The sequence below is a fragment of the Canis lupus genome (genome assembly GCF_048164855.1).
Source record: "Canis lupus baileyi chromosome 1 unlocalized genomic scaffold, mCanLup2.hap1 SUPER_1_unloc_2, whole genome shotgun sequence".
Classification (NCBI taxonomy): Eukaryota; Metazoa; Chordata; class Mammalia; order Carnivora; family Canidae; genus Canis; species Canis lupus.
This window is the reverse complement of record NW_027326403.1, coordinates 162,551-222,515: the sequence shown is the minus strand read 5'-3', so window position 1 is coordinate 222,515 and position 59,965 is coordinate 162,551. Positions and strand designations below refer to the sequence as shown.

The 59,965-nt window shown below is 55.2% G+C and overlaps 4 protein-coding genes across 39 annotated transcripts; 3 read left to right on the top strand and 1 right to left on the bottom strand.

The window, feature by feature from the left end:
- Window positions 1–3,233: 3,233 nt before the first annotated feature.
- On the top strand, window positions 3,234–9,740 carry ZNF628 (zinc finger protein 628). 7 transcript variants are annotated; one of them, XM_072818761.1, is made up of 2 exons: window positions 3,234–3,258; window positions 6,513–9,740. In XM_072818761.1, exon 2 carries the CDS (start codon window positions 6,518–6,520, stop codon window positions 9,623–9,625), a length of 3,108 nt encoding a protein of 1,035 aa, XP_072674862.1. In that variant the 5' UTR covers window positions 3,234–3,258; window positions 6,513–6,517; the 3' UTR covers window positions 9,626–9,740. The 7 variants fall into 7 exon arrangements, with proteins under 7 accessions (XP_072674862.1, XP_072674863.1, XP_072674860.1 ...); XM_072818762.1 differs by lacking the exon at window positions 3,234–3,258 and adding an exon at window positions 3,265–3,418; XM_072818759.1 differs by lacking the exon at window positions 3,234–3,258 and adding an exon at window positions 3,481–4,174.
- Window positions 9,741–9,912: 172 nt separating this feature from the next.
- Window positions 9,913–12,810, top strand: NAT14 (N-acetyltransferase 14 (putative)). 4 transcript variants are annotated; one of them, XM_072818767.1, is made up of 3 exons: window positions 9,913–10,250; window positions 10,748–10,864; window positions 11,718–12,810. In XM_072818767.1, exons 2-3 carry the CDS (start codon window positions 10,793–10,795, stop codon window positions 12,264–12,266), a joined length of 621 nt encoding a protein of 206 aa, XP_072674868.1. In that variant the 5' UTR covers window positions 9,913–10,250; window positions 10,748–10,792; the 3' UTR covers window positions 12,267–12,810. The 4 variants fall into 4 exon arrangements, with proteins under 4 accessions (XP_072674868.1, XP_072674867.1, XP_072674866.1 ...); XM_072818766.1 differs by lacking the exon at window positions 9,913–10,250 and adding an exon at window positions 10,355–10,491; XM_072818765.1 differs by lacking the exon at window positions 9,913–10,250 and adding an exon at window positions 10,409–10,500.
- A 143-nt stretch (window positions 12,811–12,953) lies between these two features.
- On the top strand, window positions 12,954–39,693 carry SSC5D (scavenger receptor cysteine rich family member with 5 domains). 15 transcript variants are annotated; one of them, XM_072818753.1, is made up of 15 exons: window positions 12,954–13,869; window positions 14,365–14,391; window positions 14,670–14,978; window positions 15,186–15,305; window positions 15,519–15,632; window positions 16,027–16,335; window positions 18,292–18,609; window positions 18,875–19,051; window positions 20,998–21,315; window positions 22,744–23,352; window positions 23,424–23,741; window positions 23,861–24,028; window positions 33,570–33,734; window positions 37,975–38,153; window positions 39,013–39,205. In XM_072818753.1, the coding sequence occupies exons 1-15, from the start codon at window positions 13,845–13,847 to the stop codon at window positions 39,061–39,063; spliced, it is 3,207 nt and encodes a 1,068-aa protein (XP_072674854.1). In that variant the 5' UTR covers window positions 12,954–13,844; the 3' UTR covers window positions 39,064–39,205. The 15 variants fall into 15 exon arrangements, with proteins under 15 accessions (XP_072674854.1, XP_072674856.1, XP_072674841.1 ...); XM_072818755.1 differs by having other exon boundaries at window positions 38,968–39,154; XM_072818740.1 differs by having other exon boundaries at window positions 23,427–23,741; window positions 37,975–39,693.
- Window positions 39,694–45,704: 6,011 nt separating this feature from the next.
- Window positions 45,705–58,644, bottom strand: SBK2 (SH3 domain binding kinase family member 2). 13 transcript variants are annotated; one of them, XR_012027037.1, is made up of 6 exons: window positions 58,564–58,644; window positions 58,178–58,252; window positions 56,730–56,880; window positions 56,015–56,217; window positions 51,898–54,021; window positions 51,512–51,686 (listed from the first exon to the last, which is right to left on the bottom strand). XR_012027037.1 is itself a non-coding variant. In XM_072818720.1 (5 exons), the coding sequence occupies exons 3-5, from the start codon at window positions 49,558–49,560 to the stop codon at window positions 46,253–46,255; spliced, it is 1,119 nt and encodes a 372-aa protein (XP_072674821.1). In that variant the 5' UTR covers window positions 49,561–49,562; window positions 56,015–56,217; window positions 56,730–56,880; the 3' UTR covers window positions 45,705–46,252. The 13 variants fall into 13 exon arrangements, 6 of the variants coding, with proteins under 6 accessions (XP_072674821.1, XP_072674822.1, XP_072674823.1 ...); XM_072818720.1 differs by lacking the exons at window positions 51,512–51,686; window positions 51,898–54,021; window positions 58,178–58,252; window positions 58,564–58,644 and adding exons at window positions 45,705–46,915; window positions 47,409–47,611; window positions 49,308–49,562; XM_072818721.1 differs by lacking the exons at window positions 51,512–51,686; window positions 51,898–54,021; window positions 58,178–58,252; window positions 58,564–58,644 and adding exons at window positions 45,705–46,915; window positions 47,409–47,611; window positions 49,308–49,562 and having other exon boundaries at window positions 56,015–56,118.
- Between the last annotated feature and the right edge of the window lie 1,321 nt (window positions 58,645–59,965).

Sequence of the window (59,965 nt, the reverse complement as noted above, 5' to 3'; positions counted from 1 at the left end):
TGGCCACCCACCCTGGGGAGGTCCATTGGCTTTACTCAGTCTACTGATGCAAATGCTTATTTCTTCCAGAAACACCTTCACAGATGTGCCCAAAAATCGAGTTTAATGAGATACCTGGGCTTCCTGTGGCTTGGTCAGGTTGACACATAAAATTAACCATTACATTTCCTTTTGATTAACTGATGGGGAGCCTTCATTGGACTTGCCAAAATCCCTTCACCTTCACCATATCACATAATCTATCACAGGAGTGACGTCTAGTGTGTCCACAGGCCACCTGAAGAAAATGTACTTGGGGGCAGCCCGGGTGGCTCAGTGGTTTAGTGCCACCTTCAGCCCGGGGCGTGATCCTGGAGACCCGGGATCGAGTCCCACGTCAGACTCCCTGCATGGAGCCTGTTTCTCCCTCTGCCTGTGCCTCTGCCTCTCTCTGTGTGTGTGTCTGTCATGAATAAATAAATAAAATCTTTAAAAAAAATGTACTTGGTGTACAAAGGTGTGAGTCATTGGGGATCATCATGGAACATGGTAGCCACTCCTGGGAAGGGTATTTGGTGTGTATCTGTCCCTGTTCACACTTTTGTACTTAACAGAGGGATGTGTTTTCCCTGTACAGATGGAACTGTGACCCGGTGCGACCAACCAGGGAGTTTCCTCTGGCTCTTGTGTGCTGGGCTGTGACCATGCAGGACCATGGGGACCTACCTGCTAGATAGGCCTTGGATGGGGGTGGACTCTGGGACTGGAGACAGTCCTGGTTAAATCACTTCCAGGTTACAAGAATCATGTCCCAGTTCAGGATGTTACATCACTGCCTGGTTCTGTGCTTGGCCAAGAGAATTCAGAGGGCCTCTATTTACTCTCCAGTGAAGTGGGAATAACACTCCTTCCCTGGGAAGAGGCCCACTGGGGCAGGGCTGGCTGAGCACCCCATAGGAGCCCCAAGAGATGTCAGAAGGGAATATTCTTACCCTGTGGGAGGCATAGGCCATCCCCCACTGGGCTCCTGCCCACCCCTATCTTGCTTAAAGTGCATCTCTGCTCTCTTTCCTGCACTTAGATGAAAAAAGTAATTTTATTTTTTGTCTGTCCCTGGGAGTCCTGTCCGTGGTTCAGATACCTCCTGCTATGTGTAGACAGGTGCTCCAGGGCCACTTTTCACCCCAGTCCCTAATCCTCTCCTCTCTAGTGCACACAGGGCCTTTGGGGCATGAATAACAGCCTGGTCCCTGGAAAGGGTCAGGTAGGTTTTGGTCACCTTCAAAGCTTGCAATCCCCACTCCCAGCTCTGTCCTCCAGGATGAATGGTTTATCCGGCTGGCAAAGTGGGAGACGGTCTCAGAGGCCCTGCAGGTGGATAAGATGCGTGATCTAGTTAAGGGGGTTGAAAAGCACCTGGGGCAGGGTGTTGGCCAGAAACAAGAATGCCAGGGGCTTTGAATGGTGTTTGCTAGGTTCCACATTTAAACTCCTGGAGGCCTTCACTCACCCATATCCACCGCTCCTGCTTTATTTTTCTTAGCAGCACGTAGAATAGGACACACACTATTTATGACTTGTTTATTTATTACTTATTTATTGTCATCCCTTACCCACTGTAGATTTTATAAACTCCCTGGGACAGGACTTTTGTTGCCTTCACACCCTATTGCTATGTCCCCAGCTCGACAAGACCTGGGAGGGGCCTGGATCAGGACAGAGGGTCTAGGGCAGCCCTGGTGGCGCAGCGCCACCCTCAGACCCAGGATCAAGTCCCACATCGGGCTCCCTGCATGGAGTCTGCTTCTCCCTCTGCCTGTGTCTATGTCTCTCATGCATAAATAAAATCTTAAAAAAAAAAAAAAGGGACTGAGGGTCTGGACACCATAAGGCCTGGTTGGGGCACCTCTGGTGATTTCCTGTGATCTTATCTGTGTCTTTGGCATCTGGATTCCCAGTTTGCTTGTCTGTACAAGGACCCCACGATGTCCCTTGTACAGGGTCCTACATGAGGTGTCCAGCTACTACTATTTTGAAAAAGCCAGTTAAATCTTCACAACCAGTTGCTTCAGGCCATTGAGTTCAAAACCTTTATTTTCTGGCTCCAGAGTAGGGGATGGCCAATAAGGGCAGGTGCTGGGGCTCTGCCTCTCTCACCTCCCTTATTATATCTCCTGACTGGGGGCGGGGGGTGTTGGTTGGCTAGGGTTGTGTTGGTACCAAGAGGTCCTTTCATTATTGCAGGGACCCTTGAGATGAAGGTGGGCCTGGAGTCTCCCCGTAGCCAGCTGGGCATTACATTCCACATCTACACCTGGACTTAGTGTGGAGTCCTTCCTCCATCTGGGGGCCAACTGTATGGGTCTCAGTCTGGTGTGCTGGGGAGCTCTAGAAGCAGGTGGGGACAGACCCCAGGGCAGGGCCTCCTAACTTTACCCCTGGGGCCTTCCCCTCTTTATTCCTCAATAGCTCAGAGCTGAGAAGGTATGCGGTAGGAACAGAAGGGCCTTCTGGTCTGATAAGCAGCCCTCAGGCTTAGGGGGAATGCCTTGGAGCAGGGCGCTCTCCACCAGGGGATGTGTGTGTGGTGGAGGTGGAGGCAGGGACAAGGAATGCTGCTTGGCACCCTAAAATGCACAGGGTGGCCCTCACAATCAAAAACCATGTGGCCCAAATGTGACTAGTGCCATGGTTGAACAACGGTGTTGGGTGACCTGCATTGGTCAGTAAGGCTCAGAGGCTGAAGTCGTCCTGGGGTCACGTGGAAAGGAGGGAGGGGGTCCGGGACAGCTCCAGGCCACGAAGAAGGCACAATTGGGCCCACGTTCCCGCACAGAAGCCCGGGAGCCGCGAGCACGTGGGGCCTCTGAGGCCAGGAAGCACCAGGAGCCTGTTTCCCCAGCGGGGAGTTCAGAGACCCAGGGCCTGGGTGTGGGGGCCAGGCCAGGGAAACCACACCCCCTGGTTGGCTAGGCCCGTTCGGAAATCGCCCTGCTGGGGAGGGAGTCTACGAATCGATAGTAAAAATGAGACCACGCGACCTCGTGTTTGGGTGCGGCCTCCCCTGGCCTGGCGCTGACTTCCGCTACCCAGAAAAGACCCAGCGGCCAGGGTCGAGGAAGAACTACAACTCCCACGATGCCGTGCGCCGCTTGCGGCGGGTAGCGAGCAACCGCTAAAAGCCAACGGGAGGGGCGGGGCGGGGCCTCGGCGCACGTGGCGTCGTGACGCGCCGACGGCGACGTTGGGGTTTGTGTGCGCGAGAGGCTGCCGATAAAGGTTGGGTGCCTCGTGCCGGGGGCTGTTGGGAGGGAGCGCGCCCCCTCCCCCCTCCCAGGCCCCCACTCCTGTCCTGCCGCTGCCGGGGCCCCGTCTTCCCGTCGGCCCCCGCGGGGAGGCCCTAGGTCTTCCCCGCTCACTCCCCCGATCGGGGCCGCAGGTGAGAGACCGGAGGGGTGGGGGTGGGGAGAGGGACCGGAGGGCGGGGACGCTGGGGAAACGGCGAACGTGAAACCGGAAGAGATGCCTTAAAGGGAAGGGCGCTAATTCACCTCCGACTTTTGTTCTCTGGGCCGGCTCCGCCCTCTTAAAGGGCAAGGGGTTGCTTTTAGAGGAGCGGGTCTGGTTCTGCGGTTCCCTGCAGCTTTCCCGATTTTCATCCTCTTAAGGACGGATTGTCTTGTGAAAGGTCACGGACGGGGCCCCCGACATTGAAGGACTAGCTCCTGAGGCCTGGTGGTTTCCAGGCAGACACTAGCTGAACTCAACAAAGGTGGACGCTGGTGTGCAGCAGGAGCAGCCCCTTAAAGGGGAAGTCGGGTCTGATGGAAGGGTGTGGTCCTGCCTTTGGACCGGGTGCTCTCCCGGGCAGGATGGGTCCGACCCATGCAGAGGGCCGATGTCACAGTTTAAGGCTTGCTCGGCCTTCCGGAAGGCACGGGCAGTTTCTCCTAGAAGGACTTGATTACACGTTAAGAGGCTGCTCATCTGGCTACAGGGAATCTTTAGAGCTGTCCAAAAGGGGGTGCCCCGGCTTTTCCCATTCAGGATATGTTTTCTCAGTGCTCGCTTTGAGCTACACGTTGTTTTAGGCGCTGGAGTGCGACAGTGGTTAAGATGCCACTAAATTCAGTGGGTGGAGGCTACAGGTGCTGCTGAACACCTCCCAGTGCTCCGGACGGGCGCCTTGGCAGAGGTCAGCTTGCATCTCAACAGTGCTGAGGTTGGGAAACCCTGATTGAAAGCCGGTCAGAAGGTGATACATGCTGTAGAGGATGGGGAGTGTTGGAAGGGGTTGTAGATTAGGGCCGGTGCAAGGAATGCCTCCCCCAGGTAACAGATCAGCGAGATGCTTGGCAGGGGCCTGCTGAGGGCTTCAGATGGTGACAGGATGGCGTGAGAGTCTGAGAGGCTACAGGGAGGCGGGCGGGGGCGGGGAGGTGGAGGAGGCCACCGGCGTGGAAATTCTGCAGGCTCTTGTAAGAGCGTGGTCTTGTCTACCCCGCAGGTGCTGTGTTGGGCGCATCCTGGGAGTAGGAAGAGTAGGGGTGGAAACGTGGAGATCTGTGTTAGGAGGATGGCCCTGTGCAAAGGTGGCAGTGGGAGATTTGGAGAGAAGTGGCCAGATTCCAGACACATTCCTGCTGGAACAAGGGAACTGGCTGATGGATTGGTCATAGGTGGTGAGAGGAAGAGGGGATGCTGAGGAAGAACAGAGCGGGTTTTTAGGGATGGAGGAAAATGTCAGTGAAACAGGGAGCGAGCAGGAGTGGAAAAAAAAAAACTCCTCTGAGTTAGACTGGTGGCATGTTAAGCTTGAGCTAGCTGTTATCCATCCATATGACATATGGTAGCAGGGCTCTGGAGTTTAGAGGAGAGCGTGTCAAGTAGAGATCCATTTTGGAACCATCCTGTTTATAGACAGATCCTGGAAGAGAGTGTGGATGAGGAAGAGGACCAAGGGTTGGCCGAGCCCTGAGCTCCCCTACATTTGCAAGTCAGGAAGAAGGAACCAGTGCCCAGAAGGGAGGAGAGTGGCTTCAGGAGGGAGGGACCCCTTGGGGATTGAGCAGAGACTGTGCAGTTTAGCACCAGCCAGTCCAGGAGTGGAGTTGGGGAGGAGGATCTGAGTGTCAGGGTTTGAGATGGAAGAAAGCATGTATTGACAGCACTTTTGAGTTGCTTTGTTGCAAAGGGGGTGGAAAGAAATAAGGCCATAGCTGGAGGGGTGGTGGGGTGAAGGGTTTTGTTGGTTAAAGATGGTAGCTAGAGCTTGTGGGTAAGCTGATGGGAACAGTCTAGTAGATGAGGAAAAGTAGGTGGGAATCAGAGTCAGAAGCAGGCAGTGGGGAGGGAGGCCGTGTAGGGATCCTCAACCTCAGCACACTGGTGTTTTGGACTGGATCATTCTGTGCTGTGGAGGGCTGTCCCTGTGCACTGTAGGGTATCAAGCAGCATCCCTGGTCTCCCCCCACTAGATGCCAGGAGCATCGGCCCCTCCACTGGATGACAGTCTCCAGGCATTGCCAGATGTCCCCGGGGATGGGAGTGCAACTGCTCCCATTGAGAATTACTGCTATTTTAGTTGAAACATGGGAACATTGTCTTCTGATTGCTTTTACGTTCTCAGTGACAAAATTGATGGCAAGATCACAGAAACATGCTCAGTACCACCTGTTGGGTGGGTATGTGTATGTGCTGAATGAACTAGAGAAATGCAGTCTGGGCAATGCAGGGAACCATGGGAGGCATGGGTGTTAGTGCAAAACCAGGGGTAGACAAACCAGGGGTAGAGCGTGCAACTCTTGATCTCCAAGTTGTGAGTTCGAACCCCACACTGCACCTGGAGATTACTTAAGAAATAAAATCTTCAAAAAAAAAAAGATATTTTAAAAAGGGAGACTGAAGTCAGGCAGGAAGTAAGGATGTGGATGGGGTGGAGGGTACAGAGCCTTTATGGGTCTAGTCGAGTTGAGGGATTTTTGATTAATGCACAAGAGGAAGTAGGCAGCCAGGATGGGGGGTGGAGAGTGGGATGCGCACAGGGCTTTAGTTATGGTGGCAGCAGGAACTGTGTTGAGGCAGGATGGAGGCAGAGGTCTTTCCAGGAAGAGGGGTCAAAAGTCAGAAGGCAGGGTGCTAGAGACACACCAGGCCTTTTCCAGGACAGTACCTGTCTGTAGAGAGAAAAAGAGAGCTTGGTCCTAAGGGAAGTGCTTGGCCTCCTGAAGATCACGCATGGGCTTCTCAGAGTTGTCCAGCCTCCTAGAGGGGATGGCCAGCATCCTATGGGTGGTGAGCGCTCATCCTAGCTTGCCAGCAGCTTCAGTTCCAGCACCCACAGCCTTGGCTGGGGCAGACTTGACCACTGGGGGGCCCTGATGCTAATGGAGGCTCTCTGTCCCATGGGTGGGCTGGGGAGATATCCTCTGCTTCTTCCGGGGCCAACGTGTAGGTCCAGGTTGAGAAGACGGGTTGTTTGGGTGGAGGTGGGGTGAGCTCCTGCCTTGCCCTGACCCAGCCTCCCCCGCCAGGTGTGATGGTTGGCTCCCACGCAGACATGGCCCCCGCCTCTACCGCCGAGGGGCCTGGGGAGAAGCCTGGCCCCGCAGCCCCTGCACCGACCGCCCAGTACGAGTGTGGGGAGTGTGGCAAGTCTTTCCGGTGGTCTTCCCGGCTCCTCCACCACCAGCGCACACACACAGGCGAGCGACCCTACAAGTGCCCTGACTGCCCCAAGGCCTTCAAGGGCTCCTCGGCCCTGCTCTACCACCAGCGGGGCCACACAGGCGAGCGGCCCTACCAGTGCCCTGACTGCCCCAAGGCATTCAAGCGCTCGTCGCTACTGCAGATCCACCGTAGCGTGCACACGGGCCTGCGGGCCTTCACATGCGGCCAGTGTGGCCTGGCCTTCAAGTGGTCCTCACACTACCAGTACCACCTGCGGCAGCACACGGGTGAGCGGCCCTACCCATGCCCCGACTGCCCCAAGGCCTTCAAGAACTCGTCCAGCCTGCGGCGCCACCGCCACGTGCACACGGGCGAGCGGCCCTACACCTGCAGTGTGTGCGGCAAGAGCTTCACCCAGAGCACCAACCTGCGGCAGCACCAGCGCGTGCACACGGGCGAGCGGCCCTTCCGCTGCCCCATCTGCCCCAAGACCTTCACGCACTCATCCAACCTGCTGCTGCACCAGCGCACCCACAGCGCAGCCGCCAGTGCCCCTGCCCCACCGCAGGATGAGCCCAGCGCCAAGGTCTTGATGTCTGACGCCTACCTGCATGCACCTGTGCCCCCACCGCCGCCTGCGCCCCCACCCGTGGTGCCTGAGCTTTTTCTGGCGGCGGCGGAAACCACGGTGGAGCTGGTGTACCGCTGTGAGGGCTGTGAGCTGGGCTTTGGTAGTGAGGAGCTGCTCCTGGAGCACCAGCCCTGCCCCGGGCCAGAGGCAGCCACCCCTCCCCAGGACGCACAGGCCACGACCACCCCCAAGGCAGACCCCGCCCCACCGCCTCCCCAGTCCCCACCAGCCCCCCCACCACTGCCCCCGCCCTCGGCCAACCCCCCGGGCTTTGCCTGCCTCCCATGCGGGAAGTCCTTCCGGACAGTGGCCGGCCTCTCCCGCCACCAGCACAGCCACGGGGTGGCCGGCGGGCAGGCGTTCCGCTGTGGCAGCTGTGACGGCGCCTTCCCGCAGCTGGCCAGCCTCCTGGCGCACCAGCAGTGCCATGTGGAAGAGGCGGCGGCTGGACGCCCGCCCCCTCAGGCCGAGGCCGCCGAGGTCACCTGTCCCCAGGAGCCGCTGGCCCCAGCAGCCCCCGCCCCGCCCGCGCCCACGCCAGCCTGTACCGAGCGGCCCTACAAGTGTGCAGAGTGCGGCAAGGCCTTCAAGGGCTCCTCGGGGCTGCGCTACCACCTGCGGGACCACACGGGCGAGCGGCCCTACCAGTGTGGCGAGTGCGGCAAGGCCTTCAAGCGCTCGTCCCTGCTGGCCATCCACCAGCGTGTGCACACGGGCCTGCGGGCCTTCACGTGCAGCCAGTGTGGGCTCACCTTCAAGTGGTCCTCACACTACCAGTACCACCTGCGGCTGCACTCGGGCGAGCGGCCATACGCCTGCGGGGAGTGTGGCAAGGCCTTCCGGAACACGTCGTGCCTGCGGCGCCATCGCCACGTGCACACTGGTGAGCGGCCCCACGCCTGTGGCGTGTGCGGCAAGAGCTTCGCGCAGACCTCCAACCTGCGGCAGCACCAGCGTGTACACACGGGCGAGCGGCCCTTCCGCTGCCCACTCTGCCCCAAGACCTTCACGCACTCGTCCAACCTGCTGCTGCACCAGCGCACCCACTCGGCGGAGCGCCCCTTTGCCTGCCCCATCTGCGGCCGCAGCTTCGTCATGGCAGCCTACCTGCAGCGGCACCTGAGGACGCATGCCCCGGCCCCCGCAGCTGCCGGCCCCGCAGCCCCCGCCACCAGCTCCCAGCCCCCTGCCCCGCTGGTGGCGGCCCCAGCCCCATCCACCACCCAAGATGTCCATGTGCTCCCCCATCTCCAGGCCACACTCTCCCTCGAGGTGGCAGGGGGCCCGGCTGCGGCCCCACCCCCGGGCCAGGCAGCCCCCAACTCCCAGACTTTTCTCCTGGTGCAGACGGCCCAGGGCCTCCAGCTCATCCCTAGCAGCGTCCAACCCCCTACACCTGCGCCCCCACCTCCTCCCCCCAAGCTCATCCTGCTGCCCTCCTCCGGTACTGGTGCTGGGGGCCGCCGCGGAAGGCAGGGCACACGTGCAGCAGGGAAATCTGGTCAGGGGCCTGGAGTAGTATGGCTGCCGGGTCCTGGGGGGTTGGGGGTCCAGGGAGGGGGCAACGCAGGGGCCAGTGGGGGAGGGCAGAGCCTCATTGTTCTGCAGAATGTAGGGGGTGGGGAGGCAGGGGCACAGGAAGTGAGCGGGGTCCAGCTCCAGCCCCTCCGGCCAGCCCCCGAGGTGACCACGGTCCAGCTCCAGCCCACCCAGGAGGTGACCACAGTCCAGCTCCAGCCGGCTCAGGAAGTGACCACAGTCCAGCTCCAGCCTGTGGCAGGCCAGCTCTCCAATCCCAGCGGGGGAGCTGTGACTCCTGAGGCCCCCAATCTGCTGGTGGTTCAGAGTGGAACAGCTGAGGAGTTGCTGGCAGGTCCAGGCTCTGGGGAGCCAGGTGATGGTGAGGCCAGTGCTGGTGTTGTCCAGGATGTGCTGTTTGAGACACTGCAGACAGACGAGGGGTTGCAGAGTGTCCTGGTGCTGAGTGGGGCAGATGGGGAACAGACCCAGCTGTGTGTGCAGGAGGTAGAGACCCTCCCTCCTGGGCTGGCCGAGCCTCCAGCCCCTGGCCCTCCAGGACAGAAGCTGCTCATCATCCGCAGTGCACCTGCCACTGAACTGCTGGACAATAGCAGCGGTGGGGGAGGTGCTGCCACACTGCAGCTGCTGGCCCCCCCCCAACCTGGCCAAGCCTCTGCCCCAGTGGGCATCTCCACAGCTCCCACCTCCCAGATGGTACAAGTGGTACCCACTGGCGCTGCACCTGGAGGTATGACCCCACAGGGCCTACCCTCCATCCAGATTGTCCAGACTCTGCCCGCAGTCCAGCTGGTGCATACATTTTGAGGAGAACCACTGGGACTTAAGTGTGCCCTACACAGAGACCCCAACTCGCTGGGCTGGGCTGGGCTAGAGGGAGGGGAGCTGCAGGCTGGGCTTGCTAATAAAGACTGGAAACTTCTCTCCCGTATTTTATGTTCTTGGGGGCTGGTTGGGGTGGGGGGAATGTCATGGCCATAGCCACCGCTTGGGACCTTGAGGGTCTTGTATCTCTTGCTTCCTGGCTCGCAGGTGACTCACTTGGAGATTTTTGGCCAGCCGCTTCTAAGTGCGGTTCTTTTTGTCATTTTACAAAGGGATGCAGCGGTCCCTATCGTGGGGAGGAGTTGGGATCTAGAATTGTGGTTTTGTCACGTGTTCGCTGTAAGTCACCCCATCCCTCCCCGCATCTGAAAAATGGGCGCGTGGGAATCCTCCCGGAGGTCCCGGAGAGCACAGGTAGTTCGCAGCAGCGGAGGTTCCTGGGGCCGGGAGGTTACGAGGAGCGAGTCCAGAGTGCGGCCCCTCCCGCGAAGGCCCCGGAGCCAATGAGAGCCGGCCCGCTCCCGTCGCCGCGCACCCCCGCCTCTCCGCTTGCTTAGCAACCGGCGAAGGTCAGGTAGCGAACGTGCGCTCCTCCTGTGCGGGCCGGGTGAGTACGGGTCTGCGCTCCGACCCCAGCCCTAGGGGGTCGCTGCTCCCAGCTCCGGGCCTCTCCGCGGCGCGCGCCCGGGCCCCGCCACCTGCCCCAGCCGGGACGCTTGGCAACTGTTGCTAAGGCAGGCTGCACACCCCGCCCCTCCATGCGCGGTGTGACGTCACTTCCGCAAGCGACCCCCTTCACTACCCTGCAGCCCCCGCACCTGGTGGAAGGCCCGAAGCGGCCTGCCGAGGTTCTCGCGGTGCCTGCTCCTGCGGCGCGGGTCGGGGACGCCTGCGGGGCAGGGAGCGTGGTCCAGGCGCTGGCTGCTGGGGGTGTCCCGCTGACTCCCCAGGGCCGTCCGGGAGCCTGGGAGGGAGCCCCGGGTGGCAGGGTGCTGGACCTCGCCTGGGGAGCCCCAGCCTCCAGGGTCCCGGTCAGGGTCCCGTTGCTGCTGGTCCTCCCTGTCTGGGGCGCCTCCCTGACGCCGGCCTGCTTGTTTTCACCAGGTGCACGCCTGCGCCCTTTGGGGGCGCGGGAGCCTGGCGGCGGCCATGGCCCCCAACCACCTGTCAGTGCGGGAGATGAGGGAAGATGAGAAACCCTTGGTGCTGGAGATGCTGAAGGTGAGAGCGCGCGGGGTGCCTTGTGCGTGGCTTCAGCCACTTGCCAGAGCCAGCCCGGACTCCTGGGACCCGTTCTTTTCCTTCTGGCTCGGTCCCTTTCCTTTCCGGTGCCGCAGAGGTTTTAGGGGTGCCTGACTGGTTGGGTCTTGACCTCAGGGTCATGAGTTCAAGCCCTACTTTGGGTTTAGAGATTTTATTTTTAAGTTTAAAAAATTTTTTTTTTACATTTTTATTTATTTATGATAGTCACACAGAGAGAGAGAGAGAGAGAGAGAGAGGCGCAGAGACACAGGCAGAGGGAGAAGCAGGCTCCATGCACCGGGAGCCTGACGTGGGATTCGATCCCGGGTCTCCAGGATCGGGCCCTGGGCCAAAGGCAGGCGCCAAACGCTGCACCACCCAGGGATCCCTATTTTTAAGTTTTAATAGATGGAGGGCGGTGGAAGAGCATGGTCCCAGCTCCCTCCATAGTTTGCAGACTCCAGCCAAAGCCCAGCCTCCTCCTCAACACTCTTCAAAGCAGAAAGATCCCTTGGGCCTCAGCCTGGCCCCTCCTGAGCCCACCCCTTGCTGCCCGGAGCTTGCTCCTGCTCTGAACTGGGGCAGTCCTCTGCCCTGTGGCCTCAGTGTCCCCCACAGCTCCTAACTCACTCACTTGCTCAAGGCCCAGGGTGGTAGGGCAGATGCAATCCTATTCCCTGCTGTTCCTTGGCCCCATCACAATGCCTTCTCATTTGGGAGCTCCCACTCCTCCGCCCCTTTCCCGGGCACAGCCCACCCCACTCCTCCCGGATGCCCAACAGCCCGATGTATGGCCCAGGACCCTGGCTCTGACAGCAACTTCTGCCCACAGGCTGGTGTGAAGGACACAGAGAACCGTGTGGCCCTCCATGCCCTAACACGGCCACCAGCCCTGCTCCTCCTGGCTGCAGCCAGCAGTGGTCTGCGCTTCGTCCTGGCCTCCTTCGCCCTGGCCCTCCTCCTGCCTGTGTTCCTGGCTGTGGCAGCCATGAAGCTTGGCCTGCGGGCCCGATGGGGCTCACTGCCTCCACCGGGCGGCCTGGGGGGCCCCTGGGTGGCAGTGCGCAGCTCGGGTGATGTGTGTGGCGTCCTGGCCCTGGCCCCAGGGTCCAGTGCTGGGGATGGGGCCCGGGTCACCCGCCTCTCTGTGTCTCGCTGGCACCGCCGCCGAGGTGTAGGCCGGCGGCTGCTGGCCTTTGCCGAATCCCGGGCGCGAGCCTGGGCAGGAGGCATGGGAGAGCCCCGGGCCAGGCTTGTGGTCCCTGTGGCGGTGGCAGCGTGGGGCGTGGCAGGGATGCTGGAGGGCTGTGGCTACCAGGCTGAAGGGAGCTGGGGCTGCATGGGCTACACACTTGTGCGGGAATTCAGCAAGGACCTGTGAGGACTCTGGACCCTGGAGGAAGGGAGAGCACTTAATGAGCAGCTACTGTGTGCGGGTTGAGTCCCCAGGCCTGCATAAGGCAGGACACTCCACTGCAGGCTGACGGCTCTCTGTAGGCTTGAACTTTTCGCAGAGGTCAACCTGTCCAGCCCCCTGACCCGGATTTTGTCTGCACTGAGAAGTCTCCTCTGTCCGTCTGCCAAGGTTGCACAATTTATGCTACAGGCCTGGGCGAGATCAGTCGGGAGGAGGACAGGAGGCCCGCAAGTGTGCCCACCCCCATGGGTTAGGACCTGCGGTCAGGGGCACCCCAAATGGGGACGAGGCCCTCCTGGGAACGGGGAGGGGCTTGATGTCTGCACAGAGGGGATGAGCAGAGCCCTTACAGGGGAAGGGAGTCTGACCAGAGCAAGGCCCTGGCAAGGATGGAGGGCACAGGGCTGCCCATGCCAGGCCCCTCCCCAGAAGGTGAGCTGAGAGGGGCGCCAGCCAAACCCATCTGGTTTTTTACACCCGATTGTTAATAAAGCCTGAAACTGCTGCACGTCCGTCTCTCTCTCTCTCTCTGATGCCTTTTCCAGTCTGTCTCTGACTAGCCTCCCCACTGTCTGGCTTCTCCTTTTCCCTGACTTGACATTAATTGTTGCTGGGGGTGCTGGACAGGGAGAAGGGGAGGCAATGAGCTCACGGCAGCCCCACTCCCTGCCAGCCCTCTGACTCATGCTCCCCATTACCGAATTTTTTCCGCCTCACAGCTGCCTGGTGCCGAGTGGGGGGCGGGGGCAGGGTGTGTGTGTGTGTGCGTGTGTGTGTGTGTGTGTGTGTGTGTGTGTGTGTAGTCCCCCTCCCTCAACCAAGACTCAGCCCTTAGTCCTGCTGGCCCCTTCCACCCCAGTTTCCCCAGGGTTCAGCCACTGCTCCCTCAGACGGGGGACTCAAGGTTTTGCATTCAACCCCACCAGGGGGAACCCATAGGGCTTCCTCAGTCTTCCTTCCCAATCCAGGAAGTCCTTCCTGGTTTCTGGCTCTGAGCCCTCTTGCTGCTGAACTGTGAGCCCCAGCTGCACCAGGTCCCCAAACCCCATCTCTCAGTCTGCTCTACCCCGGTGTCGCCATGTTCCCTGGCTGGACAAGAGGCAGACGGGTGGGTGCTTGTGCATGCCCCTGTGGGTCCCAGCAGCCTCCAGCCCGCCCTACCCTATGCATCTCTAAGCACAGCAGGGCGACCAGCCTGGAGGCTCCCTGGCTCCCTGTGGGAGTTTGCAGTTGGACACCCTCCCTCCCCTCCGCCACCACCCCCCTCCTCCCCAGATCTCATCAGCCGGCCAGCCCCCTCCCTGCCCCCACTCCTGTCCCCTGCTGCCTCCTCGGCAGGCAGCCTCTCTTCCTTCTGGCAGAGCGTCCGGCCACTGCCTGCTCCTCCCCGGTCCAGGGCTCCTCTGGCAGGCGCTTCCCTCCCTCCCTCCTTCCCTCCCTCCCTCCGGTGCCGGTGGCGGTAGCGGTATCGGTGGCCACAGCCTCCTCCCCTCTCCTGCTTGCGTCCCCTTTCACCCCGTCCCTGCCCTGGACTCTGCAAACATGAGGGTCTTGGCCTGCCTCCTTGGTGAGTGACCCCTTCTCCTTGGGGACTTGGGGACCTCTGACCCCATATACTTAAGCAACGCAGACTTCCGGGGCCGTGTCCCTGGTGCTTGGGATAAGGGACATCTGGTCCTCGTCTGGTTCCCCAAGGGACCCAGCCTTCTGCACACCCAGTCCCACCCTCTGAGGACCCCAGGGACCTACCCGTCCCTCCACCCCAGCCAGCCCTGACTAGGGGGGGGGTCACACACCATTTGACCCTGACTGGGTCTCTGGGGAGCACAAAGGGCCTGGCTCCCAGCCCTGACCAGAGGCATGTGGGGCCCCGCCTGTCTCAGGGACCTGAATCTTGCCCAGAGTCCTGCCTCCCAGCAGTGGGGTTTTTGGTTTAGAGGTGTGCAGCTGTGTGTGTGTGTGCGCGCGTGCGCAAGGGGTATGTAAGACAAGGGGCCTGCCCTAGAGAAAGCACCCTTTCCAGCCTGCCCTCACTCTACCCTACCTCCAACCTCCCTTCCAGTGGCTCTGATGGGGATCCAGGCTGTGGGTAAGTGGCCCCGAGCACCTCTGTCTGGCCTTGTCCAGCACCAACCCACCCCTGTCCTGCCGCTGCCCATGCACTTATGACCTCGGGCACTCTCCCCCTCAGAACTGCTGGCCAACCAACCTCCTACTTCCTACGGAGGCCAGAGCTCTCCTGGGGACCCAGAAGTCGGGACCCCCATCAGCAGCCAGGGCGGCTGGCCTCCTACCACACCCTGCCTGGGGCCCTGGGCCTCCCAGATGTCATAGCCTTTCCTCTGTCGTTCCCCCCCCTCCACCCAGAGCGGCTGCGTCTGGCCGATGGTCCCCATGGGTGTGCAGGCCGCCTGGAGGTGTGGCACGGCGGGCGCTGGGGGACAGTGTGCGATGACGGATGGGACCTGCGGGACGCTGCCGTGGCCTGCCGGGAGCTGGGCTGTGGGGGTGCACTGGCCGCCCCCGGAGGTGCCTTCTTTGGGGAGGGCGCGGGGCCCGTGTGGCTGAGCGAGCTGGCCTGCCGGGGCAGTGAGGGGCAGCTGGAGCTCTGCCCCCACCGGGGCTGGAAGGCCCACATTTGCTCCCATGAGGAGGATGCGGGCGTCGTCTGTGCAGGTGAGAGGCCCTTGACCCTTTGTGGTGGTGGTGGGGCACTCCTCCAGATGTGACCTAGGACTCCCAGCACCCCAACCCCCTGTTGCCCACTCCAAAGAAGGTGTCTCCCTCCAGGACTCCCACCTTGCCACAACCTGGGGCTTGGGGGGGCTGTGCCTGCCCCACTGGGGGCCTGCCCCCTCCCACAGCTCCTGTGGTGTCCCTCAGGTCAGCGTGTGGCCAACTCAAGGGACGGGGACGACCCACCATTGATCCTGGAGGGGGACCCCTGGCCAGGGCTGTCTGGGGAGCTGAGCCCTAGCTCTGAGGGGCCTCCTGTGACCCATGGTGAGCCCACCCCAGCCCCGCTCTCCTGCTTCTGGCTGAGGGAGAGGGGTCTTTGGCACTAACGTCCCCCAGGGAACAGACAGTGGTGCTGGCTTCACCACCTCGAGAAACCGCCGTCCCAGTCCCCCAAACATCCTTGGGGGCTCTCAGGCAGCTCGGCATGGTCCCCCAGGTGGGAGGATGAGCAGCTCCTGACCCGGCTCTCCCTCCTAGGCCCCCGCCCAGCTGGGACCCCACAGAACAGCTCCAGGAAGAAGAGCCCACGGCCACTCAAGCAAGCCAAGTCCACCAGGGCCCCTCTGTTGACTGCTGGAGTCCCCCGACAGGGTATGTTCCCTGCACACCTCCCTTCACAGACCTAGACGGCGTGAGACCCTGGGCCCAGGCTGGACCAACCCAGGCACCCCCAGCCGCCCTCCTCTTAACCAGCCCCTGGCAGGACTCTAGCAAGCACGACATCCCTCAGGGATTCAAACAGGCCCCAGCTCCTGGGTGCCCCCACCCCACTGACCAGGGGACCCAGGAGGCCCCTCCCTGGACTGGACACCCTGCCCTGGGGGGATCCTGGCACTCCTCTCTAGGGCAGGTGGATCTCAGGCCACTGCCCCCTCTGGGCATCAGTTTTCCCGATGGAAAACCAAGGGTGTTGAGTCTGCTTTTCCCAAACTGCCTCACACGACTCACTCCCACCCCACCCCACCCCCCGCCACTCCCCCTGCAGAGCGGCTGCGCCTTGTCTCAGGCCCCCACGGGTGCTCCGGTCGCCTGGAGGTGTGGCACGGTGGGCGCTGGGGGACGGTGTGCGATGACGGATGGGACCTGAGGGACGCCGCTGTGGCCTGCCGGGAGCTGGGCTGTGGGGGCGCGCTGGCTGCCCCTGGAGGCGCCAGATTCGGCCCAGGCTCAGGGCCTGTGTGGATGGATGATGTGGGCTGTGGAGGCGGAGAGCAAGCTCTGCGGGACTGTCCCCGAAGCCCTTGGGGTCGGAGCAATTGTGACCACAGCGAGGATGCAGGGCTGGTCTGCACAGGTATGTCCACCACCTTCCCGATCCCTCTGCTGGTGCTGTGGCCCTGCCCCTCGCACCCCTGCAGTCACCACACCTGCCCTACAGACTCCCCTCCCTCTTCTTCCTTTGTTCTTCTTTTCTTTCCTCCCTCCCTCCCTCCCTCTCTCCTCTCCCCTCCCCTCTGCTTCCCTCTCCTCTGTCCTCTTCCCTCCCTCCCTCCCTCCCCACCTTTTCCCTGTGTTCTTCCCTCCCTCCCTCCTCCTTTCCTATCCTCTGTCCTCTTCCTGGCCTACCTTTCCCTCCTCCCCCCCTCCTTCCTTCCACAAATTCTTTTTTTTTTTTTTAAGATTTTATTTATTCATAGAAACAGAGAGAGAGAAAGAGAGGCAGAGACACAGGCAGAGGGAGAAGCAGTCTCCATGCAGGGAGCCTGACGTGGGACTTGATCCTGGGTCTCCAGGATCATGCCCTGGGCTGCAGGCGGCGCTAAACCACTGTGCCACTGGGGCCACCCCACCTTCCACAAATTCTTAAGAACCATTCTGGCTTGGCACAGACATAGCCTGAGACCCAGTCCTCACTCTCATGGATCTGACTGGGTCTGCTGCCGGACCCAGCAGGCACAAGGCAGCAGCAGTAGCAGCCCACAGCTGTAAGTGAGAAATTATGAGGGCAGCAGGCAGACAGGGGGTGCACACCAGACAGGGGGGCAGGGGGTGGGATAGGCTTAAGCCGACTCATGTGAAGGGGAAGAGGACAATGACACCTGGGTCTCTGCTCTGTGCCAAGCAGCGTGCTGGGCACCTCCCCTGCTGTCTCTGAACCTCACCCCCATGTGGACGGCCACTGGGGTGGGTGTTCTCACCCATCTTCACAGGTGTGGAAACAAGGTTCAGAGAAGTAACCCTAATAACCTAGGTTGCAGACTTAGCCCCGGACCCAGAACTGGGCCAGCCGGGCCTGTCCCATTGCACAGACAGATGTGCTGTGCCTGCCGGGGATCTGAAGCACAGGGTGCGGAAAGGTGGAGACAACAAGGCAGGGGCACCGGGCAGCAGACCAGGGACAGTGAGGGTGGCTCCCCCATGTGCCCTGGGGTGGGCAGCAAGTAGGGGCAGAAGTGGGGCCTTCAGAGCCCAGGTCATGGGAGATGAATTGAGGTGCCAGAGAGGGCTAAGCTGCTGGGGAAAAGAAGTGAACCCTGTTGAGGTACCAGGGTGTAGAGGGAGCTCGGTGCCTTAACAACATCTTTAATTCCCAGAGCAACCCCATAAGGGAGCTCCTCATCGACAATGAGGACATGCAAACGCAGGCAGGTCAGACCCTTCTCTGGTCATTTTTTTTCTCTAGAGCACTGACGGGTGATTTTGCTCCCCCCTCATATTGGGGGGTAGAAAAATGGCCTCTCTACTCCCCAGTGGTGACCCAAGTCTCACCCCAAAGAGAAATGTACTCTAAAACCCACAGGAAGTTAGTATGCAAACTAGTGGTTCTCCACAGAGGGGGTTAGGATTCCCTTTTACCCAGGGGACATTGGGCAAAATCTGGTTGTCACGCTGTAGAGGCTCACATATGGGGAGTGGCGCCCAGGGATGCTGCTGGACATCCTCTGGTCACAGGATGCTCCCCCCAGCAAGGAATGACCTGTCCCCCCATGTCAGAGTGCTGAGGTGGGAAAGCCCTGCTATACAGGCCTGAGGCAGGCAGCTGGGGAGTAGGATCAGGGCCAGTATCCCCACAGCTCGCCACTGGGGAGGCAGGGGCCTCGGGAGGTGGACAGACGACATATGGACTCTTGGTGAGTGACTTCCAATCTCAGAGCAAACAGAAGGGGGAATGTCTGCTGTCCAGCGTCATCATGGGCACGAAGCCTGACCCCGTGGACAGCTTAGTATGTGAGCATGTGTGCTAGCTTCCTGCACAGGGAGTACACACCGCAGCCTCCCCGTCTGTTACCCCTCTTCTCCCCACATCCAGGCCCGGCCCCACGGCTCCGCCTGGCTGATGGTCCCCATGGGTGTGCGGGCCGCCTGGAGGTGTGGCACGGCGGGCGCTGGGGGACAGTGTGCGACGATGCCTGGGACCTGCGGGACGCCTCTGTGGCCTGCTGGGAGCTAGGCTGCGGGGCTGCACTGGCTGCCCCCGGAGGCGCCTTCTTTGGGGAGGGGGCTGGGCCCATCCTCCTGGACGACCTCCGGTGTCGGGGTAACGAGACGGCCCTGCGATTTTGCCCAGCGCGGCCCTGGGGCCAGCATGACTGCCACCACCGGGAGGACGCAGGGGCCGTGTGTGATGGTGAGGAGGACAAAGGAAGAGGCTGGGGATGTGGGTGCTCTAGAGCCTCAAGTGGAGGCATGAGAAGTGGGGAGCTGGTGTGGTTTTGCAACGTGTGCCCCATGTGCCACTCCATCCCTCTGTCCTGACTGCCCACTTGCCCCACTTTGTCCTCAGCCTGAGACCTCAGTTGGCATCCATAGTCCCAGGATGAGGGTGTGGGGAGCTGTCCGGCATTACTGAGGCAGTGGTGGTCACCTCTTCCCCTGTCCCTGCGTACCCCCAGGTATGCCTATTGGATACATCCCTCCCACGGCCCCGGCAGTGGACAGCAACCACTCTTTGCCCAGGGAGGCAGCATCCCGGCCCCCAGGCCCCACAGGGAGCCAGGCCCCAGGAACCGCTGGCATCTCGCCTCCTCCCGCCTCCCCCACTGCCCCTCGGGAGCCTGGACCAGAAGCTGGTGAGTCTCTGTCTCCCCAAGAAAACGGGGATTTACCTGCTGCTTCCTCCCCCTTAGCCAGCCCCCAGACACCCCTTCTCCCTGCTCAAAGACTGTCTCATCAGGGCAAGGGCCAAGACAAGGGTGGAGGAGAGAACAGAGCCCTGCGCCTGGAAGGGTCCGTGCTCAGTTAAATCCTCTGCTGTTGCCATTGTGAAATGTGTAGTTTTGGGGAGGCTGTCTCCTCACAAAGACCAAAAGGACTGGATCAACCACAGTTGTCATTTTTTTTTTTTTTTTTTTTTTTTATTTAAGTCACAGACAGAGAGAGAGAGAGGCAGAGACACAGGCAGAGAGAGAAGCAGGCTCCATGCACCAGGAGCCCGATGTGGGATTTGATCCCGGGTCTCCAGGATCGCGCCCTGGGCCAAAGGCAGGCGCCAAACCGCTGCGCCACCCAGGGATCCCACACAGTTGTCATTTTTAAAACATGGGCCTTGATATCATTCAGGTGCAGTGTGGCCTGCAGACAAAATGGGACTGCCACTGGAAAGAGACAGTGTTTCTATCTCACACAGTTGAGGGGCCACATGGGGAAGCAGCAGGGGGCTGGCCAGGGGGCGGGGGTGGGGGGGCGCAGACAGAGCCCTGACTGTTGCTTCTGTGGGAAGGAGCAGGTGAGGTCAAGTAGCAGGCTCAGGGTCAGCCTGCGAGCTGTGGTGTTCAGGGGCTGCCCCTGGTTGTCGGGCGCCCGGCTCTGGGGGCTAAGGGCAGGTAGACAGGGGCCCCGAGTGTGAGTCCCACGGAGCAGGTTGGGGGGGCGGCTGGGATTGGCTGGTGTGCACACAGAAGGCCCGCTCCGGTGTTTTCCTGCCTCTAGGAATGAGCTGTCCCTGGGGAGGGTGGGCAGTCTCCCCAGGGTCAGTGAAGCCCCAAGATGGCAAAGCATCAGAACGTAGACAAGGAAAACACACTGTTAATGCAGCTGTCGCTCACGGGTGGGAAACCTGTTCTTACCAGGGGCCTCGCTCCCCACCTTTCCCAAGTCTCCTAGCACCGCTGGCTTACGTGTGACCAGTACTGTTGCAGGCACTCTGTGTGTCTTCCTCAGGTGACGCTCCCGGCCCCGCGGGCCGCAGATGCTGTCTGGTCTCTGTTATGGAGGAGGCCACGGGACTATAACACGGGCAGAGTCAGGACTCTAGTGAAAGTACCTTGCCCCTGAGCCCACGTTCTCTTTTGTGCTCACTGTGGTACCATGTACGCAACGTAAAATTGGCCATTTCAGCTGCTTGTAAGTGTCCGGTTCAGTAACATTAAATACACTCATGAGGTAGGGCAGCCACCACCACCTGCCTATAGAACTTGGTCGTCACCCCAGGCTGACCCCCCCTCGCCTCCAGCCTCTGGCACCCACCGTCCTTTCTGTCTCTATGGATTTGACTCCTCCAGGGCTCTCCTACAAATGAAATCCCCCAAGATTTGTGCTAACGTGTCTTCTAGGTTCATCCACGCGGCAGGTGGCACAATTCCCTTCTTCGGGTTTCATCATGCGCGTATGCCTCATTTTGCTATCCCTCTATCCAGTGCGGATACTGAGGCTGCCCACCCCCTGGAACCCTTTAGCTACTGTGAAGAGTGTGAGGAACATTTGTGTGCGAGTGTCTGTCTGAATAGCTATTTTCACTTTATTTGCCATATGTCCTGAGGAGTGGGATTTCCACATCATAGAGTAATTCCGTGTTTAACTTTTCGAGGCAACCAGACCACACCAGACTATGGCTCATGCCTAATGCAGAGAGCGGCATAGCACAGGCCTCGCTCAGTGCTCAGTAAATGCCTGCTGCCAGGACAGATGGATATGAGAAAGCCAGATGGACAAACGGGTGGATGAATGCAAGGCAAGTGGAGGGACTCAGAGAACCTAATGACTTCCTGACTAATTCTTTGGGTCTCTTCCACCCTAGGGTCCCCCCAACTTCGCCTGGTGGCAGGGCCCAGCAGGTGTTCAGGCCGGCTGGAGGTGTGGCATAGTGGGCGCTGGGGGACGGTGTGTGACGACAGCTGGGACCTACAGGACTCAGCTGTGGTCTGCCGGGAGCTGGGGTGTGGCAGAGCTCGGCAGCAGGACCCCGCAGCTGGTCGCTTTGGCTGGGGGGCTGGCCCCATCTGGCTGGACGACGTGGGGTGCCTGGGGACTGAGGCTTCACTCTTGGACTGCCCCGCTGCACCCTGGGGGAAGCACAACTGTGCTCACAATGAAGACGTTGGAGTCACCTGCACTGGTAAGGAGACCCTGACCACCTGTTGGCCCTAGAGGCCTTCCTGGAAGAGGGAGTGAGACCTAACATCCATACTAACATCTCCTAAGCCCCTGCCCTGGGCTAGCAGTTTTCATACACGTGACGACATTCACGCCTCACAAGAAGGATGTTGGTGGACATTATGTTCATTTTACTGAAGTTGAGGCACAAAGAGGTTAAGTAACTTGCCCAAGCTCACACAGAAATAAGTGGCAGAGTTGGGATTCTCTCTTCTCCTCTCATCTATCCTCCCCAAGATAAAGGAAGTGAAGATAAGGGCACGGGGAGATGGTGAGAAGCCAAAGTGGGGGCCACCTGCAGTAAGCACAAGCGTTGTGTTTGTCATTCATTTGCTAACATTTATGGAGTGCCAGACACTGAGCCAGGTGCTGGGGCCTGAGGATGCAATGAACACAGTCCCGGGCCTTGGGAAGCTCACAGCTCATGGATGGAAAGAGATGCACCAACAAATCACTGCAAACCTATGTGACATGTTATCATTTGCAAGGTCTCCAAGACCAACCTCAGGTTCCATAATTTTCTAGAAAGACTCAGAAAAATCGGAACAGCCATCCTAAAAACTAGTTGAGAGAAGAGGCACAGAGGCAGGTTCAGGAGAGAACTTCATGGAGCTTCCAGCCATTCTCTCTTGGGGAGCCATGCAGAGAGCACTCAGATCTCCCAGCAGCAACATGTGAAAACGCATATGCTGTACTGCCAAGCAGGGATGATCCCCTAGCCTTGGTGCACAGAGTTTTTATAGGAGCTGGGTTATGAGCTACAGCTGCCTGCCCACTGGCTGTCCATAAGTCACAATGTTGGTACCAACTATCTGGGGAGCCCCAGGAGCCAGGGGCAAAGGGCCAAACTTTTCTTTGGGAACAGTTGCTAATCAGAGAGATGTGACTGATGGTGGCCCACATGATGGAGTCACTGAAGCTAAGGCCCTTTCCCCTTCCTCCTGAGGCCATGGGAACCACCAAAGGGTCTTAAGCTGGGGAGTGACCCATCAGACCTGGTACCACTCTGGTAATTGGTGATAGCTGGACAGGGAGAAGGAGAGACCGTCAGAAGTTATAGGAAGTGACGCCATTGTGGCCAGTGAGATGAAGAGGACAAGTCCAATGTGGGATGGGCAAAGAGCATCAGTCACATCACAGTTGTGAAAGCCAAGGAGGCAGGAAGTGGTGTCAGGTTTGGCTGGCCACAGTATTGCCAGGGTCTGGCACAATACCTGGGTCATAGAAGATGCTCAATAAATGTTGATGACATGAATGAATAAATGAATAATGAATGAATGAGTGGAAACTTGGTGATTTTGCAGAGATGAGAGAGAAGGAGGGATCTAAACAGGCAACCTTGTCATTAGGATGTCTGCCATCTTCCCTGTCCTCTCCTCCCATCTTCCAGAAACCTCTGGCCTGGACTCTATCTCAGACCCCTTCAGTTGGAGCTGGATCCCTGGCCTGGGTAGAGATCCGGATGCCTGGCTCCCTGGGGAGCTCGCCACCAAGCCACCTGCAAGGCTGACCCCCAGTGTTCCTGAGAAAACCACTACCAAGGCCCCAGGGAAAACACCCAAGAGTACTAAGAAGTGGGTGACCAAAAATGCAAGGAGACCAACCACTCAGCCCCCTGTGATCCCAACCACTAAACACTCCAGGGTCCTGGGTACCCAGAGGCCCCCAGAACTGACCTCATGGCCCACTACAACCCTGACCACTGAGGCCTCCCGGAGAACAGTTTCTGAGTCTACTGCAAAGCTGACCACTGAGGTCCCCCACAGGATAACCCCACATACTACTGCAACACGGACCCCCCGGACCCCCCGAGAGCAGACCTCTAAGACTGTGGCAACTTCAACCACTCGAGGACCCCAAGAAATGGCTTCTGAGGCTATGGTGAAGCGAATCCCTCTGGATTCCATGGATCCATCTACTGAGACTCCTGCACAAGGTTCTCCAGAGTCATCCAAAGACCTAGCTCCCTCCCCCACTGGGGGCACTGCTGGGGGATCAGGTGAGTGGAGGGAACATGAAGAGGTGAGGCTGACCCCTCTTTACGCTTCCTGACTTGGGGTCTTCTACCAGCAGGCCCATTCTGGGTGCGTCTGGCCGACGGGCCCAACCGGTGTGCTGGCCGGCTGGAAGTGTGGCATGCTGGGCGCTGGGGGACAGTGTGCGATGACAGCTGGGACCTGCGGGACAGTACCGTGGCCTGCTGGGAGCTGGGCTGTGGAAGGGTCCGGCCGCGAGTGGGCAAAACCCACTACGGCCCCGGGACTGGCCCCATCTGGCTGGATGACGTGGGCTGCAAGGGAATCGAGGCCTCGCTGAGTGACTGCCCGGCTGGGGCATGGGGCCAGCACAACTGTGACCACGAAGAAGACGTGGGGCTCACCTGCACTGGTACTGGGGATGGGGTGGGGGACCTAGAATCACTCCAGGAGATTCTGGAAGGGTACTTTGGAGTGGCAGCATGGACCTGAGACAGGGTGGGGATCAACCCAGGATTCACTTTCTCCCAGGCTACGCAGATGAGGATGATTATCCCCCTTGGACCTGGGATCCCACCTCGGGAGAGGACCTGGCCAAGGGGACCACCACTGCAGGGGTACCTGGACACACACTCTCCTGGAGCTCCACCAAGAGCCCAGGGGCCCCCTCCCCAGCGACAAGGCGTCTTCCGGACACAGGTGAGGTGCACAGCCAGGGTGAGGATGGGACCCCCACCAACCTGTGTGAGCCTCCTGGCAGGCCTTCCTGAGACCCCAAAGTGAGCTGGCCTGTGTGCTGGAGACTGTGGACAGGTCACCTCCAGAGACGCTAATATGTTCCATCCTTGAGCTCTCCTCAAGAGCCTTGAGGAGGAAACCCCTGGGTGTCTCTGAGAGTCAGACCAGGCTCAGCATGGCCTCAACCCACAGTCCTCCCGCAAAGTAGCCGTGATCACCCAAGGCTGGGCCCCTCCATCCAGAACCCCGAGACCCCTTTAGCTGGCCCAGGTCACCATGTCATTCCCCCAGCCCTATACGGATAGGCCCTGGCCCCTATCTCGCAGCCGCTTAAGTGTCCTTGCACCCCTGTGGCCACACCCGGGCCCTGAGCCCCAACCCCCCTGCTCCATTACCTACTCTCCCTGGCTTCCCCACGGCGTCTCCACGGCCCTGCATCCCTGTGCGTGCGTGCTCTTGCAGGCTTCTCCAGTCTCCAGGCCCCGCGTTCCTGCACATGTCTGTCTACGTTGCATGCGCGTGCTCTCGCGGGTGTCTCCCGGCTCCCGCGTCCCCCTGCATGCTCTCGCGTGTTTCTCCACAGGGTTTCCCAGGCCCTGTGAACCTGCGCATGCAACCCTGCGCATGCCCGTGCTCTCACGGGTACCCCTGCTGGGTCTCCCCGGCTCCACGTCCCTGCGCGTGCTCTCGCGGGTGTCTCTGCGGCGTCTCCGGGCCCGGTGTCCCTGAGCATGCGCACGTGTGCCCACGCGCGTGCGCGGCTCTTTGATCGTCTCCCACCCACCTCACGTCTCCGTGGCTTTCCTGTTCTCACGACCCGCTTGTCTGTCACCCTCGCCCTCGTATGCTTGCATCCAACACACCCTCCTAGTGTCCCCGTTTTCATTTTCCCACGGTCGACACCTCTACCCTCCCCTGCTCTGGCTCTCTGCCTCCTCCTCCCTCCCGACCCACTGGTTCTCAGGTTCTCAGGTTGGCCCCCTCCGTGCCCAGCTGTCTGCCTGCCCCCCCACCCCCACCCCACGCCGCTCGTGCTCCTTGTCACCCCAACGTGCTTTGCACGGGGAATCTTGCCTTTCCTCACGACTGTCTCTTTCTGGCCCCGCCTTTTCCGTCCCGCCTGCTACACCTGCTTTCCCCCTCACTGCCCTCTCCCATCCCCTGAAGGGCCCACTTCTACCTGTTGCCCCACGTCCCTCAGCTCATCTCCTGAAAGACTCGACAGCCTCAGGAGCGGCTTCCCGCCCCTTGGGCTCTTCCCGCCTTTTCCCGGTGGTCAGCGTGCACGCGCACTCCGGCCCTCGGCCCTCGGGAGAAGCGGCCCGATCAGCCTCAGGCCTTGTGACAGGAGAGGCGCGCTGCGCCTCCTGATTGGCCGGTTGAACCACGCCCACGTTCATAAAAGCGCGGTGTAGGGACCCGTGGGCTTCCAGAACTGTCCGTGAGGATGGGCTTCTGGTGCGGTAAAGGGAGGGGAGGAACGGGCCGAGGGGCCGCAGCACTTTAGACTGGGGGACATGGGGTGTGAGGTAGGGCCCGTCCTGCACATTTTTCCAAAGTGCTGCTCCCCGGTGCATAGTGGCCAGGGTTCTACAGCTTTCACGCTCTGCAACTCGGTGCAGGTCCCTGCCTATCCTCTAGCGCCCCCTCGTGGCGGAAACGGTCAGACGCTGGGCATGGAGTTCCTGGGGTGCGGATGATGGGAGGCCATTACGTGAGCTCAGAGAAGCGCAGAATTGCGAACCACACAAGAGAAATCTCGGGATAGTCTCAAATGCAGTAATAAGGAGCCCAGATAGAGAGTGAGAGAAAGGTCAGACGTGAATTGTTATCCTCACTGCAAGGTGACTCTGAATAAAATGACCCCACTTCTTTGGGCCCCACTTCTTCTACTGGAAAAGCAGTCCAGGAAAGCTCACCTATTCTGGGCTGGGCATACAGGATTCCAGCAACCAGGAGACATAGGTTGTTATTAACGCCCGTGTTTCAGGTGGGGGAAAATTTTGACTCAGAACTTCAACTTAGGAGCCACTATGGAGAGCTAGCTTACATGATTTCACACACATTTTGCTCGTTGAATTGGGAAAGGTAACTGAATTACTGAACTAATTATCAGTGATTTCCTCAGTCCAACTCCTCGGCTTCCAGTTGTGGCTCCACCAAGATTAGAACTAGCTGGGTGGGATCTCTAGGTGGCTTAGCGCTTGCTTTTGGCACAGGGCGTGATCCTGGAGTCCTGGGATCGAATCCCACATCAGGCTCCATGCATGGAGGCTGCTTCTCCTTCTGCCTGTGTGTCTGCCTCTTTCTCTCTCACTCTGTGTCCCTCATGAATAAATAAATAAAATCTTAAAGAAAAAGAAAAAAGAACTAGATGGGTGACCTCAGGTCCCAATCCCATGAACAAAATGTGTGAGAAATAGTTTAAAACCACAGAACGTTGGTGGTTAGAATTACTTACCGTAAATGAACAACAGCAGCTGCAGGATCCCAGGGGGAGGAGTTGTTATTTCTAATAGAGCAATTAGGAAAAGCTTTGCAGAGGAAGTCGTATTATCCAGTGGCAGACACCAGGAGGAAGGGCTTTCTCAGAGGAGTGAAGGCTAGAGTTGAGGAAAGACATCGGTAGTCTAGGACATTGTCATTTCACTGGACCCTTAGCTCCATCGTGCACTTAACTGTGTCAGTTTCTGTTGCTACCATAATATAACCACACATTTACCTCCTCAAAACAACATATTCACAGGTTCTGGGGATTAGGGCACAGGCATTTTTGGGGGAGCATTATCCTGTCTACCACCGAATCTGCTGTAGAGACTCAGTAGAGACTGACACAGTTGTTGAGTGAATGTATAGCTAGAGAAGCAAGAGGATTAAAAGGTTGAATTTTCACTTTCTAGTTCATTGAAGTAACATTTCTCAAGGCTTCTTGGAATTTGGAGACACAGATATTAACTTGTGTGTCAAATACCTGCTGTGTGGCAGGTATGAATACTAACCCCTGGGAACATAGCAGTGATGAGCAAGGGAAAGGGAGGCTGAGATTTGCAATTTAGAATTGGATGGCAAAGGGATGCCCTACTGAGAAAGTGCCCTTTAATTGATGACCTTCAGAAGGAAAGGGAGAAAGCCATACAGACATCTGATTGGAGAATGTTTAATACAAAGGGAACAATGCATGCAAAGGCTTTGAGGTGGAAGTGTGCTTAGCTGGGTCAAGAAACAGCCAGGTCAGTGGGGGTGAAATGGAGTGGTTGATGGAAATGAGGGAAGGAGATGAGATCTGTGATGGGGAGCTCCGAGAGAACTAAAGGTGCTTTCCAGGCAGAGGGAGCAGCACATGCAAAGGCGCTGTGGTGAGACTTTGAAAGAATGGCAAGGATGCCAGCATGGCTGAAGCAGAGGAAGCCCGGCAGAGTGAGAGTGATAGGAGAGGGCTAGACTCTGAGTTTTATTCTATTTATTCTATTTATTTATTCTCTATGCAGTGAGAAGCCCTTGGTGGAGCATTTTGAGCTAGGAAGGATATGGTCACTTGTGCATTTTCAAAGCAGTCACTCAGAATGCCCCATGGGAAATGGAGGAGATAGAGTGCATACAGGGAGACCTGAGAGGTCTATGGGGAGATGATAATGGTCTCTGCCCAGGTGGTAGTGAAGACTGAGAGAGAAGTGGATTATGTAGCTGTATTCTGTGAGTTGAGCTGATGGATTTGAGTGATGGATGTGAAGAGAGGGAGGTGGGAGATGGGGACCTACCTTTTACTGGATCAGGGAACACTGCAGCTGGATGCACAGGATCCACAGTGGGAATATTAGATCCATTGGTGACGTGTTTGACATACCCAAGTGGAGACATTAGCAATTCTGGAGCTCTGAGGAGTGCCTGAGCTGAAGATATAACTTGACAGGATGGAATTCCCAGCTGTGGGAATGGATGAGACTATGCAGACAGATAGCCATGTCTAATGGCCCTCTTGTACCCAGCCTGGAAGATGGAATGACTCTTGGATTTGTGCTGTTGCTGTATGTTATGGTTACATGAGGTCATGCAGAGGGGAGAGGAGCCAAGATTAAATACAGGATTAAATTTAGATGTTGGATGATAATATTGACAGTAATGGCTTGTATTCATTGAATACCCTCCATGTGTCAGGCACCATCTATCAGCATCACATGGTTTAACTCACTTCCCCTCCACCTTATGAGATGAGTACTGTCCTTAACACCATTCTACAGATAAGAAAACTGAGGTACAGAGAGGTCAGTAAAGCAAAGGGCAGAGCTTGGATTCAAACTCCAGGATTTACACTCTTAACCACTCTAGCCACGGAGACAGGGAAGGAGCATATGACAGAATTAGCTCTGAAGAACTCAGGAAGCATAAAGCAGGGCATGAGTTCATTGAGGGGGAAAAAGAGTGGCCTTTGAATAAAATCCTGAAGAATAAATAAAAGCTCACTAGGGAAGGAGTGGGGTAATACTTGGGAAATCTGTACCCCAAGGGAAAGAAGTCTCCATTTATGTATTTTAAAAATTTTTTTAGGGATCCCTGGGTGGCGCAGCGGTTTAGCGCCTGCCTTTGGCCCAGGGCGCGATCCTGGAGACCCGGGATCGAATCCCACGTCGGGCTCCCGGTGCATGGAGCCTGCTTCTCCCTCTGCCTGTGTCTCTGCCTCTCTCTCTCTCTCACTGTGTGCCTATCATAAATAAAATAAAAAAATAAATAAAAATAAATAAATAAAAAAAATTTTTTTTAAAGATTTAATTTATTTATTCACGAGAGACACACACAGAGAGAGGCAAAGACACAGGCAGAGGGAGAAGTATGCTCCATGCAGGAAGCCTGATGTGGGACTCGATCCTGGGACCCCAGGATCATGCCCTGGGCTGAAGGCAGGTGCTAAACTGCTGAGCCACCCAGGGATCCTCTATTTAAAAAAAATTTTTTTTTAAAGAGAGTCTTTTTTTTTAAAATTTTTATTTATTTATGATAGTCACACAGAGAGAGAGAGAGGCAGACACATAGGAAGAGGGAGAAGCAGGCTCCATGCACCGGGAGCCCGACGTGGGATTCGATACCGGGTCTCCAGGATCGCGCCCTGGGCCAAAGGCAGGCACCAAACCGCTGCGCCACCCAGGGATCCCTATTTTAAAATTAAAAAAAATAAAAAGATTTTATTTATTTATTTATGAGAGACACAGAGAGAGAGGCAGATACATAGGCATAGGGGGAAGCAGTCTCCCTGCGGGGAGCTTGATGTGGGACTCCATCCCAAGACACTGAGATCACTACCTGAGCTGAAGGCAGATACTCAACCATTGAGCCACCCAAGTACTCCAAAAGGTCTCCATTTATGACCAGGTAGACCTGCCTGGGTCTGAAGCCTAACACTGCACCTTGGCTGTGTACTTTGGGAAAGTTCCTTGCCCTCTCTGGGTTTTACTTTGGTCATTTGTAGCAAAACAGCAGCTTCTCCACTCACTCTCTCCCCATAAAATTACCAAACGGCAGCTTTTCCACACCCCCCCCCCATGAGATAGCCAAAAATTAAAATGTCTGACAGCACCAAGAGTATGGGATAAAGGTAGGCATGAGAATATGCACCTACTTAGGAGGACAGTTTGCCAATATCTAGGGGGATGTATCTGCTTTCACAACAGTTGTACAATTAGGTATTGAGGAGTTCTCACTCATGAGCCCAAGGACACAGATTTCAGGAATTCACTGCAGCTGTATTTGTAACATCAAAACATTGGCCACAGCCTAACCACCTAACAGCAGGGGCATAGAGGAATTAATAGCTGTGTATTCTTTATGACAGAATATTGTACAAAAGTTAAAAAGAACTAGAGATAGATATATTTAATTCAAAGAGTAAGCTTATCACATGCCAGGCTCTGAGACCCCATGGAGTAGATAGACACCATCATGGTACCCATTTTACAAGTGAGGAAACTGAGTCATGGAATAGTCCAGTGACTTGTTCAGCCAGCCAGGAAGGGACACACCTATAAACCAAGCTGCAGAAAGACATATGCAGTATATGTATGTTGATGTGCACAGTCTTCAACGTAGAAAGCTAAAGTATAGGGAAACAATATGGCATCAGAGAGTCCTTTGGGGAAAGGATGCAATTGGGCCTCATAGGGCCTGTAACTCTGCAATACCGCTTCTTAAATTAAAAAACACATATTTTAATTAAAAAAAATCAAATCAGGCAGCCCGGGTGACTTAGCGGTTTAGCACCGCCTTTGGTCCAGGTCATGATCCTAGAGACCCGGGATCGAGTCCCACGTCAGGCTCCCTGCATGGAGCCTGCTTCTCCCTCTGCCTGTGTCTCTGCCTCTCTCTCTCTTTCTGTCTGTCTCTATGAATAAATAAATAAAATCTTTTTAAAAAAATCAAATCAGGGAATCCCTGGGTGGCTCAGCGGTTCAGCACCTGCCTTTGGCCCAGGGCATGATCCTAGGGTCCCAGGATCAAGTCCCACATCGAGCTCCCTGCATGGAGCCTGCTTCTCGCTCTGCCTGTGTCTCTGCCTCTCTCTCTCTCTCTGTCTCTCATGAATAAATAAATAAAATCTTAAAAAAGAATCAAATTGATCCCATGCTAGTGGACCATGAACAGTGGCCATATCTTAGAGCACATTTCAAGAACACAGAGACCCAAGGAGTATGCCTGCAATTGGTGGGCTGACTTTGTAGCAGCAAGAGACCTTCAAATTGTGTCCTCAGTGGAGTCCTCCTAAAACCCAGCATCTTGAAAAGACAGCTTCACCGCTGAGGAGTTTTTTCCCCCTCTATGCCCTGGGCTGCAGGCAGCGCTAAACCGCCACGCCACTGGAACTGCCCGGTTTTTAAAATTCTTAATGAGTATGACCACCAGGTAGGATTTCATAATTATCTTGTTGTTGTTGTTGTTGTTGTTAAGATTTTGTTTATTTGCTCATGAGAGACACAGAGAGAGGTGCAGAGATATAGGCAGAGGGAGAAGCAGGCTCCCCGCAGGGAGCCGGATGTGGACTAAATCCCCAGATCCCAGGATCACACACGTGTGATGAGCGGAAGGCGGATGCTCAACCACTGAACCACCCAGGCGTCCCTCATAGTTAGCTTCTTTTTTTTTTTTTAATTTTTATTTATTTATGATAGTCACACACAGAGAGAGAGAGAGAGGCAGAGACTCAGGCAGAGGGAGAAGCAGGCTCCATGCACCGGGAGCCCGATGTGGGATTCGATCCCGGGTCTCCAGGATCACGCCCTGGGCCAAAGGCAGGCGCCAAACCGCTGCGCCACCCTGGGATCCCTATAGTTAGCTTCTTAAGGTACAGGGAAAGTATTTGTTTAAGAACGGTTAATAGGGATCCCTGGGTGGCGCAGCGGTTTGGCGCCTGCCTTTGGCCCAGGGCGCGATCCTGGAGACCTGGGATCAAATCCCACATCGGGCTCCCGGTGCATGGAGCCTGCTTCTCCCTCTGCCTGAGTCTCTGCCTCTCTCTTTCTCTCCGTGTGACTATCATGAATAAATAAATTAAAAAAAAAAAAAAAAGAACGGTTAATAATAGGGAGACATGACTGAAGTATCTGCAATGCTGGGCATCAGGGTGAAAATTGACCCTTGTTCTATTCGAATGTAATATATTAGCAGGTGACAGAGCAAGGGATTTCTGCAACTGGGACAGCTAGCCACAGAGCTCAATGTGACCAGGACAAACATGCCTAGTGTGTCAGACACCAACCTGCCGGGTTTCATGTGCAGAGTGGGAAAATGTCTTTATGGTGGAAGAGGGGATTCCAGGTGGAGGTAACAGCATGGACAAAGGCAAGATGTGAACACCTCAAGGTTTGGGGTCCAGTGGGAGCAGCAACACCATGTGGAAGGTGGCATGATAAGACGTGGTGCCAGAGAGGTGGGCAGGGATCAGTTAATGAAGGGAGATGAGGAATGTGGACTTTATGGTTGTACAACGTTGTGACTACACTAAAACCCATTGAATTATACACTTTAAGGTGTGTGAATTATATCTCAACAAAGCTATTGCATGAATTTTAAAAAAGATTTTATTTATTTATTCATGAGAGACACAGGCAGAGGGAGAAGCAGGCTCCATGCAGGGAGCCCGATGTAGGACTTGATCCCAGGACCCTGAGATCACAACCTGAGCCGAAGGCAGATGCTCAATCACTGAGCCAAGCCACCCAGGTGTCCCAAGCTATTGTGTGTGTGTTTTTAAAGATTTGTTAATTTACCTATGAAAGAGAGAGAGAGTGTGTGTGCATGCACAGTGAAGAGGAGGGTCAGAGGGAGAAGGGAGAAGCTCTAGCAGACTCGCTGAGCACAGAGCACCATGTGGGACTGGATCCCATGACCCTGAGATCATGATATGAACTGAAATTAAGAGACGCTTAATCGACTGAGCCACCCAGGCACACAACAAAGCTATTATGTTTGTTTTTATTGGTTTTTATTTTTTAAAAAGATTTTATTTATTTGAGAGAGGGGGGAAGAGCACAGGGGAGAGGGAGAAGCAGACTCCTCACTGAACAGGGAGCCCAATGCAGGGCTCCATCCCAGGACCCTGAGATCACGACCTGAGCCAAAGGCAGACATTTAACCAACTGAGCCACCGAGGCACCCCCAAAGCTATTGTTAAAATAAGTTTTTTTATCCACCAAGTTAGAAGAATGAATTCAATTTTTCTATACTCCATATATAAAATGGTATATTTTACATTTATAAAATGGTATATTTTATATTACCTGACCATTATATTAGCTGACCATTGAAAAACATAGGAGTTAGGGGCAGTGACCCCCATGCAGTCAAATCTACATACAACTTTTGACTCCCTCAAAACTTAACTACTAATAGCATACTGTTGACTGGAAGCCTTACTGATAACATAAGCAACACATACTTTGTATGTTTTATATATATATGCACATATATAAAATATACTATTTTTATAATAAAGTAAGCTAGAGGAAAAAATTTGCTAAAAGGAGGAGAAAGTACAGTACTGTACTGTATTTATGGGAAAAATCCACATATAAGTGGTCCTGCTCAGTTCAAACCCATGCTATTCAAGGGTCACTGTATATTATACACTTATATGTTATATAAAATTGTCATCATGTAGAGATTATCCAAGTGCATTAATCCAAAAAACAGGGGGAAATAGTATGGAAATGTTCCTGGTAGTTCATTAATAAAGATATTATAGGTGTTTTTTTTTTTTTTTTTTTTCTCTAGGGAAAAATAAGGAATGAGTGGGGGCAGGGACTTCAGGACATTTTTCTTAGTTTATAAACTGGTTTAGTTCCAGTTTCTATTACTGGTAGTTGAGAGCATCTCAGCTGAGTCACCAGGGTGGCTGTGAGGTAAAGGAGATTGGGGTAGTGGTCCAGTTGAGACAGGATGAAGCCTGAGTTGGGGTCCAGGAAGAACAGAGGTTCAAAGTCAAGGGAAGCAAGACTCAGTTCTCCCTGTATCTCTCAAGGTGATGAGGATAGTTATGAGCCTTCCCGGACGTGGGATATACCTTCAGGAGGGGCTCTGCCCAAAGGGACACCCACAGGAGGCATACCTGGACCCACTCTTACCACTGGCACCACTCGGAGCCCAGGCCATCCCTCTTCAACTCCAAAGACCTCTGGAGACACAGGTGAGGCATGTCGCTGTGGCAAGGCTACCAGGTTGGTTGTGTTGTGGGGTAGAGAAGTGGACTCTGAATTCCCCAGTGGTGACCCCACTCTTACACCAGAGACCCAACAGAAATATATCCTGAAACAAGGGGTTATTATCTACATCAATGGCCTTCAACTGGGAATAATTGGCAATATCTTTTTTTTAATAGTTTTTTTTTTAAGATTTTATTTATTTATTCATGAGAGACACAGAGAGAGAGAGGCAGAGACACAGGCAGAGGGAGAAGCAGGCTCCATGCAGGGAACTCGATGTGGGACTTGATCCTGGGTCTCCAGGATCAGGTCCTGGGCTGAAGGCGGCGCTAAACTGCTGAGCCACTCGGGCTGCCCTAATTGGCAATATCTGAAGATGTTTGGGATTGTCATGACTTAGATGCTTGAGAGGCTACTAGAACTTAATTGGTAGAGGCCAGTGATGTTGTTACATATACTACTATACACAGAACAGTCCCCCACAGCCAAGAATCATCCAGCTCCAAATATCAACAATGCTCAGGTTGGGAAACACTGACCTATATTATGCAATTCACTCTGACAAATCAATGAAAAAAAAAATGACAGGAAACCCTAGAAGAGAATGGGTAACAATTATGAGCAGGTGATTCACAGAAGAGAAAGCCTAAATGGCCAAGTATATGTAGAAACATTCACACTCATAAGGAATCAGAAATTCAAATTAAAATGATGACAAGCATGGAAAAAATTTTTAAAAGATTTTATTGATTTATTCATGAGAGACAGAGAGAGAGAGAGAGAGAGAGAGAGAGAGAGAGGCAGGGACGCAGACAGAGGGAAAAGCAGGCTCCATGCAGGGAGCCCAACGTGGGACTCCATCCCGGGTCTCCAGGATCACACCCTGGGCAGTGGATGGCAGGCGCTAAACCACTGAGCCACCCAGGGATCCCCTTGTGTGTTTTTTTTTTAATTTTATTTATTTATTCATGAGAGACACAGAGAGGCAGAGACACAGGCAGAGGGAGAAGCAGGCTCCATGCAGGAAGCCCAATGCGGGGACTTGATCCTGGGACTCCAGGATCACCCTCTGGGCTGAAGGCAGGTGCCAAATCGCTGAGCCACCCAGGGATATCTCTCTCTCTCTCTTTTTTTTTAGAAAGCATGGAAAATTTTGAAAGGTAGGTAATAGCAAGTGTGGATGAGGAAGTGGATATGGGCAGACAGACATCCCTACTGGATAGAGCTGTGTGATAAAGACAATTTAGTGAAATTAAATATGATTGTAAATTATGACCCATCAATCTAGCTCCTGTATTCCAGGAAAATTCTTAAGCAGGGTTCTAAAGAAAACATATGAGGGTATTCTTTGAAATGTTGTGATATCAGGGAGTTGGAGGCAAGTTAAGTGCCCAACAGTGAGTAACGAGAAATGCAGTGGGTACACATGATGCAGTAGCTAAAGCAATGACTAGCCTTACAGACTGCAACATGGGTCGCTATAAACAAAATAATATGGAGGAAGACAGTGAAATTTCCAGTGATTTGCAGAAACTAAAAAACACAAACAAAAATACACATGTACTTAATATATTAACATATATACATATATGCTTTCTATATTGTATAAGGTATTGTATAAGGACATACAAATCTTTAAGGACATATGTTAAATACATTAATGGAGGTGGCTGTGGGAGGAAGTGAGAGGGATGGAGATCAGGGAGGAAAAAGAAAAAAGAGACATTATAGAACTGTTGACAATGTACAGAAAAGCATGATTAGCTTAGCTCTTTGCACCTTGGGTCTGAAAAATTAAAAATAGTGCTCTAGACAGGTAAACCCCTACAATATCTAAGCAAGATGAGATTCTTAAAATAATAACTAAACCAGTTAATATTTACTGAGCAATATACCATGTGTTGGGTACTATTCTGGGCACTTTACATGTTACCCCTTTAACTTTCATAACATCTACAGAACCCTATGATGTAGGTGCTAAATTATGCCCATTTCTTAGTTGAGAGAAATTGAGGTACAGACATCAATGATTATGACAATTTTAATCACAAAAATGCCTATTACATGCTAGGCACTGTGCTAAGTGCTCTGTACACACAGGAGCTCCCTGAATCATGACAGCTCTGCAAGCGAGGCACATTGGTCATCCACAAACTGAGATTCAAGGTAGTTAAATAACTTGTTGATGGTCACCCCGTTAGGAAGTGACAGAACTGAGGTTTAAGCCCAGGCAGCCTGGCTGGAGGCCAAGCCCTTAACTGAACCACTTCTCCAATGCTATAAACAAATGACAAGAACAGGATGCACATCAAAAATCCTATGAAGAAAACCTCAATTCTTTGGAGCTGTACTATTCAATGTGGTAGTTATCAACACAGGTGGCTTTTTTTTCCTCAATATTTTATTTATTCATGAGAGACACAGAGAGGCAGAGACATAGGCAGAGGGAGGAGCAGGCTCCTTGCGGGAAGCCTGATGTGGTACTCGATCCCAGGATCCCGGGATCATGCCCTGGAGCCAAAGGCAGATGCTCAACCACTGAGCCACCCAGGGGCCCCTCACAGGTTGCTTTTTTACTTTAAATGAATAAAACATTCTAATACCTGGGTGGCTTAGTCACTTAAGTGTCTGCTTTCAGCTCAGGTAATGACCCCAGAGACTCTGGGGATCAGATCGAGCCCAACCTCCAGGCTCCCTGTTTCTCCCTCTCCCTCTGCTCCTCCCCCCATTCATGCTCTCTCTCTTGCTCCCTTGTTCTCTCAAAAAAAAAAAAAAAAAATCTAGGAGTGCCTAAGTGGCTCAGTGAGTTAAGTGTCTGCCTTCAGCTCAGGTCATGATCCCAGGGTCCTGGGATTGCGCCCCTGAGCCCTAGGTAGTGCTCCCTGCTCAATGGGGAGCCTGCTTCTCCCTCTGCCCCTCCTCCTGCTTGTTCTCTCTCTTGCTTGCTCTCTCAAATAAATAAAATCTTTTCTTAAAAATCTAAATAAATCAAAAATTTGAAAGATGAAACATTCATTTCCTTAGTTGGAGTAGCCACATTTCAAGTACTCAGTGGCCATGTGTATCATATCCATCACTGAGAAAGTGATACTTAGTGGTCTAGACACTGAATGCAAAGGACTTTGCTTCGGGCCTTCTCCCCACAATTTTCAAACTCTCTCTGTGCGACCTATGGCAAGTTACCTACTGTCTTGGCCTGGCCTGGCTTCCCTTATCTACAAAAAGGAATAAAATTCCCATTTACCTAGAAGCTGGGCTAGGGAGGGGTTGAGCCTTCTTACTCTACTCAGGCCCTAAATGTAAGGGGCTGCCAAAACATTCAGTTATCAAGGTAAATAATAATATCTTTATACTTTTAAAAATAAAAATTAGGGGGATCCCTGGGTGGCTCAGTGGTTTGGCACCTGCCTTTGGCCCAGGGCGTGATCCTGGAGTCCCGGGATCACTCCCGTGACAGGCTCCCGGTATGGAGCCTGCTTCTCCCTCCTCCTGTGTCTCTGCCTCTCTCATTCTCTCTCTCTCTCTCTTTCTCTCTCTCTCTCTGTGTCTATCATGAATAAATAAATTTTTAAAAAAATAAAAATTAATGCAGAACATTCACAATGAACTAAATCTCAAACATTTAATATAACTAAAGGCAAGATCCCATCTCCCACACTTGACTTTCCCTAGTCCTGGCCCACTCAGATCCTGTCTTGGGTAAATTTTTTACTTTTTTGTTCACAGTGGATCTTTTGCAATAATTTTGTTTAAAAATGTGACGTAAAAATCTTGACTCCTGAGATTAGGCTTAGAACCCTCCTCCCTAAACCCCCTCATGCCTCTGCACCTTCTGGCATCCCCCTCATCCCTCCATCTCCCCCGCATCCCCCCTGCCCTCAGCCCCTCCTGCATCCCCAGGTAAGCCTCTATGTCCCTCACACTCCCGCATCTTCCCGCACGCTTCCACTACTCACCCCTCACCCCCACGTTTGCACCCCCTCCAGCCATTGGCAGTACCACTCACCTCCCTGGCCCTCAGTGGACAACGCCAGGTGGCGCCTGGAGACATCATAGGAGGCGAGGAGGTGGGGCGCTGGGGCGGGGCGAAGTCTCCCGGCGACCCGTGGCGTCATGAGGCTCTACGGCCTCCTGTTGGTCGCTTCCTCCCTGGAAGGGCGTGGCGGGCCGTGGGGGTAGGCGGGGCAAGCTGACCTCCGACATCTGTCTCTCATCCTCCTCCAGGTTCCCTGAGGAAACTGTGGAGACTGTGGCCAGAGCGTCGGCCACAGCGTCCCACAGCAGCCAGGACAGCGCCCCCTGCTCCTTCCTCAGCTCCCTCAGCCTCCCCAGAGCCCCCCGACCCACCGGTGACCTCCGACTCTGTACCAACGCTCATTCCCCAGGCAGCTTCAACACGGAAGGTGACCTCTGACCCTCCTGACACTTTGTCACCCAGACCAGACCTGGCCTCCCGGATGAACTCTGACCTTACCTCAATAACCCCTGGTCTCACTTTGTCCACCCCTGATGCCGCTGTGATTCCAGCACTGACACCAGATCTCTCACCCACCCCACTACCCACCTTGCCCAAAGAATCGACCTCTGGCCCCTCTGTGCCAGCAGTGGTGACCCACCTTTTTACTACCTCAGAACTGACTCCAGAATCTGACAAAACCCCAAACCTGGACACAGCTCCATACCCCAACACAGTTCCAGATCATTCCAGATCCCCAGACCCCTCCACAAGCCTCTACCCCACTGGCACCCTTCACTCTACCTTGAAATCTCACCCCTCCACCTCTCAATACACTACCATCCCTCACTCCACCAGGACCCCTCACTCTATTACACCCCCTCAACCCACCACAACCCCACAATTCACCATATTTCCTCAACCTACCATAACCCCACAACCCACATCTCCTCAACCCACCACAATCCCACAACCCACCACATCTCCTCAACCCACCACAACCTCACAACCCACCACATCTCCTCAACCCACCACAACCCCACAACCCACCACAACCCTTCAACCCACCACAACCCCTCAGTCCACCGCCGCTCAACTGGCCACAACACCTCACCCTCTCACAATCCCTTACCCTGCTACAACCCCTCATTCTATCACCTCTACTCACCCTGCCATGACGGCTGACCCTACCTCAACCCCTATGATCACTATCAAGTCCACTCTAACTTCCTTGGGAACAGAACTCTTCTCTCCCACTCCAGCACCAACAGTCAAGCCTAGCTTCCACCCCTGGTTGACCTCCACAGGGGCGCTTCACCTTTCTACATCCCAGATGTCAAGCCTGGCACCTTTTCTAACCTCAGAGTCCAGCCGCTCCAGGCCTTCTCCAGCTCTAAGCATGGACACACTGTCTACTGAGGACTTCAAACCACCAAGAAGACAGAGCCCCAGACCAACCCCACCACCCCCCCAAACCCCACACTCAGCCTCTGACCCTACAGTGACCTCTGACCTCCACCTATCTTCTATGGCCCACCCCTCGGATCAACCTCCTCCTGACGACCTCACCCCAAGGTCAAACCCTGGTCAGAGCCCAGACCCCCTTGGCCCATGTGTGGTTCCAACACCACCTTTAAGGGTCATGGCTTGTGAGCCACCTGCCCTGGTAGAGCTGGTGGCTGCTGTGAGGGACATGGGTGGCCAGCTGCAGAGGCTTACCCAGGTCCTGGAGCAGGAGCAGCAACAGCGCCAAGCCCTGGGACTGGGGCTGACCCAGCTGGTGGAGGCCACCCGGGGCCTAGGGCAACTGGGTGAGGTTGTAAAGAGACTGGCTGAGAGGGCCTGGCCCCCTAACACATTTGCACCAACCACCACCACCCCAGAAGAGGAAGAAAGGCCTCTGAGGGGAGATGTGTGACCCTATATGGGATTTGAGGGGCTAAGACACAGCCAACCAAAAAATTAAAACCAAAGTATCTAATTAAAAACAAGATATCAATGACATTTGTGGGGATTTAGGGGAACTCCAGAGAGATGGAGTCACAAGATTGATCTTGGTTTGTGAATACCACAGGCATCATGCAAGGCAATGATGTTTATGGTGATGGTGTTGGTGATATGGGTGATGATCATGATGGTCATAGTGGTTATGGCTGTGAGAATGATGATGGTGAGTTTAATAATGGCAATGATAATGGTGATGATGGTAATGACAGTGGTGACAATGATGTTGGTGAGGGAAGTAATGTTGACTATGATGGTAGTGGTGATGATGACAATGGAAGTGCTGATGATGAAGGTAATCATGGTCATAGGCATGGTGGTGATGATCATGGTGATGAAGACCATGATAGAGTTGGTGGTAATGAAGATGATGCCACCATAGGCATTTATGCAGCCCTGTGATGGCAAAAGTCTTTGCCTGGTTCACAGGTATTTGCCCAGCTCTTAGAACAGAGCCTGACACAGAGTGCACACTCCATAAATACCTTTTGAATGAATGAGTACGTGACAATAATAATAATGACTAAGAGTTTTGGGGTACTTCTGGGTCAGGGTCTGTTTTAAAGGCTTTATGTGCACAACGTCACTTTATCTTCATGAACACCTGCTGAGAAGGGTACTGTTACCACAGCTCAGCAGAGAAGGGGTGAGCTTTGGAGCCGGGCATGAACCTGAGCCAGTTACTTAACTGCTTGGTCTGAGTTTTTCCAGCCTTGAAAGGGGATCATAAGAACAAACTTCACGGTTCGCTGTGCCGATTAACTGATAAATTAATACACATGTAAGAGAGCTTAGCACAGACCCTGGCTGTCAATAAGTGCTCGTTCTGTGATAGCTGTTATGTATTTATTTCCATTTTACAGATCAGGACACTGAGGTCCCAGGTCACCCAGGGAACATGTAGTGGAGCCATGATCAGTACCCTGTGATCTTGCTCAGAAGTCAGACTATCCTGGACTCCAGACCATGTCCAGGCGGTGGGACTCTGGTGGTTTGTTTCTTTTCCCTGAACCTCAGTCTCCCCCCAGGTATATGGGGATAGTAATAGTGCCTGCCTCTGGGGTGGTGATAGTTGTGAGGATTAGATGAGATAGTGTGGGAAGGACAGAGCTCAGCAGATCATGTGCTCAGTTAACAAGAATATTCATGATCACTTATTGACTGCTTCCCTGCACCTGACCCAGTGTGGCCTCTTAACACGGTAACACTCATCCTCTCTACAGCCCTTTGAGGGGGGCACTTGATTCCCATTTCAGAAAAGACCTTGAAGCTCAGAGAGGGAAAGTTCCTTGCCTAAGGTCACACAGCAGCATGGGAACTCAAACCCAGAATAATATGAGGCATATGATCTTGCCCTGAGGTTCTACATTAAGACTCCCATGACGGCTCCTCTCTGAGTGACCTTGAGTGGGCCCCTTCCCCTCTCTGGATCTCTGCCTGTAAACTGGGGGCCGTCTTAGAAGGCCCCCAGCTCCAATTTCGATTACTGTGGCCTCAGACAGGAGACCGTTCCCTCCTCCTCCTCTCCTCAGTCTGAAGCCTGGCTCAGAGGTCCTGGAAGGTCATGGAGCTGGCGCCCCCGCAGTCCTGCAAAGGCCAGCAGGGTCCAGTTACTTGTTGGGGGCAGGGAGGGATAATGTCTGGGGGTCCTGATAGATGGACTGTCTGCCTCCGCCAACAGGCAAAGGAACACGCACAGAATCCTGTTCCCTGGGTCTTACTAAGCCCCAGACTTAAAAAAACTGCTGACTGGTAAACGGGGAGGGCTGAGGGGGCCCCTGCCTGCCTGCCCCTTGCCCTCCTAGGCAGTCAGGGGCTCAGAGGACAGCACACCAACCTGTAGGCCAAAGTTCTACTTTCCCATTTGCAGTTGGGAGCAGATGCACCCCAACTCTGGTTCTCCCCCAGAGGGCCCCACTGGGGGTTTAGGCTCTAGACCCCTATCTATGAGCCAGAGTTGAGGGGGGATGGCTGTTGGGCACCCTGGCCCCAGGTCCCTCCACCCTCTGCTGCCTTCTGCCAGCCCCAAAGAAGCGGTGCTTAATTATCCGGTCACTCTATCCCTGCTTGGCCAGGCAGCTAAGCCCAAACATCTGGCCCCAGGGCCCAGGGCCAGGGTGGTGGCCAGCCCCCACCTACTGCTGGCCCTGACCCAGATACCTCCCGAGGGACAGCTGAGCCCTCTCCTGTGCCTGCCAGCTTGCAACAAGCCCAGAACAGTAGCTGCAGAGGCCTAGCAGAAAAAACAGTTGACAAAATTAAACACCCGTCCACGGTTGACACATGCTCGTGCGTGCACACACGCATACCTTCCTAGCAGAGTAGGGGAAGGGGGGACTTCCTCAATCACAGGAAGGGTGGAAAGAAAGACACAGATCTGTCTTTTCCTGTGGGTGATACAACTGTCCATGTAGAAAACCCCAAAATATCCAGCGGACAAATGGTTAGCGTTAATGAGAGTTTTGCTAGGATGCCAGGGCAGTACTCTATGTCCTTTGTACCAGCAACTGCGACCCCTGCCTCACCAGCACTGCCTCAGACCCATAGCATCAAAACCTGCGTTTTAACGAGGCAGCAGGTGATTTACGGTTGGCTGCTGTTCACGTCTGAGAAGTGCTGCTCAAGCCATTTGCTTTATCTATGTACTAGCACAGAACTGCTTGTTTGTAGAGGCCTTGCCAGGCTGGCCCCCTCTGGCCCAGGGCAAGCTCCTTCCCCGCTGCAAGCAGGATGGCAGGGTGGGTGCAGCTGGGTTAGTTTAACACTCTGCCCTAACAGGTCCTGACGCTCTTCGTGATTTTTGATTCTGTGTTTTCTACATGAAGTCGATGGGATAGAAGCATGTTCTGGGTGCCTGGAGCCCAGGCTCATGAAATGTCGTTTCCCTGATGTGAGTTCTGGTGGCTGGATGCCCGGCCTCATCCCCTGTGAGGGTCTCTCAGTGAGAGGCTCTATGCTCTAGATCCAGGCCAGGGCATGGCATTCAATAACAAATGGCAGAAAGGGAGAGATGAAGGAAAAACTTTTTTGGGAACAAGAAACCCCATATGGTACTGCTTGCAAGTTCGGGGTTCCCCAGCTGGGGGAGCGGAGCTTCCTTGGTGACCACCAGCCCAGGTACATTTTAGAGGTACTGGGCTGGGGAGAAAAGCAAAGACTTTGGAATCAGGCCAGAGCTGCATTTGAACTCAGACTCTTCTATCTTTAGACTTGCAGGTCTTCAGAAAGTAGGTTCCTCCCCACTGGGGCCTCAGTGGTCTTTTCTGTAAAACGGAGGGAGGAGTAAGGAGTGGGTCTTGCATCTAGGGCTTGGTTTGTGATTAATTCAGAGCTATTAGAAGGAGGACAGGGTTTTCTCTTTTCTCCTGGTTGGGAATTCAGAGGCCCAGAGAAGGAAAGAAACTGATCAAGGCATGAGAACCTTGGAAATGTCTGTTTTGTGGCTTTTTAGCCTCATTGAGATGAAATCCACATGCCATGAAATTCACCCTTCTCCCATGTACAATTCAGTGGTTTTTAATATATTGACAGAGTTGTGCAACACTCACCACAATCTAATTTTAGAGCAATTCTACCACCATCACCACACCCAAGAAGGAAAGCCAGGCCCCTTAGCAGCCATTCCTCAGCTCTCCCCGACAGCCCCACCCCCAGCAGCCAGTAGCCTTTCCTTCTCTGTAGATTTGCCTGTTCTGGATATTTCCAAAATGGAGTCCTACAATGGATCATCCTCCACCACTGGCTTCTCTCTCATCCCATGGTGTTTGGGAGGCCCACTTGCCATGTGCCATGTGTCAGTGTTTCCTTCCTTTCCGTGGCCCAGTAGTATTCCAGAGTCTGGATGGACCGCCTTGTGTTTCCCTGCTCAGCTGCTGATGGACATTTGGGTTGTCTCCATGTGTTGGTTATTGTGAGTAATGTCACTATGAATATCTGTGGATGCTTGCTTCCACTGCTCGTGGGCACAAACCTGGGAGCGGAATTGCTGGGCTACGTGGTGATTCTGTGTCTAACGTTCTGACAGAACGCCAGCCTGTCTCCCATGGTGGCTGCACCATTTATTTCATTCTCAGCCCCCCAGTGCTGCACAAGGAGGGTCCCAGCCTCTCCATGTCCTCACTAGCATGCCTAAGTGGGTCTGGAGGCTTCTGAGATCCCCCTCTTTTGTCTCCCTGGTTTACCTTCCCCAACACCTGTGTCTTCCCGGGGGGGGGGGGGATGGCCACCTTACAGCCCCTCATGCACACACACGCTCAGCCTTGCACACTCACACGCATGGGTATACTAATATGCATCCCCTCACATGCACCCCCACCCCCCGTGTGAGACCCCTTCGGCCATGGATGGCAGTGGGACACCCTGAAGTTAAATAGCATGGAGCCTGGGCAGGACCCAATCTGGGTTTGAATCCCAGCTCTGCTCCTGCCCCTACCCCGCAGTAGGAGATCAGGCACTACCTTGGCTGCCCAAGCAGCACCTGTGGCCCCCACAGCCCCCACCCATGAAATGAGGAGGATCCTAGGAAGTGAGCAGATGTGTGTGCCAGGGGGGCTGCTCAAGGAGCAAAGTGCTTTGTTGGTGTTAAGTATTATGATTAGTATTAAGTTTTAATTAAGTAATGAATACTTAATTAGCACTGCTCCTGCCCCCTTCAGGCCCTGCCTGGGAACTTTTGTTGGCTGCCCTGGGGCCCCTCACTGGGTCATTATCACCTCCCAGTTAATCCTCAGCTGCTGCCACCAGTTAACACCCTCTGCAGACTCCTCTGCCCCTGCCTGCCCCTGCCCATCTACACTTCCCTCTTTTCAGCTCTACCCTGCCCTGGCGGCCTCCAGCTTTTTGGGGACACATTCTTGGCCCTATGGCTCAGGCTATTTCAGATTCACAGATAAGATGGCAGGAGTTCTGATCATGTTCCCCACACTTACCTCCCTATATTGTTCTCTACAATGACCCCCTACTCCAGGAAGCTCACCTGGATTGCCCAGGACAGGGGCCAGTGTCCCTAGTCCTCTGGATTGAAACTAGATTCAAAGGTCTTTGGGGTCACTGCACAGATGCTGTTAACACCCCCCCTCCCCAGTCCAGGCAACACTCAGGAGGCCACGGCAGGGGCACTGTAGGGGGTGGTAGGGGCCTGGGAGAGAGTGACACTTGATCCAGCTCTGAGTTGTAGCCTTGCTCTGGGCTGGTGGCCAAAGAAGGCGAGGAGAGGAAGACAGAGTGTTTGCAAACAGGGCAGCTGCCAAGAAGGGGCCAGGGTGAGGGGGGAAGGTGTGAAGGAGAGACGGGCCCAGCTGGTGACTGGCAGCGGCGCCTGGGTGACATTCCTCCTTCTGCTACACACACATACTCACGGTCTCCTGGACGCACAAACACGGGCCTGACGTCCACACACACAGAGCAAGGTGCCCGCAAACTTCCATGCTGTCCCCTTACACACAACACTCAGACACACACAATCATGTCATCCACACAGTGAGACACAGTCACACCTTCACCATCTCTCCCCCACGCACCCTTACTCCTGCATACTCATGGGCTCAGACACTCATGGACACACAAAAGTGTAGAAATTCACACTCCAGTCCAGCCGAAGCTGCTATGCATGGACAGCGTTGATGCTCAGTGCCTCTGCCCACACACTGGTCCATGTGGAAACGAGCTCACACCGTCCTGACAACCAGCAGCACATGCTCACAAACACCCCGCGGCCAGCTTCTGGCATGCAGTGTGGCCACACCATGGGACCATTTTCTGCCACGTGCTCCATCTCTCTTCCTGACGGCACGCTGTCCAGTGTCCACCCATGTACACTGTCCTCCTCTTCCCCAAGCTGGCAGACCAGCTGCATCATGGAGGCCCAAGTACCAGATGAAGTTGGGTGAGAGAAGAGAGGGCACATTATCACGAGGGCGACGGCCAGGCATGTGGGCGGAAGACACAGGCTGAGGAGAAAGAAACCCACCAGGGAGGCCAGACAGGGACACAGAGGCAGCAGCACAAAACCAGATGGGTTCATTTATTGAGCAAATGTTTCCTGGCCCCTTCCTTCCCTTGGGTCAGGACTGCTCCAGCTACAGGAAGGCACATCACAGGACAGACCAGGTCCCTACCCCAACAGCAGGGTGCATGGAGGATCCATAGGGGCCTACCAGGACAGCTGGAAAGGGAGGAGCATCACGCGGGTGGCGGGGGGCGGGGGGGGGGGTTAGCACCGGGAGCATGAGGGCAGTGGGGACTTGCTTGGGGCCTCATGCATGCTGAGGGCAGGCCTCACAGAGCAGGTGACGTGGAGGCATCCATGGTGTGCGGGAGGCAAAGGAGGGAGCCACAAGACTGCAGGCAAGGGGACGAACAGCAGGTGCCAAAGCCCTGGGGAGGACAAGGATGCAGAAGAGACATGCAGTGGTCTCTGCCCGACCCCCACCCCCCAGGCCATGGGAGGGACACAGGATGCCCTTGTGGGAAGTAAGGAAGGTATAAAGGAGAAAATGGGCAAAGGAGGAGCCAAAAAGCCCCCTCAAGAAGGCAGAGGTGACCTCAGGAGGTAGGGCCCACCCAGTTCCCTTCCTGAGTCTCCACAGCCAAGGTGGGCTCGGGCTGTCCCCCCAACTCTCCATCCTCCTCCTTGCCCCCCTCCTCCCCCTCTTCAGCTTCCTCCTTCCGCTGCCTCCAGGGACGCCCTAGGTAGCCCCGAATGGAGCTCACAGAGCACCTCTTCCGGGGGTGAGGGTCCAGCAGCCCCCACAGGAGACTGTCTGCCACAGGCGTCAGGCCGAACCAGGGCTGAGGACGGTCCTCGGGTTGGCGGGACGCCTGCCACATGAGGAAGTCCTCGTAGAAGGGGTCGGCCTCAGCCAGGGGCTGGTCCCAGGGGAAGTAGCCAGTGAGGAGGCAGAAGAGCAGGACCCCCAGCGCCCAAGCGTCCAGGGCAGGTTGGATGGGCAGGCCCTCGGGCAGGGGCGGGGGGCAGCAGAGCTCAGGGGCCGTGTAGGGGATGGGTGGCCCTGCCAGGCGCAGCAGAGTCCCCCGGGGCCTTGTGTGGCCGAAGTCGGTGAGCTTGACCTGCCGGCAGGCTGGGTCACACACCAGCACGTTCTCCGGCTTGATATCCCGGTACACCAGGCCGCGGGAGTGAATGTGCTCCAGGGCCGAGGCCAGCTGGGCCGCACAGCGCTGGACTGCCTGCTGCGGGAGGCCCACCTGTGGGGGAGTGGCATCAGGGCCTTCTGCCCCTCCCTGGGCAGCTGGCCCAGGGCTGAGGCCACAGAGCTGCTCCTCAGTCCTGGGGAGCCCAGGAGGATGAAGGGCCTCCACAGACGTGCCATGGGGAGGTCCAGTGGGACCCCCCTGAGGGCCAGTGGGACCCTGTGAGGGCTAGTGGGATCCACTGAGGGCCAGTGGGACCCTCTGAGGGCCAATGGGACCCTGTGAGCACCAGGCAGACCCTGTGAGACCCAGTATGACCCTCTGAGGGTTAGTATGACCCTGAGAGGGCTAGGGGGACCCTGTGAGGCACTGTGAACCCTGGGGAGGTCTAGTGTGATCCCCTTGAGGCCCACTGAACCTCAGTGAGGTCTGGGGGGAATCCACGGGGCCAGGCAAATCTCACTAGGGTATAGTGTTGGTTCTGTGGTGTCGGCGAACTCCAGAGAGGCCCAATGAGGGGCCCGCAGGGGCCTGCTCACCTACCCACCTTGGGCTGGATGAAGGTGATGAGGTCCCCATACAGGACAGGCTCCGTCAAGAAGCTGTAGGAGTCAGCTGACTCGATGCCAATGCCGTAGGCCGCTACTATAGCTGAATGCGCGCCCAATGAGAGGCCCACGCAGAACTCGTACAGGAAACCACGGAGAGAAGTGGAGGCCTTTGGGAGTTGCTTCAGTGCCAGAGTAGTGCCTGGGGGCAGCAGGGGCAGGTGCAGAGGGAGTGTGAGAGCCAAGGGTCTCCCTGTCCGCTCCCCTCCCCCCATCCCTCCCCAACCTGGGCTCTTTTCCACACGCCCTCGCCACCTCCTCCAAACCCTGCCTCCCTGCTGCACTACCAGAAACACAGCGTGGCCACGAAAACACTGCCAGTGGTAATTAATAATAATAATAATGCAGCATTTGGTGAGTTTGGCTCTGCTGTCTTGGAGCAGATGGAAGGGGAACTTCAAATGACCTCACGTTTGCCCAAAAGCCACTGTGAAGGCAGTAGCAGAAAAGATGCCCTGTCCTGGGGACTTGATCCTATCAAGGAATCATTGTGCAAATGATGTCCTGGAGTGTAAGTGCCCTGGAGGCAGGAACTCTGCTTTCTTCACCTGCTCACCTTCCTCATCAGGAAGGAGTGAGTGATGGAAAAAGGTCACCTCCTCCTCTGAAACACTGACTATTTTCCTTCCATTCCCCAGCTGGATGCACCAGTGCCTTTCCTAAGCATCTGGGACGCCCTGGACTTCCGCCATCATGGCACATGCCACCTTCTGTTTGATGGCATCTGTCCCTCTGCTGTGAGCTCTTGGCCCTGGCACCTCCCAGCCCAGGGACCGGCATCCAGAGGCTGAAGGAAGCATAGCCTTATTCCCCTCTTTATTGCTTATGCCCCCAAGTCCTGTGATGACCTGCATCTGGATCTCTTGCTCTTGGCATCTGTCTCTAATGTGGTCTGAACTGTGCCTCTCAAATCCACATGTGGAAGTCCTCACTGCCAGTTCTGCAGAATATAACTATTTGGAGACAGAGTCTTGGAAGTGCTAACATGAGGTCACTACAGGATGGGCTAACCCTGGTCCTCTGTGACTGGTGTCCTCACAAAAAGAGGAAACTGGACCCAGAAATGCCATGTGAACACAACGGGACGGGACGAGAGAGGCCCTGGGCGAAGCAGCCCTGCCCACACCTGGAGCCGGACTTCCGGCCTCCATCCAGGACCACGAAAAAACAAAGGTCTCAATGTCAGCCTCCACAGTGAGTGGGCTTTGCTGTGGCAGTCTGAGCACACTGGCACTTTCCCTGTCCACGCCGGAGCTCCTCCTTGAAGGCATGCCTCACGCATTCAGCTCTGGGTTCCAAGCACGAACCACTCAGGACAGGGCAGAGCCCCCAAGGTGGCCTTGTTAGGAGTGTCCTGAGATGACTGTGGCTCTGAGTTCCATCCATACTATGCCTGTCTCAGGGGAGGAACAGAGGATGTGTGCACACTTGGCAGGAAAGTATGAGTGGGGGGACCATGTGCTGCACAGCCACATGCACTGGTCTTGCTAAGTGTCTGGCAGAGGCCATGGCTCCGAATCATCCCCATGGTGACCGCTAAGCTAGCCACACATCAGGGCTATGGGGGAGGGGACTCAGTCCCCTTTCTCACAGGCAACTAGACCCATGTACAAATGCTTGGAGAATCACAGTTTTTACATAGAAGGAATCATCACCCACATTTTTGAATGAGGAGGCTGAGGCTCAGAGAGGATAGGGGAGATTCCCAAGAACACACAGCCCAGAAGGAGCAGAGGCAACACTTGATTCATGTTTAGACTCCTGCACCTTGGTCGGCATCTGTCCTGGCCCACCCCCCACCCACTGACCCTCCTGCATCTGTCTCCAGGCCCGGGTACCTTTCTGACGATGGGTGACCAGCAGGACCCGGCCAAAGCGGCCCTGGCCCAGGGGACGAACTTGCTGGTAGAGCTCATCCACCTCGGCTTGGACCAGGGTCTGGGCACTTAGCGCCATCATGTCCTCTAGCTCCAGGGCTGCCTCCTGGCCCTGCCGCAGCTCCTCTGCCGTGAGGCCCCCTAGGTTCTCCTCAGCCACGTTTTCAGCAGCCCCTGCCTCCACCTGTTCCTCATCTGACTGTCTGCCGGGCATCTCTGCAGGGCAGAGTAGAGACAGTGACCCAGGGCCCAGGTCCTGCTAGGCCTGGGTCCCAAGGGAGGCGGCGCTGGGGGCCTGGACTCCTGAGTCTGAGGGAGGAGGGGGCTGGGGGCCTGGAATCCTGGGTCTGAGGGAGGAAGGGCTGGGGGCTCATTAGCACTTAACATTGTGACTCAGTCTCCCTCTTTGTTAGAGGTGTCTGAAGAGTGGGAAGACCAGTTGCTGGATGGGGTGAGGTCAAGCCTAAGGTCACAGATGTCTCTTGCCCCCGCCCCCACATCCTGGCACCACCCAATGGCCCAAGGGTGAAAGATGAACCAGATAACTCCAGACACCCCCCCAACTTGTTTCCAAAGCAAACAGACTTGGGCCCTGGGGGTGGATGAGTAGCCTCTTTCTCCTAAGAGCAAACAGGTGCTCTCTGCCTCCAGGGGCTGGGGAGGGCGGCTGTGCACACCAGGCCTTGGGGGGACGCCTGGGACCTGGATGGGAGGAAGCACTTGGGAGTGCCAAGTCCTTGAGACGCCTAGGTCCACCTCCTACAGCCTCAGCCCCTCCTCCCTCAGACCCAGGAGTCCAGGCCCCCAGTCCCTCCTCCCTCAGACCCTAGTGTGCAGGTCCCCCACCCCCTCCTCCCTCTGACCCAGGAGTCTGGACCACCAGCCCCTCCTCCCTCAGACCCAGTCCCCCAGCCCCTCCTCCATCAGACCAGCAGTCTGGACCATTAGCCAGTCCCTCTCCTGGAACCTTACACAACTCACACATCTCATGACTCCCAGACTCTGTTTCCCTAACACTCAACCAGTCAACAGCCTCCCTCTGAGGATCCCAGGACTTTGGCCAGCTGTGCGGCTTCACTATCAGGTGGTGCCCACCTCAGGCTGTTTAACCCTTGCCTCCTCCTGACCTGGGCTCCGGCCTCCAAACCTCACCTCCTCCAAAGCTTGCCTGACCCTTCGCTGCCTGCCGTGGTCAGTGCCCAGCACTAGATCCCATGCCAGCAGAGGCCTGCCCAGGAGCAGACCCCGCCCCCACCTAGGGGGTCTTAAGCCCCGCCCCAGCCCCGCCCCTTCCACCCCACTAGGGCCAGAGCGACATCGTGTGTTGACTCCTAGAACTGGCTACCGCCAGAAATAATGTCGCAGACCTAGGCCCCAGAGCCCCGTCCATTCTCAGACCCAGGCGTCCAGGCCCCAGCCCCGTCCTCCCTCAGACCCGGGAGTCCAGGCCCCCAGCCCCTCCTCCCTCAGACCCAGGAGTTCAGATTCCCAGGCCCTCCTCCCTCAGACCCTGGAGTCCAGGTTCCCCAGCCCCTCCTCCCTCAGACCCAGGAGTTCAGACCCCCAGGCCCTCCTCCCTCAGACCCTGGAGTCCAGGTTCCCCAGCCCTTCCTCCCTCAGACCCAGGAGTTCAGACCCCCAGGCCCTCCTCCCTCAGACCCTGGAATCCAGGTTCCCCAGCCCCTTCCTCCCTCAGACCCTGGAGTCCAGGCCCCCAGCCCCTTTCCAGGAGTCCAGGCCCCCAGCCCCTCCTCCCTCAGACCAGGAGTCCAGGCCCTTGTAGAAGATGAAATCACTTCTCTAGTTTGTCCCTGCCTTGACCCCACCCAGCTGCCCCATCAATGCCCCATTAACAGGTCAGACACAAGTGTTCCACGAGGGGTGTCCAGGGGATGGGACACTGGGGTCCTGTTTGGAGAAAGGATGAGACAACCAGATTCCAGAACGATGCAGTGAGAGATGATCTCAGACTTGGGGCAGAGGGGAAGCAGGTGGTGGAGCAACTGGGAGGAGTGGGGAGGGGAGGTCCGAGTTCGGAGTCTGCAGACTTCAGAGTTGGTGGGAGGGATAGGCGGGAACCCCTGGGTCTGATGGAGGAGAGGCTGTGGGCCTGGAATGATGCATCCCCTCCTGCGGTTACAGTAAGATGACGACTGTGAACACACTTAATTTTTAAAGAATAAACCTTTTATTTCAGAATAATTATTGATTTCCAGAACAGCTGGAAGGATTGTGCAGAGAACTGCCAGGCCGTCCCCAGCTCCCCAACAGGTTCGTATCTCACGCAGCCAATGGCATGTTTGTCCAAACAAAGAAATGGTGTCAGACACTAGACCCTGCCTGTCTTTTTTTTTTTTTTTTTTTTTTTAATTTTTATTTATTTATGATAGTCACACAGGGAGAGAGAGAGAGGCAGAGACATAGGCAGAGGGAGAAGCAGGCTCCATGCACCGGGAGCCTGACGTGGGATTCGATCCTGGGTCTCCAGGATCACGCCCTGGGCCAAAGGCAGGCGCCAAACCGCTGCGCCACCCAGGGATCCCGACCCTGCCTGTCTTACCAGTGCTTCTGCCAACAACCTTCTGCTCTCCCAGGGTCTGATCCAGGGTGCCCCACTGTGCTTTAGTGAACCCACATTTTTAAGTCTAGAAAGTACATAGGACAGACTCCCCTGGAGGGAGCAGTTCCCTGTCCCCGACCCTGTGCTGGGGATGGGGCCATGACCCTGTGCTGGGGATGGGGCCATGGCGTCAGATGCCTGCCGCCCCTGCTCCGCAGATGTAAAATGTCCTGCTCTGAGCTGGAGGTGGCGGTGTGGGGCTGTGTGGGGCGGTGTGACGGCTCCCAGCTGGAGCAGGTGAGTATCAGCTCATCCGTACCAGCATGGAAAGCTGGCTCCGAGGCCCACAAAGCTGGGAAGATCACACACCTTGGTGGTCCAGGCTGATTGGAAGCTGGCACGGGGCACTTGTCATGTGCAAGAAGAACTGAAAGGATGTCGAAATGAGAAAAAAACAGAGGCTGGGGAACCCTGGGTGGCGCAGCGGTTTAGCGCCTGCCTTTGGCCCAGGACGCGATCCTGGAGACCCGGGATCGAATCCCACATCGGGCTCCCGGTGCATGGAGCCTGCTTCTCCCTCTGCCTATGTCTCTCTGCCTCTCTCTCTCTCTGTGTGTGACTATCATAAAAAAAAAAAAAATTAAAAAAAAAAAAACAAAAAAAACAGAGGCTGTCCTGAACAGGTGGACAGGTGAGGCCGAAAAAGATGGGAGATATAGATCATCTGGGTACAAGATCCCAAGGGCCTGGGGACAGGCCACGTCTCAGAGGCATGGAGCTATGAGAAACACATTCTCAGAGGAGGACACTGGATTTGCAGATGACTGCTGGCAGGAAAATGTGTGCGTGTGTGTGTGTGGGGGGGGTGGTGGTCCAGAAAGGATGAATGACTTCCCAATGTCACTCCACTTTCCTGGAGCACAGGGAAATGGAAGAGGTAGAGGGTGAGGTTTCTATGGTGCTGGATCTTGAAAGCCCAGATTTAGTGCCGTGGACAGTGAGAGTCAACCAGGTCTCAGTGAGGAGTGACCCCATCAGAACTCCAAGATAGGCACTTAGCATGTGCCTGCACCGAGGAAATGCATCTGTAGGGGAAGCAGTGCCTTCCTTCAAGCAGACATATTCACAGCAGAAGGAAGAGGCAGAGTCCTTGACAGAGGAGAAGGCAGGAGCCCTGGACTCCAGGATCTGACGGAGGAGGAGCTGGGGTCCTGGACTCCCAGGTCTGAGGGAGGAGGACTCCCATGTCTTCAGTTGAGAGGGGCATTGTGTATCGCAGTCCAGCCCTCAGCAGGGAGAGTGCAACGTGTTCCATCTCTGTCCTCCTGGGAGCAGCTGTCTCCATCCAGGTGGCCAGGACGGGGAGGGCGGGTGCTGGGGGAGGGGCCGTTGGCCCAGGCTCTGACCACTTGTCCCATCACCTGGTCAGGGAGATCCCCTATCTGTCCCCATCCTCCTGCCATCTTTGTCATCCTCCTCTTCCTCCTCTGTCCACTCCTCTAGGGTTGCTTCCTGCTCTTCCTCCTCCTCCCCATCTTCACTAGATGTAACCCCCCAGCCCCCAGATCCCTCTCTGTTCCTCTCTAAACCCCAGTCATCCCCCAAGAAGTCCAGGACAGCCAGTGGGGGGCTCCTAGTCTCAGGATCCAGGTCTAGAAGCCCCTGGAGCAATGCCAGGGCTGGGGGTGCAAACTGGTCCCAAGGTGGGGGTGGTCGTGGTGGTTGGGGTCTGGTGGTCATCCAGCCAGCAAAGGCCTCAAATTCAGGGTCAGGGGCCAGTGCTACATCCCAAGGGAAACAAGCAGTGGCAGTGCAGAAGAGAAGCACCCCCAGGCCCCAGGAGTCCATAGCTGGTCGCAGGGGCAGGGTATTAGGTGGCAGCAGGAGGCAGAGCTCTGGGGGGGCAGAGGGCAGTGGCCCTGGTGGTGCAGGGGTCGCACTCCCCTCAGGCCGAGTCAGACCCAGGTCACCTAGGGCCACACGGCTGCAGACGGGGTCAAAGACCAGAACATTGTCTGGCTTGACATCTGCATGGACCAGCCCCCGGCTGTGGAGAAAGTCCAGGGCTCCAGCCAGCTGGGCCATCACCCGCTTCACCAGAAGCTCTGGGAGGCCCTGGAGTCAAGGAGAGATGAAGGTCAGGTGCCTTGGCTCCTTCTTTAGTTCGTTTCTTAGGGCTCAAGAATTCAGAACCTCAGACCAATGGCTACCTCTAGTGTCCCTCAGCCTTCTCCAGATCAACCTCAGCCACAACCTGCTGCTAACTCTGCACTCCAGCCCCCAGTATGTTGTCACTGGAACTCCAGACTGAATCAGAAGCTCTTTTAGCTTCCACCAAGCTTTCTCCTCACGCTAACACTCAAATCCCCTCCTCACATTTCTTATCTCTTGCCTGATCACCCAGATCTCCAATGGGAACCCAAATCTCATACTTAATCCTAATTTTTGTTCCTTGGTCTCTAACTCACACACCATTCTGAAGTCATTTTACTGACTTCATCATTGGATTGATAAATCTATCCATCCAGCTAGCTAGGCAGCTAGACAGCAATCCATCCATCAAACCACTCATCCATTCAGCAGTCTACACAACAGGGTTTCTGCTTAACATCCATTCTACCAGCCAGTCAGAAACCCAATAATGTTTTCAATTATTTAATATCCAAAATCTATCCATTAATTCTTCCTTGCTTCCTTCCATTTAGCTACCATGCATTCCATCCAGCCAGCCATCCATCTACCCACCCATCAATCCATCTTTTCATCTATCCACCATCCACCCATCTTTCCATCCATCCATCCACTCACCCACCAACCATTCCACCCATCTTTCCATCCACCCACTCACCCATCCACCCATCTTTCCATCTATCTGTCTATCCACCCATCCACCCACCCATCAATCCACCCATCCACCCATCTTTCCATCCATCCATCTATCTCTACCCATTCATCTATCTCCCTCCCTTCTTTATTCCCCTCTGTTTATCTCCAACCCTATCTCAAATCCAAAATTTATTTACTGGGGATCCCTGGGTGGCGCAGAGGTTTGGCGCCTGCCTTTGGCCCAGGGCACGATCCTGGAGACCCGGGATCGAGTCCCACGTCGGGCTCCCGGTGCATGAAGCCTGCTTCTCCCTCTGCCTGTGTCTCTGCCTCTCTCTCTCTCTGACTATCATAAATAAATCAAAAATTTTAAAAAAATTTATTTCTTTAGGGACACCTGGGTGGCTCAGCAATTGGGCGTCTGCCTTCGGCTCAGGGCGTGGTCCCAGATTCCGGGATGGAGTCCCACATCGGGCTCCCTGCAAGGAGCCTACTTCTCCCTCTGCCTATGTCTCTACCTTCTCTCCGTGTCTCTCATGAATAAATAAATGAAATCTTAAAAAAAAAAAAACTATTTCTAAAGATGGCCCCACCCCTAGTCTCCAAACTCATGTACTCTCAGAATTTCATGGATTCAGTCTTCACCTGGTCTTCTCACCAAAAAGAACTTCATTACAGCCAATCTTCAACTTATTCCATATACTTACCCTTAACCATCCCTGTCTCACTCTGCAACTTCATCCATGCTTTTCACACCCACTACCAATCTATAATCAACTCACTCAACTTCACCCATGACCATGCTCCCAATCCCAGGGCTAACTAAAATCCCACCCCTAACCTCATTCTCAACCCCAATTCCAAGCCTGTGCCCATGCAAACTTGTGTTGGAATGGTTGAGTGGGTTAGGTTAGGGTTAGGCATGGGATTGCATCAAGAGTTAGAAATAAAGGGACGCCTGAGTGGCTCAGTGGTTGAGCATCTGCCTTCAGCTCAGGGTGTGATCCTGGAGTTCTGGGATCGAGTCCCATATTGAGCTCCCTGAAAGGAGCCTGCTTCTCCCTCTGCCTATGTCTCTGCCTCTCTCTTTCTGTGTCTCTCGTGAATAAATAAATAAAATCTTTAAAAAAGAGAGAGAGAGAAATAAGGAGGGTGTCTGGGGGCTTAGAGCAGAGCTACGTTGAGCACTGATTTGGATGTCAGGATTAGACATAGGAACGGGGTAGGGACAGAGTTGTACATGGGATAAGCAGTCCTGACCTTTGCTCCCTACCCGCCTCACCTGTTCTTGCAGCATCCTGCTGAGGTCCCCATATGGTGCGTACTCCTGGGCGAAGGCAAAGTGTCGGGGGGTCTGCAAGGGTCCTTCCAGGGTCTGGAGTAAACCTGGGTGTGATGAGACACAGCGGCCCACACAGAACTCTCTCAGGAAGGTACTTCTCAGGACCGAGTCCCGACGCAGGAGCTTCAGAGCCACAGCAGAACCTGCCATGGAGATGGGTGCAGAAGGGAATTCAGGGAGCTCTGATCTTGCTGTGGGGCCTTAGGCAAACTGCTCAACCTCTTGGAACCTCAGATATTTTGTGTGTAAAACAAGAGTGGCAGCGTATAGTGCCTGACCTCTCTCCGCTTCCAGTTTGTCCTTGTGTGAAGTCGGGGTTGAAGGTGACCTTCCCTGAGGACTCCCTATTCTGCTGTGTGGCCTTGCACAACTGCCTGACCCTCTTTGAGCCTCAGTTTTCTCTTGAATAGAGTAGGTGACATGGTGACTTGGGTTCCAATCCAAGTTGCACTCCTCCCTTGCTGTGTGACCTCAAGCAAGGCTCTCACCTTCTTTGGGTTAACTCTGTTTATTAGAAGATCAGAAAGCTCTTAACTTTCCAAGAGCCCCCATCAAGGATTCCCATCATCTCCTGGGGATGTTCCCAGCCTCAGTAGCTTCTGAGAACCCTATTATGGGGAAGTTCTGGAGTCTGCCCTTGGGTGGCCAAACTCACCTCCTTGGCGAGGCCGGGCAAGGAGTACGCGGCCATAGGAGCCAGAGCCGAGCTCTCGGATGAGGCGGTACTGGACACGCAGATTCCTCACTGGGGTCACCCTGGTGGCTGTCAGCTCCACAAGCCGTTGGAGGGCCGTAGCTGTGTCCTCCTGGAGGAAAGGAGCAGAGGTGGGGAAGGGGTATGTGTGGGGGCCACCGCAAACAGCGGGTCCAGCCCAGGACTGAGTTGGGGTGCCAGGGTGATAGGGTCATTGTCCTCAGGGAGGAGGATGAGTCACAATGACTCACCGGCCTCGGGCCACCTGTTTTTGTGTCCTGGCAGGGTTAGGGGTGATTGTGTCAAAGACCCTGCCCACCACCTTCTGTGAGAACCCCCAGGAGCCCCTGGCCCCTGCTGCAATTGCTTCCTCAGCTGACACAACCCCCACTGTCCACTCTGTCCCTGTGCTTCCCACTCTGTTTCTGAGGCCACTGCCCTGGAGGCTTCGGTCTTGCTCTGTGTTCTCGGGTTTGTGTTACTCTGGGTCTCTGCTGTTGCTCTATTTCCCTGTCTTCTCCATTTCTCTCTGTGTGTTTGTTCACTGTCCCTCTTCATGACTCTTTCTGACTCTGTTTCTCTGTCTCTCTCTTTCCCTTGTCTCCCACCTCTCACCTCTGGGTCCCCATCCTCAGGGTTCTTGGGCTCCCTGGGCTCCATTTCAGAGTCCCTGGCGTCAGCTGGCCCCTGAGCGAGCACCCCCTTACTAGGCCCACCAAGTCCTGCTGCACCTCTCAGATCCTCACCCCACAGAGCCAAGGTACAAAGCCTATCTGAAGGATCTGCCTCAGTCTCCCTCTGCCTGTTGGAGCCAGAGGATTTCTCTGCCGTCCTCTGCCGGACTCCTGCCTCCTTGTGAGCCCGGGTGTCTGTGTGTCCCTCTGTACTGTCCTGTCAATCTCCCGGCCCACACCTCCTTCCTGATTATCTTCCTTCCACTGTCTGTCTCCACCACCCTCCCTGTCCCAGCTCTCAGATCTCTTGGTGGGTCTCCCGATGCTGTGTCTCATCCTCACACTGTCCCCACCATCTGTCACTCAGGATATTCCACACTGTTCCCTGCCCTCCCCGTTTACTACTTGTCTGCTTGGTTTCGCTCTGGCCTGCTCTCCTGAGTATCTCTCTGTCTCTCTCCTCCTGTCTTTGTTCCTGACTCTCTCTCACAGCCTTTGTCCCTCCTTCTCTGGGCCGGAGACAGGGGTGTGTGTGACAGCTCAGAGACATCCTGTCCCCCGCCACCCCTCCCTCACCCCCTCTGACCCGCTGTCCCCCTCCCTCCCCCTTCCAAACTTAGACCAGCTTGGACTCTGGGCTCTGGTCCCAGGACAGAGGGGACAAAACATATTGTGAACCCCCAAGGGCCAGGCCTGAAGGCAGTGAGAAAGGGGAGACGGTGCCCCTTCACATACCTTACATGGGATGGGAGACCCAGAGGTCCATGCTTTCTGTCCTCCTCCATGGGATGGGAGTCTGGCCTCCTGGAACTGGGAAGACAGTTCACAAAGCACTGTTCTGTAACACCAAATTCCCATCCCCAGACCCTTCCTCCCTGACCAAGAGTCCCAGCCCCTCCCTCAGACCCGGGAATCCAGGCCTCAGCCCCTCCTCCCTCAGACCCTGAAGTCCAGACCCCCAGCCCCACTCCCTCATACCCAGGAGTCCAGACCCCCAGCCCCCCTCCCACAGACCCAGGAGTTTAGACCCCAGCCCCCCTCCCTCAAACCCAGGAGCCCAGACCCCCAGCCCCCCTCCCTCATACCCAGGAGTCCAGGTTCCCAGCACCCCTCTGTCATACCCAGGAGTCCAGGCCCCTAACCCCTCCTCCCTCAGACCCAGGAGCTCTAATAGCCAAAAGATGCATTGAGGAAAATAACTTATTTCGTGTTCTCGGCACTTGGCCTGAGACTGTTTCTGGGCAAAGGCTGGAATCGGGCTTTGCCCTGGATCCTCCCAGCCATCCAGAAAGAGTGGGTATTTATCCCCAGTTTACAGAGCAGGAAACTGAGGTTGTAATCTGGGATCTCCTTACCCAAGGTCAGAGCAGGAGGAGGTGTCTGGTGGGACCTGCGCCAGGTCTGAGTGACTCACAGCCCTGAGTTCTGCCCAATTTGGTTTCACTACTACTACAACCCTGCTATTAATAAAGACAGCAAGGATGCTATCCAGACTCTGGAAGGATCCCGGGGAAATTGGCTACAATGTTGCCCCTGGGAACGCAGGCAGGCAGTAGAGCAGGTGACAGAGAAAGGACTTCCTTTGCTCTTTGATTTTTGGGGGGTTTGATGGTGAAAAGTTCTGCAAATGTGCAGAAAAGTCAAAAGAACCTCAGAGTGACCACCCTTCATTGTGCTGACCAGACTTCACATGTTGACTTTTTCCAATATTCTCTTTATCTCTGTTTTCTTTGGGGTAGGGGGGGATGAAGTATTTCAAAGTAAATTACAGCCTCCTGAGATGTTTTTGGGTGAAATGGTATGATGCCTGGTGCTTGTTTTAAGGTATTCCAGCAAGAGAAAATCCAAAAATGTGTGCAGGGTAGGGTAAAAGAAATGCTGTGACAGGAACAGCATTCACCTTGCAAAGTGCAAATAAGGGGATTCCTTTTACTCTTTATTTTTGGTTATGCTGGACATTTTTCCTCATAAAAAGCTAAATATAAAATACACTATAGATGTCGTGAGAAATTATTGCAATGCTGAGATCTACATCTCTGTGAAAGTAAGGATAATTTCCAGCCCTACTGTAGTGCCATATCAGTCGCATCTAGAGGCATCAGCAGCAATTTCTGAAAACCAGCTGATACCCAGTCCTATTCTGTTTACCCCAATTTGTCCAGATAAGTCCTATGTTGCTGGTGTAGTTGGGTCAATGATCAATGTCAACACATGGCTTTGGGGGAACTTTTTATTGCTGAGCCTTTTTTACTCTTTGAATTTTTTAAAAGTTTTTGTTTGTTTATTTATTCATAGAGACACAGAGAGAGAGGCAGAGACACAGACAGAGGGAGAAGCAGGCTCCATGCAGGGAGCCCCATGCGGGACTCAACCCCTGGTCTCCAGGATCACACCCTGGGCTGAAGGCAGCGCTAAGCCACTGCGCCACCAGGGCAGCCCCCCTCCCGCCCCTGCCCTCCCCCTTTTTTGCACTGCACATGTCACCTATTCAAAAAAACAAAATTAAGGATGCCTGGGTGGCTC

Coding starts and splice junctions, on each gene's coding strand:
- ZNF628 (XM_072818756.1), top strand. CDS start 5,485: ATGACAGTCTCCAGGCATTGCCAGATGTCCCCGGGGATGGGAGTGCAA. Junction 5,660..6,512: donor TGCTCAGTACCACCTGTTGG/GTGGGTATGTGT, acceptor CTCCCCCGCCAG/GTGTGATGGTTGGCTCCCAC.
- NAT14 (XM_072818766.1), top strand. CDS start 10,402: ATGCGCGGTGTGACGTCACTTCCGCAAGCGACCCCCTTCACTACCCTG. Junction 10,492..10,747: donor GCCCGAAGCGGCCTGCCGAG/GTTCTCGCGGTG, acceptor TGTTTTCACCAG/GTGCACGCCTGCGCCCTTTG. Junction 10,865..11,717: donor TGGTGCTGGAGATGCTGAAG/GTGAGAGCGCGC, acceptor TTCTGCCCACAG/GCTGGTGTGAAGGACACAGA.
- SSC5D (XM_072818739.1), top strand. CDS start 13,845: ATGAGGGTCTTGGCCTGCCTCCTTG. Junction 14,392..14,669: donor GATGGGGATCCAGGCTGTGG/GTAAGTGGCCCC, acceptor CCCTCCACCCAG/AGCGGCTGCGTCTGGCCGAT. Junction 15,633..16,026: donor TGCTGGAGTCCCCCGACAGG/GTATGTTCCCTG, acceptor CTCCCCCTGCAG/AGCGGCTGCGCCTTGTCTCA.
- SBK2 (XM_072818720.1), bottom strand. CDS start 49,560: ATGCCCGGCAGACAGTCAGATGAGGAACAGGTGGAGGCAGGGGCTGCT. Junction 47,612..49,307: donor GGTCACCCATCGTCAGAAAG/GTACCCGGGCCT, acceptor TGCTGCCCCCAG/GCACTACTCTGGCACTGAAG. Junction 46,916..47,408: donor TCACCTTCATCCAGCCCAAG/GTGGGTAGGTGA, acceptor ACTCCCCCACAG/GTGGGCCTCCCGCAGCAGGC.